The following is a 72,089-nucleotide window of genomic DNA, read 5'->3' as shown; positions in this document are numbered from 1 at the left end:
TTCAAACATAACTTCCAAACAAGTGTGGGCCATCTTGATCCACTCAGCTAACCTTAAGTCCAATCTCAAATGCGGATGCATCTGGAAAAACACACAAATCATTCTAAAGAAGCATTGAAGAGCAACCTTCATCTTTACTGAAAGATTCTTAATATCCCAGTGGAGGTACTGCACCATATATATATATATATCTATCTATCTATATATATATATATATATCCCTACCATTTTTTGGAGTAGTTTGACTTAAATTTTCTCTTTGCTTTACCAACTAATGATGCATTGTTCATAACAGCTTCTTCATCTCTCAGTCTTTCTCCACATTTTCTCTATTGTATTGCAATTTGGTTTTTCTTTTCTAACTCTTCCCTTCCATCATTGCTCTAAGTCCTCCAACCTTCTTGCCAATTCTTATGTATTTCAGAGGTAAGATAATGTACTTGTATCTTAACCTTAAAGCTAGTCAATGCCTCTTTGGGTTTACTGATTATGAACAGCCAGTCATGACTCTTCTTAGAAAAACAGTAACCCACTTAATCAGACTTTGCTTACAAATGATACTTCTTAGAAGATTGGGAGAAAGTCAAATATCTGGTTTAAAAAAAAAATTATTGTGATTTCTGCCACAGTCACTATTGCACTTACTTTGCTTGTTTGTGCAACTATGAAAAACTTAAAATCAGATTCTGCTATCCACCTCTGTTACAACTCATCATAAGTATGTTTGTTGAGTGAATAATTATAGATCCCATGTTTTGTCAGAAATCTTAAAATAGGGTAACATTTTAATTCACAAAACCACACCATTTCATAAAACCACCTACAGCCTCATTTATCTATATATAAATATATTTTCTCCCCCTTATTCAAGGGATTCTACCAAACTCTTCGTGTTAAAATGAGGTTTTTATTTCTTTTGTAAGAATTTAATTCAGATTAAATTCAAACATAAATAACAAGTGGCAGTCAATTTGGTAAGTCAAGCTAAGAGAAGAAAGCCAGTATCCATAAACACATAGACATGTGCATTCTCAAATGAGTGCAATTTCAGTGAGAGCCATTTACTCAGAATTTATTTATAAAGACAAGCAGAGCCACACATGGATAATGCACAAATCAAAAAGTAATTGGGCAAGTCTGAGATGCAAGAAGCATTATTCCAAAATCAAGTTATACAAAATCAAATTATGAATTCGATTTAAAACTAGTCAAACAACATTGAAAGGTTTTCTAGAAATTGACTAGTTGGAATATTTTTCTGGTATTGATCGTATAGTATGTACTTGTTTAGTATGTACAGTGTATTCAGCACTAGGTTAAATAAATTCAATCATTCTTAGTGCTGATAGCTTTTAACTAGTTTTTAAACAGTTTGTTTATGGGTAGAGATCAGATATTCTTAGTGACAAGCTCAGAGCGTGATATCAAATCACATCGAGCTTAGTTTCAATAACAGCTGATTTTCTTATCCAACTTTTCTGAAACTATGTCATTTTCAAGGTTGTCTTGCTTTATGGAGTATTTCATTTCCAAGTCTTTCAGATGAATCGTGAAAAAAAATCACAATCATGAAACAATAATACATAATTGATAAGCGCTTCCCTATAAAGCTGCCTTCTGGGGAGGACTGCAGAACCATTTCATAAGTAAGGCAGGAGATATGTTCCCTAATATTTGTGGAAGGTTTTATAGTGATGTTGTGTGCTGTACCACTCACACAAGCTTGAAAGATACATTTTCAGTTTGATGCATGAGAAAACATGCTGGCAGATAATCATGTAGCTCATAATTGGAATCTTCACATTTAAACCCAGTACAGTAGACCATGAGTCTGAAGAAATTCTCACTAGAGCATATGAACTTCACACTTACAATAAGGGAAATCTGATATTTCCAATAATAAACAATCTAAAACTTAATCCATCAAATCCAATCCACAAAAATAAAATTAAATAACATACAGACAGTACCCAACTTACAATAGTTTGACATTAATTTTGAGTTTATGATGATGTGAAAGTGGTGCACATTCAGTTGAAAGCATATATCTAGTACCCATATAGGCATTCTGTCCTTCACTTTCAGTACAGTATTTAATAAGTTACAAGAGAGATTCAATACATGATTGTAAAACAGACTTTGTTAGCCAGGCACAGTGGCTCATCCCTGTAATCCCAGCACTTTGATTATTTCTTACCAATTACGTTCATTATAATATTCTGTTTGCTGCAATTATTTTCCTCAACATACTCGTCTTTTTTCCTAAATTTCATAGTTTTAACTTTTTTACATATAAAAATTTTCATTGTGTTAATGGCTGATTTTTATCTCAATATGTTTAAATCTACATGTCTTCTCTAGTTTTCTTATAGTTATTTAAAAAACTAACAATTTAATACACATAGGATTTATTTTGGTTTATCATGTAAATTGTGAGTCTAAAACAGATTTTCAGCTGGGCTTGGTGGTTCACGCCTGTAATCCCAACACTTTGGGAGGCCAAGGCAGGCAAATCACAAGGTCAAGAGATTGAGATCATCCTGGCCAACATGGCGAAACCCCGTCTCTATTAAAAATACAAAAATTACTTCGGCATGGTGGCACGTGCCTGTAGTCCCAGCTACTCAGTAGTTCAGCTACTCAGGCTGAGGCAGGAAAATTGCTTGAACCTGGGAGGCAGAGGTTGCAGTGAGCTGAGATTGCACCACTGCACTCCAGCCTGGTGATAGAGTGAGACTCTGTCTCAAAATAAACAACAACAACAACAACAACAACAAAAAACATATTTTGTCTTTAGATTTCTAACACATTGTGTCAATACTGTTGAATAAACTATTTTCCTTATTGTTTTCAGGTACTTATTTTATAAACATTAAATATTTATATATAATCTTTATATATAATATAAAAAATATAATCTATTCTATTCTAAGAGATCTATTTTTGTTCCAACAACACATTGTTTTAATTATTATAGGTCTAAAAGGGTTTATTATCACATAGGAAATTTTTCTTTATTCTTCCTTTGCTGAATAGATACTGTCATATTTTTGCTTGGTCTTCTAGCCAGGTGAAATTGAAAACTGATTTATTTATTCCTTTTTTCTTCTACAACAATCCATTTTACTTTCTTATTTACTTTATAAATTAATGAGAAAAATTTAACTTCTTACGATGTGTTTGATTTTTTTCCAAATTTTATATTATATATTTTGGAAAGGTCTATTGCTTTTTTCAGGTAGGTAAAATTCATTTATTGTTGCAGTTACTCTTAAATATTTTATGTATTTTTTTCTTACTGTGAATGGGATCCTGTCACATCTCTCAAATGATGATGGCATGTAACGAAACTACAGATTTTTTAAAATATTCATCTATTTATTCATTTTATTAATGCTTTTACTAATCTAAAAATTTTAATTTGGTAGTTGGCTTTTCTAGTCAAAATATTATATAACTTCCTAATGTTTTTGTTTGCTGCCTTTTATTTTTGCTCTCATATTTTTTACCATATAGCAAAAGCAATTTAAATAATAGTTTTTATGATAATTTAAACATTTTAAATAATGGTAATATATATAATAATACAATTTAAATAATAGCAATAAATAAATAATAATAATAATATGGTATGAATACTTTTTTCTATTGTTTTTGATGGCAGGGAAGTTACTTTTATTTTTTGGTAGGTCTTAAAAAATAAATTCAATTAATTTAATTCTAGAAATATCTGTTGGACATATACTGACAGTGAATATTATGAGAGATATCATATTATAGACAATGAGAAACTAAAATTTATGTATAAGTAATTTGAGAGTAAACTCACACACACATCCTCACATCATAGTAGAGCAAATTCTTAAGTACCAAAGCATATGGTACAATCAATGAATATTATAGGTTTACAGAAAAGCTGACTGCTACCCGGAGAAGATAGATCTTCAAAGATAAATGGATTTGGATGATAGAGAACTGAGAGAAGGACATTCTTGAGCATGGAGAAGAAAAAGTGATGACATCAATGTAGTATTCTCAGAGCATACTCAGAAAATAGGGAGATCAACATTCTGGTGGGAACAGTGGATATTTGCCTTTCCCTGGCTCATAAATCTAGCTTGACCTGCTCATGAGCCATGCCTCTGCTGATCTTTAGAACTGTCTGACGTTAGTAGATAAGAGTTTGCTCTTTGTCTCCATTTGAACTTAGACTTCTTTCCCTGTGTTCCTTTATCAAGGTTACACACTTTTATCTTTGTATCCTCATGTCCTCACTGATGTGACCTTTTTCTGATGATCTTTCTGGTCTCTGGTTACTGGCTGTTGAGCATGATTTGTAGTTTTGCATAACTTTTTGTATCATTGCCCTTATTATTGATGTTTGTTACTAATAAAATCTTTAGTAAAGGTTTGGTTATCTGTTTCATTTCTTAAATCTTTATGACATTTTTAGTCTTTTCGCCCCTCTCATTGAGAAGGAAGAATGATCTTACATTGCAAAAAACTGATACTGGGCAGATAAAGTTGTAGGATTGACCTCCAAGGTAAGAAGATGATTCTGCAACAGGAAGTCCTTAAAGGGATTACATTAGAGTATAGAACTACAGAATAAATGTGACTAAAGAAACATTTTACATTAAAAATATTTTGTAGTCCTTGCTTCCAAATGAATCTATTAGGTGAGTGGGAAAGTAATTGCTGTTTTTACATTGTTGGAATTTGCCGTTTGATATTGGAATACATTCTTAAATAAATGTGATTATCTTATACATAATTTTAATGGGCATTTCTCAGTTTTTGTTTGTTTTGCTAATTACTTATTACTTGCTGTTTATTTTAGACTATGGAAATGATGTTAGACAAAAAGCAAATTCGAGCAATTTTCTTGTTTGAGTTCAAAATGGGTCATAAAGTAGCAGAGATATCTTGCAACATCAACAATGCATTTGGCCCAGAAACTGCTAATGAACTTACAGCGCAGTGGTGGTTCAAGAAGTTTCGCAAAGGAGACGAGGGTCTTGAAGATGAGGAGCACAGTGGCTGGCCGTCGGAAGTTGACAATGACCCATTGAAAGCAATCATGGAAGCTGATCCTCTTACAACTATGCAAGAAGTTGCCAAAGAACTTAACATCAGCCACTCTATGGTCATGTGCCTTTTGAAGTGATTTGGAAAGGTGAAAAAGCTCGAAGAGTGGGGTGCTTCATGAGCTGAGTGAAAATCCAAAAAATCATCGTTTTGAAGTGTCTTCTTTTCTTATTCTATGCAACAAGGACGAATCATTTCTTGACCTGATTGTGACATGCAATGATTTTAATGGATTTTATACAACCAGCTATGACCAGCTCAGTGGCTGGACTGAAAAGAAGCTCTAAAGCACTTCCCAAAGCCAAACTTGCACCCCAAAAAAGTCATGGTTACTGTTTGGTGATCTGCTGCCAGTCTGATCCACTGCAGCTTTCTGAATCCTGGTGAAACCATTACATCTGAGATGTATGCTCAGCAAATCAATGAGTTTCACCAACAACTGCAACACCTGCAGCTGGCATTGGTCAACAGAAAGGGCCCAATTCTTCTTAATGACAACACCTGACCACAGGTCACACAACCAACCTTTCAAAAGTGGAACGAATTGAGCTATGAGGTTTTGCCATACATGCCCAACCTCTCACCAACCGACTACCACTTCTCAAACATCTAGACAACTTTTTGCAGGGAAAATGCTTCCACAACCAGCAGGATACAGAAAATGCTTTCCAAGAGTTCGTCGAATCCCAAAGCATGGATTTTTATGCTACAGGAATAAACAAACTTATTTCTCATTGGCAAAAATCTGTTGATTGTAATGGTTCCTATTTTGATTAATAAATATGTGTTTGAGCCTAGTTATAATAATGATTTCAGATTCACAGCCCGAAAACACAATTACTTTTGCACTAACCTACTATGTGAAATATGAAGCAGGGTAGACTTTCATAATTAGAAACACAAGGCTGGAATGGAAGAATGTGGAAGTATTTGCATCACTAAAAGAAATAATGGATTACAGTGTTAATATAAAATTGAATTGTTCAACTTAAAACCAAATAATTCCCAGGTACCAAATAATGGTGACACCAGCAATTGGCAATTTGGATTTCTTCATAGTACTCTTAAGATAACAGTGGATCACATATCAGTGGATCACATATCAGATGTAATAATAAAAATTATGAAAAACTTGTGGTGAAAACTGCATGTCATTTGTTTTTCTGGTCCCCGTTCCAGAGCAAAACCTCAAACTTGAATTCTTAGGACCTTCAAGACCTGTGAGTCCATATATGTTCCTCATCAAAATAGAAAACTGAAATAGGAAAAGAATAACATTTTTACTGTAATATTTTCATTTTTTCAAAATAGTGTTTAATGGACCCAACTTGTCTAACTTTGCAAATTCTCTGAAAGGCTCAAAGTTTTCACTTTTTCTAATTAGTCAGCTGTCTTGGGACACACTACATTAGATTGCAGTCATTTTCATAGATCTACTGGTCTTGGGATTTGGGAGTATTCACATTGTGCCTGTCATGAACTCAAGTGGGAGATTTAGCCCTCAATTTGATGAAGACCTTCACTCTGAATGCTGGCAGATATTTTTGCCTAGGCTGGTTGCCTAGAACCATGCCAATGAAATCTACAAGGATTTTAGTATTTTAAAGTTTTATCAGTAGTACAAATTTGGAATAACATAGAATCATGACAGATTTTTGATGAATTATTTTGAACATTTATTCAATCAAAATAATCTCTATGGGAAGTGATATGTATACTATAAATAGTATCACCAGCCATCATTTTGTCACCTATTATTGTCTCACCGATTGATTTGACAAACCTAGTAGGAAAAAGTAGGTCAGGTACAGCTCCATTTAAAACTCTACTCCTATTAATATTGGCTTTGTTTTTGTGTCTGTAATAAATCTATCAAAGTAAGGCATTATCATTTAACCAGTTTGTAAGTGATCTAAAAGAAGAAAGTGACACATTATATGAATATTTCTTTCCTCTTTTTAAAACATAGCTCCAAGTGAAATTTGAGATAGCAAATTAACATGCTTTATAAAGTCTTCATGTCTAAAGAATTCTCTGTGCACCTTTGTAGGTTTCCAGAAAGTAAATTAAGGAAAACAAGCTGAATTTAGCATAGTGTCATCATTCTGAAGACCTATTATTCTAAAGCATGTACTGTAAGAAAGCTTGTTTTGCTTTTGTAAAAAAGTCTCCATATCAGTTAGCTGTGTTATGGTAACACTGAGGATGGAATAAAAACAACTGTATTTCATTTGTTTAATTCACTGCTAGCACTGTGTATTAACAGTACGAAAATGCAAGTTGCACTTTAAACATTTTTTTCCTGCAAGAGTTTACAACTGCCATAGGAAATAAGGATGTGAAAATCTCAAAATATTGTTAGCTCAAGAATGGCTTATATAGACAGCTCAAAGTCAGCAAACGTTTTCCAGAAACCTCTCTCAGAGTTCTGCTTATAGTTTATTGGGCAAAACTTTGTCCTATGGCCATGGTTAGCAACTAGGGGGCTGCAAATGTAACTATTTTATTTCTGCAGGCTTTATGGAAGATATTCTCCAGAGAGATTGACAAGTTATTGGATTGATCACACAACAGTATGTATACTTAAATTATATGCACTATGATGACCTAGTCTTTATTTCTTCCTTCTTAGATATAAAACAGATTACTTGATTATTTGTTATAATGATAATAACATAATGTATTGTTTCTGTGTGCTAGGTTACATTTCAAGCACTTTCTAAATATTAATTAATTCTCCATCAATTTTATGAGGCAGATATCATTATGTCCGTTTTACAAATGAGGAAACTGAGGCACAAAGAAGCGAAGTTACTTATTCCAAAATTACTTAACTCAAACATAATCATGAGTGGTAAAACAGGGATACCCTGAACCCTAAGCCTTGATAGTTTATGTTATACCTTAATTGCAAGTTAACGATTATGCCATTTTACTTCTTAAATATCATTCTTTCTCCTTTAATATTACATCAATTGTATTTTAAATAAAGTAAATTATTTTTGTTTTGCATTAAAACATCTTGAGCCACTCATTCTATGCTGCAAGTGTGGATCTGATGATTTTCTGAAGCTTAATTTACTGAAGCTTAATTTAGACACGCAATGTGGCCATATTGTCTATCAAAGGCACAAGTTGCCCAAGAATGCCTCATTTTCCTTATTTGTACTATTCTACATGTCCTCTAGCAGCCCTTTCACACCTAACACCATGCAATCTTTGAATTAAAAAAAAAAACTAGATTTTTGAGGGTTTAGCAGAATATATATATATAATAATCTCAGTCCATTATTTTGTGATGAACAAAATTTTCAGGGAATGATTGAGGGAGTCTTCACTAATACTTTTGCATAAAAATCACAAAGAAATTGCTTTCAGCAGAAGGCCAAGTGACAAGAAGCTGGAATGCATCAGCGATAAAAGAGTAAGGAATATTCCTTTGTGTGAGAGTGAAAAAATGCAGAGTTGCTAGCTAGAAATATATTTGATTTATAGGTGCATTTGGCTGATGTCAAAATAATTGTAGTAAATTACTCTGAGAATAATCTAAAACTTCAAGAAAGCATACATTTTCCTATTGGTACAGGATCCTTCATTAGTAAAGAGTGAAATAATGCAGCCTCTGACAGTTCTTCCTCCCATATTGGAAAACAGACCCTGCACACAGTGTTGATGACGTGAAAGAATGCAAACTTTGACCATATTTGTAATGTCACTAGCACTCAAATACAGGTAGATGTGAAACAATCCCAGAGCTCTGATTTGACCCCACCAGGCCTTGGGTTACATAAAAATAATCCACAATGATAGGTGAGAATATTTGAGTTTTAGTGTTTAATGGGAATTCTCTATTAAATATTTGAACAATGATAACAGTGATTACATAGAAATAGCATAAGATTGATACAGCAGTTCAAGCTGAGAAATAGAAACTGTGCCCTGCTTGCATTCCTTGGCTCTGGCCTCTTCTTCTACCCTCATAGCTGGCAATATATCATTTTGCATGTCTCCACTTCTCTCTTCCATTCTCTCTCACTTTTTTACTCTGACTCTCCTACTTCTCTCTCATAGGGCCCATCCAGATAATCCAGCATCATCTTTCTATCTCAAGATCCTTAACTCAGTCACATCTGCATTGTCCCTTTTGCCACTTAACAGGTTCAAGAGTTTAGGAAATGGACATATTTGGAGTGAGAGTGGAGACCGTTATTCTTCCAATCAGAGAAACGTACTAAACAGATGAACTCTCAGAGGGCAGGTTTCATACCTTCCTCATCTTCCTAACACCAGGAACTAGCACAATTATTGCCTGGCACCTAAAAGGCACTCAGCACATGTGTAATAATTGCTTTAGTCAAAGAAGATTTACTTGGTATCTACTATGTGACAGATACTTTTCTGGGTTCTGAGGGATATGGCGGTGAACAAAATAAAGTTATTCCTCTCACAGACCTTTCATTCTAGTGTGGGGAGACAGAAAGTGCACCCCAAAACGTTAGGTACTGATAAGGGTTAGAAAGAAAAATAAGCCAGGGTAAGGAAGATAAACAGTGCCAGGAGACTCTGGAAGAAGTCCTCTCAGACAAGCAGCCACTTGATTGGAGACCACAAAGAACTAAGGAATCAAGACTTACATGTAATTAGGAGAATATTTCAGAAAGAGAAAACGAGAAATGCAAAGATTCTGAGGTAGGAACATGCTTGGATTTTGAGATTTGTAAGAACTAACAAGGATGCAAATGAGGCTTCACAACGAGAGAGGAGGGGAATTGTACTAGATGAGGTCAGGCAGAAGGATGGCAGATTGCACGGGGTTTTGTAGTCCACAATAAAGATTTGGACTAGACTCTGAAGAGTATGGAAATTCATTACAGGGTTGAATAGGGGCTGGTAAAATCTGACTTGTGTCTTAGAAGATTACTGTGCTGTGCTGAACACTGATGGTAGGAAGGTAGGGATGGGAGGAAGGAAACAAGACAAGGCTATTGCAGTAGTTTCAGGGAGAAGCGATGGTGCTTGAATTAGAGTGATAGCAGTGGTGATGATGATGAGAATCTGTAGCATTCTGGATATATTTCTAACATGTAACTCATACGATATGGATGTTGTATAATGGAAAGAGAATAGTTACGAATGACCTCAAGGTTTTGAACTGAGCAATTGATGAGTGGAAGCACCATTTACTACACTGGGAAGGATTTCAAAATGAGCAAAATTTCCATTTTGGATATGTTCGGATTGAGATGCTTATCAGACATCAAATAGAGATGCTGCAGGGGTAGGTGGACATGGGAGACTGGAGTGTAGAGGAGAGAGGGGCTAGACACATACATTTAGAAATCTCAGCACATATATGACATTCAAAACTACGAAACTGAATAGATTCTCCAGGGGAGCAATTTTGGAAGAGAATTGAGCCCAAGTACACTGTTGCCTTTGGAGGTCAGGAAAAATGAAGAGAAACCAGCAGTGGAGTCTGCAAACATGCAGGCATTGGGGGATGGGGGTAAGTCTTGTCCTGGAAGAAAAATGAAGACATTCTTTCAAAAAGGAGTGATCGAATATGTCAACTGCTGTGAGATCAGTAAGATGAGGAGCTTGAAATAACCATTTATTTTGTTTTCCTTTATTTGATCTATATTTATTTTTATTAGAAATAGGGTCTTGCTTTGTTGCTCAGGGTGGACTCAGACCCCTGGGCTCAAGCAGTCCTTCCATCTCAGCTTCCTGAGTAGCTGGGACAACAGGCATGTGCCACTATGCTAGGCTTAATAATCATTTGTTGGTTGGGCAGGATGGCTCATGCCTGTAATCCCAGCAGTTTGGGAGGCAGAGGTGGAAGGATCACTTGAGTCCAGGAGTTCGAGACCAGCCTCAGCAACGTAGTGAAACTCCATCTTTACAAAAAATGAAAAATTAGCCAGATATGCTGGTGCATACTTGTGGTCCCAGCTACTCTAGAGGCTAACTCGGGAGGATTACTTGAACCCAGGAGTTGGAGGCTGTAGTGAGCCATGATGGTGCCACTGTATTCTTCCTGGGTCACACAGTGATACCTTGTCTCAACAAAACAAAACAAAACCAAATTTTAAAAAAGTTTATTTTGTCCTCATGGAGGTGATTGTGTTTTTATGAAGTTGGAGGAACAAATGCCTAAATGCAATTATATGTGGGGCCCCAAGTACCTTTATAGCCCACCCACAGTAAATAATATTTTTTGCATTTCCAAACATTGATGAATACTTAAAACTTCATGCTATGTACTTTGGGGCTGACTGGTAGTACATTGTTTCCTTGAAGTTTAGTTAAGACTCCTAGGGGTCTTCTAGAGTTCCTTTATTTGCAAAACTCCAAAAATGTACTAGTTTTAACTTGTCTAAATTCCTTACATCTAATTATTTTCCATCCATTAAAAGACTAATAAGTCCATAAAAATTGAGAGATTAATGTAACTCAGGAAAATTCCATCTTCTCTGGGAGAACACAACTCAGTGTAGGCAGAATAGTTTGAAAGATACTACAACTTTTTACTCCTTTTCCTTCTGGTGCTGACAGAGATCAAATATCAAATGGTCCAGGTCAGAGATTAGTTACGGGGATTCTTCAGTTAAAAATGAGGCGCTCCTATGTACTCACTCTCTTGAGACCAATGAATATGTTAATAGTTAGTGTTGCTTAATTGTTTATTGCCTTCCTTTTGGTAGAATCAATTATTAAAAAATTGCTGGCTTCCATGTGATTCCATGTAAGCCAGGTCAGAGATTAGTTATGGGGATTCTTCAGTAAAAAATGAGGCACTCCTATGCACTTACTCTCTTGAGACCAATGAATATGTTAATAGTTAGTGTTGCTTAATTGTTTATTGACTTCCTTTTAGTAAAATCAATTATTAGAAAACTTGTTGGCTTACATGTGATTCCATATTTTTAAATGGTGGAATCTATATTTGCTGTCTTGCAAAAAATATTGGAATTAATGTAAAGCATATAAAATGTATAAAACCAAAAACGTTCTCAAGTGTTCTGCCAATGTTCATTATAGGTTCTTTAAAATACAATATATAAATGAAACCTATTCCAGACACTTCTCCTACATTATACTTTTGTGTTTTTTTGCATTTCCTTTCTCCAGAGGGAAAATTTATAGAGGGCATGGGGTGGACATATAGCAAGGGAAGCGGGTTGCATGAGAAGAGTGTAACAGAAATTTACCAGATTGTATTCACGATCTGAAACTGATCTGAGAACAGAAATAGCCTTTCATGTGTATGGCTTGTTCAAGGCAAAGGGAGGGTTTTAAAGAAGTTAGAATTTACCCTTGATGGCTCATACTCTTGCTGCCTGCCACGTCTCTGTAGTTGAGGATATTCTCCTTGCGAGGCTGTAGACCTGTAGATAATGAAATATGGTTACATATTTCATTATCTTCTGTTTAAAATTGGTTGGTTACATTTTTAATTTTTGTTATGGACTTACATTTGCTTTCTCATTCTGATTTTATTATTTAACATCAATAATTACCAAAGATTATTGAGTTTTACTGTTAGGAATAAGACAGATGCAAGTTAAATCCTAGCTTTGACACTTACCGGGAGACTTGTCTCAGTAGCCTGCCTTCTATTTGCCTCAATTTCCTCAAACATAGGATGGTGACAATCCTCATATTATGAGACTGTTGTGATGAGGATTATATCAAGCAATTTATGGGAAAAGATCAGTGCAAAATATAAGCCCTGATATATTTTAATTAGAAATTGAATAATATATGCCTTGGAAACAAACAGTAAATTTGACATGTGTAGTAAGCATATAATAACAAAGGAAATTTGGGTGAAGTATTTTTCGGGTATGGACATTTCTCACTTATAAGAAGGAAGACTTTTTGATTTGTATTGTAGAGGGTTTAGTCCAGAAACATTTATCATTACAAAGAACAGCATGAAATCTTAATTAGATTCCCTCACTAGGAGTTATCAAGATAAAAGAAATGCAGAGGATTAATAACATTATATCAAAACTAAATGTCCACTCTCTATGTGAGTTACAATATTCTATTTCAGAAAACTAAGAGATTATTTATTTATACTAGGATGAACGAATATCATACTGGACTTCTTAAATGAATAATAATTCTGCTTCCCTACTATCGGGATATTTATCTGTCTTTCTCTCCATCTGCTTGTATGCATCTAAGTATTTGTACATCCTATCAGAATTGCAAAATGCATACAAGTAAATGCCAACAAAATCTCAAAATACAATTAAATTTAGGACATTTTTGCCTTGAATGGGCTCCATACTTAATCTCAATTATTCTTTGAAATTTGGAAGAATAATATGTATTATTACACAAATAAACATATGATTTGAGTTAGAATCACTGATGACAAAATGTTAATCGAAAGTACCAACACAAGGGTGAGTTGGTTGAACAGACTGTATAGTTGGGGACTTCCAAATGACTGTCATGTGGGCATGTGTGACTAACAGTATTGTTGATTATACACTAGAATGTTGTGGCCTAGAAATAATGCTTAATTTTGTTCCAAGCATTTTGTTCAACCTGATATGCAAACAGTAATATATCTCAATATCTTCTGGAAGATGGAACCTTGAATCATTTAAGAACACAAGCAACAAAATTAACTGTTATCAGACTTCGGTTTATTGTAAAATTTAGCAAAGTTTTTCTTGTAATCCCTGACCCATTCCTCTGAAAACAAAAGCAAAAACATAATTATTGCTTATACTTTTCCCCCTACTTTGTTTGTGCTACTGTAAAAGAAGGGAGAAAATCATTGTAATAAATAAAAAATAGAGATATAACAGAGAAAAATAAATCAGTTCAGATGAAAAGTATTAGGAGCAACAGAAATACCATTAAGCAGTTTCAAAATCAGCTTCTTTTAAAAAGATCATCTTATTAAAATAAAAATCACACCAAAAATATAGCAGCGGAGAAGAAGGATAAATACAAGTTAATTGCACAACAGTCCCATGCAAAAAACTGTGTCACTAGCCAAAGCAGTAGTATTCTGAATCCAATTTAGGACGCTTGTGTAGTGCCTGTGGGTCCTCTATTAGGGAGCTGTCACTGAATTGGTCCAAGTCTGAAGGGGTCTGATGGCCTGGGACATCATCTGCCAATGTGTCCAGATAACTTCCCACGGAAATGCCATCCAGCCCATCACTGCCATCGTGTAGGCTGTTGTAGCTGCCACGTAAGGAGGTGCTCTGACTCTCCAACAAACTGCACAGGCTACCACTGAGGCTGCTGCCTCTGCTGGTAATGGTGGCTTTCTCTTCAATCATCCACTTGATGGACTCGATGCTCTCATTGATTACAAGCAACTGGCGCATGAGCCTGACGTCTGTGGCTCTGAGGTTACTCTGTGGAGAAGGAGAGAAAAAAGACATTCCAGTTATTTTACATTCTTGAAAGACCTTAAATTCATTTGGGGACTGTCTGCTGCATTTCAGAATTTTAAATTCACAGAAAAAAATATAAGTGGACTGGATCTCAGAAACTTTTTGAAAATTTCTGACTGATGGTAGGAGTTGTAATAAAAAAAAAACTCACTTCCTGCCAGATGCATCAGGCTCCAAAAGGTACGACAAAACCCCTGCTGCATCCCTGACCCTAACCAAGTGACCTGAACATATCATATTGAATGGCAGGTTCTCTACTACAAAATTTATTTTCTCTTCGGCCAGATTAAGTTTATTAATGTTTACGTTGTAGTATATATGTGAGTCCTGAGGGGAGGGGAGAAAATGAAGGTGAAGAAATTAAGGAGTCATCCTCAGCTCATGGAAGACTCTAAAAGCCTCTGATTATAGAGTGATAATGTGCCAAGTGTCATCATAAAAGTACAGCATTCATTAGCAAAATATAATAACACTATATGACAGGTATTATTATTTTTGTCTTCATTTTACAGATGAAGAAGATAAATCTGTAGAAAAGAGTTAAGAGTACAAGAAAAAGGCCTGTATTCTTAATGACTATATTAACATAGACAGTGCTGAATAATGCTTTTGCTTTTAAGAAACAAATTGCTCTAATATTCCCTGAATCCAAAGGATAGTGATACACTAGGCTGATCCAGTTTATAAGATGAAGTGAACAAATATTTATGTAGATCTATTTGTTTCAGATATATCAGGGGCACCCCAATCAAAAGTGGGATATCAGATGTTGGGAAGGTCTGAGATCTCCCTTATGTGCCTTCTAGGTGTGTGGTCCTTCTGATAGATCTAAGTTACTTCAGGGATATCTATCTCCACAGCCACAAAGCAGAGTCTCTTCGCAGGTCCCACAGTTTACTGTAAACATTTGGTAATATCAAGAGGTGGTGTTTGGGGAAGTGGTGCTGTAAGAACTCCCATGATTGTTCTGTTGAAACAGAAGAGATAGGCTCTTGAGTACAGAGCCTGGCAGGGCCATGTTTGGCCACTAGAGGTCCTAGTCACGTTCTCTATGGTTGGTTGGTTTGTTTTTTTTGAGACAGTCTGGCTCTATTGCCCAAGCTGGAGTACAGTGGCGCAATCTTGGCTCACTGCAACCTCCGCCTCCTGGGTTCAAATTATTCTCCTGCCTCAGCCTCCCGAGTAGCTGGGAATACAGGCACACACCACCATGCCCAGCTAATTTTTAGTACTTTTAGTGGAGACAGGGTTTCACCATGCTGGCCCGGCTGGTCTCAAACTCCTGACCTCGTGATCTGCCCACCTCAGCTTTCCAAAGTGCTGGGATTAGAAGTGTGAGCCACCACACCTGGCCTTCTCTATGGTTTAAAAATTGATTTCTGTCCCTCCAGTTGGGTTATTGACCCAAAAGTCTCAGTCATACTAATTCTTTCGTAGGATCCAGAGCTAATTCAGATTTATGTCAGTTTCTGTAATTATCTGAATTAACATTCATTCTTGGATGACTCAAACCGTAAGGAAGAAAAGAGCGAATTGTCCTCAAAAGTATTCATTTGTATTGTAAAAATATTTCCATGTGAGGAGTTAATCCATAACTGAAGGACTGAGGGAACATGATGAACAAACATTAGGAGAGGTGGAAGTTCCATTAATAACTCCAAGAGATGCAAGATTGTGCAGGTTTCAAAAGAATAAAAATATATCTATGAATACAGAAAGCATAAAGTACAATTTAAAATCCCTTAATTTTACTGGAATATTGAAGTGACTTGAGTGACTTCTTTGTCTTCTCTGAACAAAGCACTAAAAATAAAGTGCAAGGGAGTAACAAAGAAAATTACTTTTCACTGAGATGTTCATGAACAGAAGGATGTGAACTTAGCCTTGAGATGCCCCTCTATTTGTTGGGGTGTCTCAATAACTTTGCAATGACTTTATGTTGAGGAAGGAGGCTTTCTGACAGTCTTTATGTTTAAATTCATCTGCACACCCTATGAGCCAGGAAGACAATGGTCAAGTTACAAGTAATACAACAAATATTTATAAATCAACAACAATTTGCCTAGGTCCACTGAGCAGCCCAGAAAAATCAATATGAGTTGAACTTTTGCTAAATTATTCAGCAGTCATCTGTAGCTGATAAAACATGCTGGCCCCTTATAAGGCGTGGCACAATATCAATCTGACCATTTCCCAACAGCTCCCCAAATGAATCACGGTTGCATTTATTCACATCTCCACCCTCTCCCATGAAAATGTTCCAGCCCGTTCCCAGCTCTGGGCATGCTCCTCTGTCATTCCCCATTCTTGAAAAACTTCACTCTCTTCCTCTCCAAATACTCCCCATTCTCCAAGTCATACTTCTCTCATCAAGCACTACTTGAGGGCTCCAGCCTCCTCTGCTGGCCTGCTTCACCACTACAGTCCTACTAGCTTATCTCCCAACATAGCTTAACTTTGTACTGTCATATACTGCCAATGATTGTCTTTTAGCATTTTCAACTAGGCTGTGAGCTCCTTAAAGAAAGAAGCTATGTCTCACATTTCTTCCATATCTTAAGGTCTGTCCTAAGCATTGGTTGATTTTTGGGAATAGTCATAATTAGTTGATTTTTGGAAATAGCCATAATTTTAGGAACTGTGAAAATTTAGCTCTTAAGACAGTAGTAATACATGTTCATAACAACTATGCCACCAGGGGTTAAAACATACTTAGAATACATTTTTTTCGTCAGCAATTTTTTTCTGACTTACACAATGGCTACATCAAGTACAAGTTTTTCAGTTTTATTAAGCAGTAAGAAGAAAAGAGGAGTGGACTATGAAGTAACAAAAGCCTCCTTTGACCATGAAATGACTTATTTAAATAGGAAAATCTTTTTTTTTTTTTTTTTTAACTGAAAGGAAAACATTCACAGGCCATTGAACCACTGTTGGGAAAAAAAAAAACGATGAAAGCAAGTCGGTTAGAACGTGTTGATCTGGTTGATAATGATTATAGATTTAACTGTGTCTAACCCTATGTCCTCCCAGGGGAGAGTAAACAGCTTCCCACCGTGGGAGCGCTGGGCATGCAAGTTCACACGCTGGCAGGTCCATCACCAGGAGCTCCAGGCATAGAGAGCCCTGGGCCGGCCCAGCTGCTGCACTCTGCTTTCTCTAAGCACCAAGGTGTGGTTATGCTACCGATGACCCTTGAAAGTATGAGCAATCCACCAAAGAACTAAATCACAATGACTCTTCTGTCTCTAGTAACTGCTCCGCCTTTCCTCACTGTTATTCATTTCGGTCTTTATGAAGTCTAGCCATCAATTAAAAACATAGTAGCCTTGCACTGGCAGCATGAAACTGTGTGTTTCCTTCTGTTGGAGTCTTATAAGGTCCCGCAACTTGACTTCGAGGATACTGAGAGTTGAGATCTCCTAAAGGTCTGAGTTTAAATGTCACCCCCTAGGAGAACCTGATTCCTGATCAATCATAATATACAATACCCATGCCTAGATTAATATTACATTTTCATGTCTGTTTCCTTCATAATATTTATGACTAGTTGAAATCATAATCTTTATCATGGATTTACCTATTATTTTCTGTTTCCCCCATGAGCATGGAAGCACCACAGAGTGCTTGGGTCTTGATCTGTCCTGGTCACCACTCTATGCCAAGACCTAGAAGAGTATCTCACACAAAGTAGGTGCTAAATTAGTACCTGTCCAACACCTGAATAACAAACTTTGCTTCAGATTGGATTATTTGTTGGAATCTGGGGTTTTGCTGTGGGTCAGTAATATGTGACTTAAGAGGGGAAACAAAGTAGCCTCAGGAAAGAACATTTCAATATTGAAGCATCCCAGCAGATAATCCCTTCTATTCCTTCTCCAGATTCAAACACTGAGTAACTGGTGTGAGGTTATTCCTAGCTAAAATTTACAGAGTATGAGATAGTATCTCTAAAAGGAAGTGGACTTCAAGGTGTGAGTCACACTCCAAACATTATTCTATTTGTTCAGGGGTGATAACTGGTACTAGCACAGTGTGGGTGTTCTGTAAACACTTGACAAAATGAATTGAACAAAGGGAACAAACAACCAGGACATGTACCAAAAAACAACACAACAACAAAAAAATAAGGTTTGGACTGATTGGTCCAAAGATCCAAAAAGATGTGGATGTCCATTCCTCTTTTCCTCTTCATTTCCCCTCCTCCACACTTGTCCTTACAGTTTATGTCATATGGTTCAGCTTCCTACTTAGTCTCTCAGGCTTCAGGATTGTGATGTCACAGGTCTCTGTATTTTAGGGAGAATGCGGAGATTTCATGTCATTTTTTTTGACAGGTGATGAACTGAGTCTATGGTAGAACTTGAAATGAGGAATCTTGAAGGAGAAAATATTCTTAACAGTAAACTTTCCCAGACACCTTTTTTTCTTCTAGGCTGCCATTTTAATACTGAAAGAATACAAAGGTTATACATTGGCGCAATGGAATCTAAGAAAGAATGCAGTCGGATTTTTTGGTTGCTAATCAAGTTGACTTCTTTGTGATGTTGTATGAGAACCATGGTACTGACTCCAATCTGCCACTGCCACTATCTTCTTATTTGACCTTTGGGGAAAGCAGCTTGGCATACAGGACCTCAGTTTCCTTATACATGAAGAAAAATTAGATTTCATTCCGAGCTGCAGTGAACCATGGGACTCAGTGAAGGTGGTAAAGTAGTTCTGTGAATAAAGACTAATCTTACCCAATAAGAAGACTGAATTCAACTGAGGCATCCACCTAACATACCTGCTTTTCATACTGAGATTTCCTTTCAGATGTTTAATAACATCTTATAACATTTCAGGCATTTAATGTTTAATTTAATAAGAAGATTCTACAGATCAGATAATCTCAGGATTTCCTTCCATTTTGACATATTCTCTGATATTTTGCATTCCTGTGACCATTTCATTACAAAATTCTCTCTACTATGAGAAAACTATGCAGGCTATAGAGGAGACAGAACAGTCAGTTCTGCTGCTCAATAACTCCAGCACAAGATGTAGCTGATAAAAACTCATGGCTAAGGCCAGAAGTTTGGGCTTGATGTTAATTTTAGGTACTTTATCTGAAATTTTGTCATAATAATAATTTTTGCTCTCACCATTTGGGTTTGAATAAAAATTATTTTTTGTATCCCACTCCAAGACAAACATGCATATCATCTTTAATATGTCTATATATTAACTGAAATGTGCGTATGAGCTGCTGAATATATCTTCCAAATAGGGACATTTTTGCCTTTCTCACCATACTGGAGACTTGGATAGCATCATATACTCATGTTTCTCATAAAGCACTCCTCCATTATTGTTACCCTTTTATTTATGAATGTCAACTAATCAGATAAAAGCAGGTCACCTGCTAGTTAGGCATTTCTACTGCAAAATCCACAATATTCAAGATGTAAATCCCAACCATCCTGCAAGCTGTAATATGAATTAGAAGGAAGAAGAACTTCTTTGCAAGTCCATAGTCACATACATTGAAGGAAGAAAGATTAGACTTGCGTTTTAATGTGATGTTCTAATCCTAGTTTCTCATTAGGAGAAACTAATCATCATTCTCTCTGACTTGTAGTTGGTGGAAGAGAGTTTAGTTCTGTCAAGGGCCTCTTTTCTACCCACATTTATTTTAGAATATATTTTTAAAAGTCTATATGAACTGAAGAGCCGTTGTAAAAGCACTTGGGATGTTGTTTTTCCAGCAATTTATTCCAGTTTGTTTGCTTGTTCCTTTTGCATAACCTTCTTGTGTCCAAATTTACCCTCTCTCCAAACTCAGCACATCCTCAATTTGATGATCACAGAAGATTTTCTGCCTACCCATCTTTAAAATTTCCAGCAGTTTTTTCAATATCTATACTTACAAAGCACTCCTCTGGTTTCTCAGAAGATCCATAAAATATTATCATCTTTTTGCAGTCTGAGAAGACATTGTACAGCATTTCCACTCACTGTTTTTAGTTTGGAACGGTTCAGGTGAAAAGCCTACAATTACACAAAAGTCAATGCTGTTCCTTCCGCCAAAGCTTTCTTTCACTTTCTCAGTCAGTTCAAAATTTACAACAAAATTTGTTTCTAATTGGGCAACAGAGGATTCCATTTTTATATCAGTCAGCTTTGTCTTCCTCCATTTTTGTTTATATGTGGAACTGAACAATAACTAAAACACTCTTTTCCCAGAACCTTATAGAAGAGTAATTTCCCCAAGGATTAAATTACATACATAAAAATACTGTCATCAGCACAGCGGACTGATTGATGTTGTTTTGATAAAGTAGAAAGCTGTATGTGGTGTATTTGAAAGGGGCACATGTGACTCCCGTGAATCATAAACATAAATTCCGGCCACCAGGCCTGCTCGTGAGATCTGTACAGTTTCTTCTGGTGAGTCATCTGATCGCCAAAGCAAGACATGCAGCTTTTCAGTATGATTTCATCAGATTCTAGATCCAATTGATACTTAGATGCCTGTGATGTCAATTCCTTTTCCATATTCTAATACAGTGAAAACTGTTTCCCTGAATGTTTTCAACATGAATGTGCAAAGTGTAATTTAGGCTGATGCAATAGGCTATAAATCACCTGAGCCAAGATTCATTTAGAATGATCTAACAAAAACATGGACTCCCCATATTCACCTCAGAGAAGCTTATTCACATTGAACACAGACCAGAGAAATGTTTCCACTAATTTATAGTAAGTATTGTGCATGCATGTCTTTTCAATTTTAGAACTTAAAATATTCTTTTCATATGGAAGACCAGGGCATGTTAATGTGCTCCTCTGTGATCTGTAGTGGCCACAATTACATTGTAAGAGAAGGACACAGGGTAATGTGCCAGTAAATGTTAAACAAGCAGCTTCCTGGGAAAAATAAACGTGCGCACACACACATGCATGCGTATATACATACAATACAAATGTGCTTATATAGAAGATGTATAACACATATTTTACAGATAATAATAAAATATACAGCACTTTCTATTGTCAATTCCATATGACCAGCTGATTTCAGAGAATGCTTTTATTTATTCTTGCTGGACTCTTGTATGTATAGCAAACTATGGATGCAGTTCAAACAAAATTTCACAAATACAGTTAATTGGTAATTCATTCCTCAATAATTGTTATCGTTACACCTGATATGTGATCCACTGTTAAATTATTTGTCACTTAGTGAAAAACACATTAATTAAACTGAAACGTGTTTCAGCCTCAGCACTGGTTATGTTGGAGTTTTACTGGTTCATCAAGGATGTGAGCAACTTCTTCACTGAATTGAATAACAGTTTTCAAATACATGGAGAACATTTTCCTTTTTTGACACTATTGGAAATGTAATAACTAAGGACATGCCACATTTTTCAAGTTGAATCTGCAGTATTAACATTTTCTCTATCACTTTCTTAAGTCTAGACAATCAATAAAATAAAAATCAAGTTCTGCTTTATAGTGATTTTAAATTTATGTAGCATAAATACTCCTATATGGCCAATTTTAAGCTATCAATAGGATGTCCTTAAATATAAACGTGGGATTGATAAGAGATACTCAGTACTGCAGCATATATGGTATTTTCACCCTATAAATACAATAGATGTTTTAAATGACCTCAAAAAGTAATGAAAGTAAAATGTAGTAAAATGATTAGGAGGTGATGAATTTTGAGTCTTTATTACATTTGTTTTAAATTGCAGGTTTATATAAATACTTGTAAGTTTATATAAATACTTTAAATTTTAATAATGTCTGTAATTAGCAACTAGTTCACAAAACTCCTGAAAATTTAACAAAGAGCTCACACATATCAGTAGGTATTGGCTTCAGTATACCATTGAGAAGGTGTGGAATGAAGGCTTTACTTAATTGATTGCATTTTGTGATAAGCAGATTAGAGACTTGCATTTTACCCCTTAGGGCTTTTAGTTTTCTAGACATAATTAAAATCTGAATGTAATCTTATCTTTTACATTTAATAAAATTTGAAGTAGATGTAAAATATTTATACCAAAGTTTTTAGTGCCTTTTATGGAAAGATTTCAAATACTGAATATAAATGACTCGACATTGTTGGGACATGAAATATACTGAAAAAGAGAACAAGCCAGGTATCTGAACTCAGTTGAACATTTATGTTTTTGTATTATAATAATTTTTGATGGTTATATTTCTAAAATAAGAGGCCACTGTTATAAACGGTAGGTTTTATAATGCAGAGTTGTTCAGCAATGCATTTAAAGATTGTTGAGGAGATAGGACTATAATCCCTATTTTTACATGATTCCTGACATCTTTTCTACCCAAATGCTTTATCTTCTCTTTTAGTAATTTCTTGATACTATAGTTCAATCTGTTTGCCATGGATCTTATGCCCCATATTTCTTCTTCTTTCTTCCAACTCTATTTCCTGTCTGCTATGTGCAGCCCAGTAGTGCTTTAGTGAACTTACTTTGTAAAATTCTCTGTAGGAGAGAACTGAGTTGCAAAGAAAAGTGATCTCTGTATTTTTTTGTAAAGCAACAGACAGTGAGTAAAATTAAGTGAGGAAGCAATCTCTGCAACAGAATAAAATGGATGGGCCCTGCTCCTAGAGCAGAGATCTGCAACCTTGAATGAACCTATGGATCAAATCTTGTTAAAATTTAAATTTTGCTCACTAGTTTTATGATTCTGTACTTCTAACAAGTTCCCAGTTGTTACCAATTGTGGTAGGCAGTCTCAAAGATATCTCCCAATAACCACCCTCTTCTGGTATCTACGTCCTCATGTAGTTTCCTGTCCTGGTATTGGATGGGCCTATTGACTTATTTCTAAATAATAGACTATGGCAAAAGTGATGGGATGTCATTTCTGAGAAAAGGTTACAAAAAGATTATGGCTTCTGCCTTGGGCATACTCTCTCAGATGCTTGCTCTGAATGAAGCAATCTACCATGCTGTGAACTGCCCCTTGTGAAATGCATAAGGTAAGGAACTGAGATCTCTGGACAACAGCTAGCAAGGACATAGACCTGTCGACTGCTACTGGTCATGTGATTGAGCTGGGAAGTGGATCCTCCCTGGATAGAGCCTTGAGATGACTGCAGCCTCATCAAGGCACCTTGATGGCAGATATGTGAGAGACACCGATCCAGGGGCCTTCACTTAATATGTGCCCAGACTCCTGAATATAGAACTGTGAGATAATGCATGTTTGTTGTTTTAAGTTGTTAAGTTTTGAGATATTTGTTATGCAGCATGAATAACTAATACACCAATGCTGTTGGTATACAGACCACACTTTTTAGCAAGGTCTTAGAGATCTTTCCATTTGTGGATAATTTTGTTGATAGATGCTGAATCACCATCTGTGGAAGGCTACTTTATCAATATATTTCTTTGTAGTTTGAAAAAAAGGAACAAATAGAGTAAGCAGTTAAATATTTGTTAACAAAAACAAAAAATGTTCAAGGAAACTGAAGGTCATTATTGAAAGAGCCATTCGCATCTACTGGAGAACAGCTTTTCTTTCCCCTAAGAGAAATTGATTTCTTACCCTGAAGGAGAAATGACAGATGATTTATGTTTGATAATTAATGACAAAAATGATTCTTTCAATATATTTCATTTATATATTATATCCCCTATAACCTGAGGGTCATGAAAGTAGGGCCTACATTGATAAGATAATAGACTAAACTTAATAACATTCAGATATAATTTAAAGAGTTTAAAATACAGTGAGATTAACTAAACTGAAATTACTGAATTTTCAATATTGACAACTTTATTAAGTTGCAGTCCTGCTTTTCAGAATTCCTCATTTATTTGAAAATGTGCTTTGACTTGGCCTCAGTAGGAGAAAAAGAGGAGGTGATTAGAATGATAATAAAAGTTATTTATGTTTATTGAGTTTCCTTCTAGGAGTTAATTCTTTTTCATAGATTAACATTTTTTTTGGAAAGACCTGTACAATGGCCCTTTGCATAGAAAATATAATGAAGGCTCAGATATTTTACTGCAAATATTTATTTTCACCTGCCATTGATAATTTGGTAATATTTGGAATACTTTATGATGCTTAAGATCAGTTTTGTTTTGTTTTTCATGTGGTGTCTAAACACTGACTAAATATTTTCATTTGGAAACTTTTGGGTGGGACTGTCCAGATGGGAGAGTTTCACTGGTATAAGTGGTGATCTGAAGAGCATCCAATAAGAGACACCTGACATATTCTAACATTCACTGATAATACATTAACTTTCCAGTCTAGTGATTTATTCATTTTCAGCTTTTTAAAATGGCTTTAGGAATATTGATAATAGTATCTGCCATTTATCAAATGCTTCCTATGTACCGTGTACTTAGCTAGATGCCTTAAATATTAATTTATCTAATAAATGTAGTGCCATTCTTACAACAAATTGGTGAAGAAGCTGATTATTATTCTCATTATGGTTGCAGTCTGATATGTGAAGGGCTCAGAAGTCATCACTCCCATCTTCATAACAAGAAAAAAAGCTGAACAAACTGGAAATCAACAACTATTCTTAGGTTCATCAGAAAATTGAGGTCATTGGGTAAATTGCAGCCCCAGAAGACAGATAGATGGATACAGAGAATCATAGCTGAACAGGAACAGAAAACTGGAAGCAGAAGGCCTTAGCTTTCTGTAGGAACACTAACTGTAATTGGTGAATTGCTGGAAGGTTAATGTGGACTAGCTTGTGAGTTAAAAAACCCAAGGGGTCCCAGTCTCAGGGGCACCCAACACTTTCATGAGTTTTACCTCCAGAAACCCTACCAGGTTCTCAATATCCCCTGTGTTTCTGGCAGGGAGAGGAAAGTGCTGAAATATATCTCTGATCTCCTTAAAAAAGCTTGTCCCTAAGGCTTACTAGAACCTAACAGACTGGAGTTTTACCAAAGCTGAATCAACAAAATATCCAACTCAGTCTCCCTAAAAGACTGAGACCTAATTATGGACAGTAGAACACTTCCTCTTCTCCCACACCTTGCCACATCAATAAGGCTACTGTATAATAACGGGATTACAGCAAAAAGAACTGCAGGCCTCTGACCGTATTTAAAGAGTGTCAAAGGAAACCCAAAGACAATAGAGTAGACGGAAGCAAGGATACTACAGGAAATTTTAATCTCTGACACTGTAGCTACAGCAAATAGTAAGAAGAATCTAACTCCTAGTCACATAAATATAAAACCTTGCACTAAAGGCCAATCTATCACAGTTCCTTTTATATCATATCCAGCCTTCAACAAAGAATTACGAGCCACTCTAAAAGGCAAAAACAAAGTCTGAAGAGACAAAGCATCAGAACCAGACTCAGGTGAGGCACAGATTTGGGAACTATCAGACAAGGAATTTAAAACAATTAATATGCTAATGGTTCTAATGGAAAAAGCGAGCACGTGCAAGAACAAGTGAGTAATAAAAGCAGAGAGATGAAAGTGCAAAGAAAGAAAAGAAAATGCAAGGAATCAAAAACACTGTAACATAAATAATGCCTTTGATGGGCTCATAAGTGGATTGGACATAGCTGAAGAAGGAATCAGTGAGCTTGAAGATGTGTCCATAGAAACTCCCCAAACTGAAGTGAAAAAAGAAAAAAGAAATAAAAAGACAGAACAGAATATCTAAGATTTGTGGGCTATTAGAAAAGTTACATGATACAGTTTAGATGTTGTGCCACCTCCAAATTTCATGTTGAAATATGATCCCCAATGCTAGAGGTGGGGCCTGGCGGGAGGTGTTTGGGTCATGGGGGCAGATCCATCAGGAATGGCTTAGTGCCCTACTCACAACAATGAATGAGTTATTATTCTACATTAATGTGAGATCTAGTTTTTTAAAAGAATGTTGCATCTTGTCACTTTCCCTCTCTCAGCATGTGACCTCCTAGCTTCCCTTTCCTTCTGCCATGATTGTAAGCTTCCTGAGGACCTAACCAGAAGCGGATGGTGGCACCACGCTTCCTGTACAACCTGCAGAACCATGGGCCAAAATGAATCTGTTTTCTTTATACATTAACCAGCTCGCTCTTTTAGCGAGCCTGAGTCCTTTATAGCAATGCAAATGGGCTGACACAGAATAACACATGTATAATGGGAATACTGGAAGGAAGAGAGAAAAAGGAACAGAAGCAACATTTAAAGCAACAATGACTGAGAATGTCCCAAAATGAATGACAGACACAAAGCCACAAATCTGCAAAACTCAGAGAACATCTAGGAGGATAAATACCAAAAAACCTATATCTAGGCATATTATATTCAAATTATAGAAAATCTTTTTTAAAAGCTAGAGGAAAAAGAACACCTTACCGACAGTGGCACAAGTATAAGATTTACATCAAACTTCTACTCAGAAACCATATAAGCAAGAAGAGTGTGGAGTAAAATGTTTAAAGTCTTAAAAAAAAAAAAAAAAAAAAGACTACTAACCTAAAATTCTGTGTCCAACAAATTATCCTTCAGGTATGAAGGAGAAGTTTGGGCAAATAAAAAAGTTCTGGAGATGGATGGTGGTGATCGTTGTACAACAATGTGAATGAACTTATATGCCGTTGAACTATACACTTAAAAATGGTTAAAATAGTATATTTTGTGTTATATATATTTTGCCACAATTTTTTTTTAAAGTGAAGTAGTAAATACTAAAGACTTTCTGAGACCAACAAAAATGGAGGAAATTTGTCACCAGTAGACTTGCCTTGCAAGAAATGTTTTAAAAGTTCTTTAGAGAGAAGGAAAATACATAGGCAGAAACTCAGATCTATATTAAAAAAATGGAAGCGCATTAGGAAAGAAAAAACTGAAGAAAAAATGAAGATTTTTCTTATTATTTATTGATCTAACAGAGAACAGTTTGTTCAAAATAACAATGACAATGTATTCAGTGATTATAGCTTATTTGTGAATAAAATGAATGACAGCCATTTTATAAGAGACAAGAGAGATGAATTGGGAATATTGTTTTATATCATACTTGTACTATCATGATGTGGCATAATATTACTTTAAAGTGCACTTAGATTGGTTGTAAACATATTCTAAAAACTCTAAGGCAACCACTAAAAATCGTGTTTAAAAAAGAAGTATAATTAATATGCCAAGAGAAGAAAAAGTAGAATCATATAAATTGCCTAATTAAAATCAGAGAAGTGGAAGACAAAAAAGGAAAGAAAAGAGGGAAAGAAAAAAGTAAGAATGAATGAGTAAACACAGGAAAGAAATAGAAAATATTTACAAATATGATCGCTATTAATCCAACTATATCAATCACTTTACTACATCAATTAAAAGACAAAGAGTGTCAAAGTGGATAAACAAATAAGATGCAATTATATCTTGTCTGTCTATTAGAAACCCACCTTAAATATAAGTCACAGATAGATTAATTTCATTATGCAGGTGAAAGAAAATGCGACTCAGAGGAGTAAGGCATCCTGTTCTTTTTTTTTTTTTTTTTGAGATAGAGTCTCGCTCTGTCGCCCAGGCTGGAGTGCAGTGGCCGGATCTCAGCTCACTGCAAGCTCCACCTCCCGGGTTCACAACATTGTCCTGCTTCAGCCTCCTGAGTAGCTGGGATTACAGGCGCCCGCCACCAGGCCCGGCTAATTTTTTTGTGTGTTTGCAGTAGAGACGGGATTTCACTATGTTAGCCAAGATGGTTTAGTCTCATTTTTAAAAGACTTTAGTTGTTCAGAAGAGTAGAGTGATATAGTTGCATAGTGGCAAAAGAACTAATTGAAGGGCAGAAAGAGGCTATTAACACTTATTGAGAGACTGTATGTATATGACATTCTCCTAGACCCTGGTGGAGCATAGAGACAACACTGTCACCTCAACTGAAGAACACTGGAAATCTCAACACCTTATTTTTTTTCTAGGCCTACTAGAAAAAATAGAAAAGTAAGTTAGTATAATCCACTTTTACCAAAAATTTTCAAATTTTTCAAAATTCCTTGAGAATATCTATAGACTTCTAAAAGGATAACATAAAATTGTTTTAGAAAATTATTCAACATTTGAAAATAAAGCAAAGTTTGAATGTCTCTTCCATGATAAAATGGAGCATAGCCCAAGAGACGCATCAAAGCATTATTTAATTATCTATGTAGTTATAGTTTTGTGTGACCTACTATTTACTACTGAATTGGCCCAGCATTATGAAGCTGTAAATTGACTTGTAGATTTGTGTCTTGAAGAAATGCAAATTACTTCTATCCAGAAAAAAAGATAATCTCAAAGGTTATAGTTTTATTTTCCTCTTGGATGTTTGATAATTTAATATGCATACTACAAAACGAATTCATATGACTTTCCTGAGAAAATATACAACCTATTCCTCCAATACTCTTGAACCAGCTGTACCATCTTGCTGGTTCTCTCATTAAATTAGCTAAATCAATCTTTGACAAATGTTCCCTCTATATTTGTGTGAGAGTCATGTTTTCAACTTTTTTAAAAAATTGTATTTTGACAGATTTGAAGGTCACCCTAAGGATGCATAGTGTGCTCGCGTGCTAGAGCTATTAAGCAGACTTGCCTAAGAAACAACTGGAGTGAATCACAAATAGCAATTGAACTTTCCCTTTTGGACTGTCAGATGTGTCTTCTGATTCTGTTTTTCTTTTCTTTTCTTTTTTACTGGTTTGTTTCATTGTTGCTCCTGATCTTGGCCAGGAAGTTCCACATTTGTTTAACTTATTGTCTAGGATTATGTCCATTTTCACAACTGATACTGGACCACAAGGTTGGGCTTAATTATGTAATCAAGAGAACCCTCATGTATAAAACATGTGTATTCAACAGCCAGTTCCAGAGACTAGTAGGTACTGAATAACTAGGTGAGTAGAGGTCACATAATCTATAAATTGTTCTCCCTTTGGGATGACAATAATTAGCAATCTGGTTTTATGACAAGATCACTTTGTAACCTATATTAGGATGATGAGAATATATTCTTTGTTGAGTGGTAGAAGAAAGAATATGGTCAGTTGTTGTATATTTTTGTGTGTCTATTTGTCTGCTTAAATCCATAAAGGAAACGTTCATTTTCCACTGAAAAGGAGAATAACTATTGACACTGTGTGTCTTTTGCTTGAGGTTGTGGAACTGAATTTCAAGTCCTGTAGGTGGTTGTATATTTAACTGAGAAAAACCTTTTACCACTATTTAGCATATTTACTATTTATATGAACATATAACTATTTATCATAATAAGAATATTAAATATTTTCTTCTAGGATATACCAATAAATTAAATTACAATGTATCTTCAGTAAAAACAGCTTTTTCTAATTTGAGAGGCTATTAAACACTTGTACAAATTTAATAGTCCCAGAATTCTCAGAAAATAAAGAAACTGAACTCTAATATACTGAATGTTCTAGTCTTTTAAGGAAAAATAAATTTCCTCATAAAAATGCTAGCTCAGAAGCATCATTAGTATGTAAGAATCAAGATGAATCTTTAGGCATATATTGGTTTGCTAATTTTAGTTTATAAAATTTTCCCTGTTTTGTCATTATGAAAAATAAACATCATTTAACTTAATTTTTATAATTTATATTTATTTTCTAATGAAGACACTAGTTAATCTTAAATTTGGTTACAATTTTTGGCTTATATGGGTGGTCATGGTAAATGAATGAGCATGTTTGTGTTCCAATAAAAGTATTTACAAAAACAGGTGGGCTGGATTTAGGCAGTGAGTTGGCAGGGTCCCAACCTGACAAGTATTAAAAAAGAAAAAAAGGCACTTCCTGGTTAATTTAACTTGGAATACCTTTCCTAATGAATTTTTTGACTTCTGTTTCTTCCTTTAACCATCTTTCCATCTTGATGATTTCCCTCATTGAGCCAAATAAGTGTTAAGCATATGCTTGTTTTATATTTGTATATTTTTACTATTTTTTAAAAAAATAATTTGGATAGAATCAAATTAACAGAGGACCAGGCATGGTGGCTCACGCCTGTAATTCCAATGCTTGTGGAGGCTGAGGCAAGCAGATCACCTCAGGTCAGGAATTCGAGACCAGCCTGGCGAACATGGTGAAACCCCATTTCTACTAAAAATACAAAATTTAGCCAGGCGTGGTGGTGCATACCTGTAATCCCACCTACTCGGAAGGCTTAGGTAAGAGAATTACAAACCTGGGAGGCAGAGGTTGCAGTGGGCCTAGACTATGCCACTGCACTCCAGCGTGGGTGACAGAGCAAGTCTTTGTCTTAATAATAATAATAATAACCAGATAACAAAATAACAGAGCCACAGACAAAAATCTTATTAGAACTGATGCAAATGTAGATGCGGCCAATATGGTATAGACTATGCAGACAATACAAAAGAATTTAAAACTATGATTCTGCTGTGACAAAAGTTTCCATCAAATATCTGTCCCCAAACCTTCAACTCCTTTTTAGTCATTATTTAGCCACTTCTTGTCATTGATTTGTTAGAATAAAAGACACTCTATCGCACAGGAAAAATTCATACACTGAATTTATTAAATACATAATTTAATACAAATATGACTAAATAAGCCTTGTCTTTTCAGTGTGAATCACAATGAATTCTATGAGGAAATAATAGATTTGCTCTTTATTTCTAATAGGTTTCTGTCTCAGATGATATGCGATTCAGCATATACCAAGTATTGAATATTGTGATGATGCAGTGCTAATAATTTCATGTAGCTGTTTACATTTTATTTTCCACAAATACCTTGATGATATCTCTGGCACCACAAGATATCAATGACTAAATGTTTATGCTTTATCTCTAGTCTTTAGAAATTAAAGTGTTTAAGTTGTCCTTTGGCATGCTACTGTTTTGAACAATTAAAGTGTTTGAGTTAGTTTAAATGATGTTACATTTATTGAAAGAAACTTGCCTAAAATATCAATTTCCTTTTCTAATTTAGTATTCTCCTAGAATTTTAGTCTAATTAATGTAAACAATTTTACCTGGACATGTGAGAGTTTGCTCTCCTTTGAAGGTGATACAATTTATCATGTTTACATGTACACTGATCCATTTCCAGCAGAAATAACTTACAACAAAATTTAAAACAGAGATAACAGGTGTTTTGTATTTATTTACACCTATGATGCCCTATGACTCAACTACCCATTGGTAGTATCATTTAGTGGCAATAGCAAAGAAAGCTAAAACATTGGTTTTAGTCTTGGTTCCACCAGTAACTTAACCTGTAATATAACAAGTATCCAATCTTCCCATGTCTCCATTCTCCTGTCTGTTACATAAGAATATTGGGGATCATCTTCAAATTCCTTTCAGCCTGAAAATGTTCTCTGATATAGCATGTTAGAAGTGATAGGAAATTTTTCAAGATATAGGAAAAACAAACATATTGGTGACAATGAAATATAAAGACAAGTGACAAAGAGGTGGTAAGCATGAACACTTCCAGTGCAGTGGTTTTATGCTACCCAATAAGCCCAGTTTCTAAAGTGGCACATGGAAAAGCAATAAACACGCTGAATGAAGAAATGGATGACAGAGGAAGAACAGGTACAGACAGCAGAGAGTAAGTATGGATTCATTTTTGTTAGGAAAAGAAGACATCTGTCAGCCAGATGGGTGTGGGTGATCCATGCCAAGAAGGACATTTCAATTTGAATCTGGAATGAGAGAAATAAGCAAAGACTCAGAGATGAAAATGTTCATTTTGTGCTAATAAAGTGACAAGACAACCAGGGGAACAGGTGGTGGTAGAGGAAAAGTAGAAAGGTAATTTGGAGGCATTCATGGAGGGTCTGGAATATTGAGCAAAGATAACCCTGAGAGATGCTGTGACAGTTCATTCCATAGAAAAGCTCAACACATTATCCCAAACAGAGGCATTTGATAGGAGTTTTAACCCACTTCTGTGCTGCAGGTTACTGAGTGCATTAATCTGCTCTCATGTTGCTATAAAGAAATACTGGGGACTGGGTAATTTGTAAAGAAAAGTAGTTTAATTGGATCACGGTTCTGAAAGCTGCACAGGAAGCTGATGCGGGCATCTGCTCAGCTTCTGGAGAGGCCTCAGGAAAGTTTCTGTCATGGAGGAAGGCAAAAGGAGAGCTAGCATTTCACATGGCCAGAGCAGAAGGAAGAGGGTTGGGGATGTGCCACATACTTTTAAATGACCAGATCTCAGGAGAACTCACTAATCCAATGACAGCATCAAGGAGAGTGATGTTAAACCATGAGGAAGCACCCCCATGATTCTATCACCTCCCACCAGGCCCAACCTCCACCACTGGGGATTAATACAGAACATGAGACTTGGTTGGGGACACAGATCCAAACAATATCACTGACTTTCAGCTGCCCTCAAAATAGCTTAGAGGCTTTATTAGCATCTCAGGCCTATTCTTTAGTGTGGGTAAAATGTACTAATAACAACAAAGGAAGTTAAAGAAAAAATAATTTGGCTGTGTAGGGAAATTATATAAAACTACAGCTTAGACTGATACCAGGACAACTTTATCATGTGTATCTCTTTCTGGAATGGAGGCTAACTCTTCCAGTACTCAAACTACTTCATTCTCCTGAATCCAGAGTGACAGATTCACTCTCAGAAGGAAATGGGCTGGGAATTCACAAAGAGTTAATTTGTATATGTGAATCATGGATGCTTTCCATGTTTCAATCAGAGGCAATGAAGTGCTTTTCAAATATATGACCCAGAAAAACTCAGAGAGCTTGATCTCCTATTTCCTCCCTATAAATCCAGTATTACAGTTATTAAAATTCCCATGACAAATATATTCTTCCTCTTGTGTTTTGACTTATTCTTCCTTTTTGGAACATTCTTAAATTTCCCTGAAGTCTGTGTTTATGCCCTTTAAAAAGAATGAACATAAAAGAAGTTTGTCACATGACTTTCAGATGCAATAAAACTCATTCTCAAGTTTAATTCCTCAACATACTGTTTTAAATTTATCCATTTGTCCATTTAAAAATGTTCATAAAGCAACATTTCCTTTTAAATTGTAGTCTTACAGCAGTTTAATGAAATTGATCTAATAAAAACTTATTAAAGTAATAGATGGTTTGAGAAATCATGTTTCCCTTTAGAAAATACACACATACATGCATACATATACATGCTACATATATACATAGCCCGGAGCTCCATAATAAGGAACTGGGGTATGGATTCCTAAGATGTATTTCTCTAATTCCTCATTCACAACTTCACCATGAGCAAGTTTCTTAACAGTTTTAGCCATCTTTAATATACTTAACCACATTTAACATAATATCCTAATGCTAGGCTTCTTTGGAGAGATACAGCTAGGCTCCATTAGTTATAGCTTGCGGAGTGGTTGGATGTTCTTGGATGAATGGTGCCATGTGAAATTGAAATATAATTGCTACAATTAAGAGGCCACATTCTCTGCTTATACAACTCACTGGGAAATTATTTTTGCACCAAAGTAATAATTTTGGTCTTTATCATTATGTAAAAGCCCTAAATATTTTCAGTTGCTTTTACACCTAGGTATCATAATTAACATTATGCCTAGTCAAAATTAGATAGGTCTTTCAGTTAAGCAAGTCTAACCCTGAGAAATGCTGTGAGAGTTCATTCCATAAAAAACTTGCCACATTATCCTAAACAGAAGCACTTGACAGGAGCTTTAGCTCACTGCTGTGCTGCAGGTTACTAAGTGTATTCGTCGGTTCTCACATTGGTATAAAGAAATACCTGGGACGGGGTAATTTATTTTAAAAAAAAAGAAAAAAGAGTTTCGTTCAGCTTATGGTTCTGAAGGCTGTATGGAAGCATGATGCTGGCATCTGCTCAGCTTGTGGGGAGGCCTCAGGAAACTTACAATCATGGCAGAAGGTGATGATTTGAGCTCATTAAGAGATACTATCATACAGTCATTATTTCTTTTCTATTGTGGAAATTACTAGATTATCAAATACTCAGATACTCTTGAACGATTCTTGCTCAGAAATTTAAATTCAACAAATGAGTAATAGATTTTTTCTTTTTGATTCAATATGTTTTTTCTTTTGTTTTGTTTTGTTGTTTTGCTAAACTCCTATGGAGTTCCCAATGTAATGAAGATAGTTTAGTAAATCGTATTCCAGTCAGTTGGACACCCTATAAAAAGACATGATTTGGATCTTGGATCTCAGATGACTGGGGTTAATATGTTATTCTTATATTAATTAGCTCTTGGATTTTTGTCAGTTGGTTACGTTACTTAACATTTTCTCTATACCAATTTTCTAATCCAAAAAGTGGTATATATTATGTACATGACAAGGCAATGCAGTTGGGAAAACTGCATAAGATAACATATGCATGTAGCATAAAGCCTCACTATGTAGCATAAAGCCTTACAGTGCCTAATAAAATTTAGTTATCTCCTCTACTTTGAAATTGACATAATATAGGTCAAAGGGTACAAAGTTGCAGCTCTGTTGGATGAATAGGTCTAGGAATCTAATGCACAGCCTGAGGACTATAGTTAATAATACTGTATTGCATTCTGAAAATTTACTGAGAGTAGGTTTTAGGCGCTACTACCCCAAAAAGAGAATATAAAAGTTAACTATATGAGATAATAGATAGGTTAATTCATTTGACGGTAGTAACCAGTAACCATTTCCCTATGTGTACCAAAAGATTATGCTGTATAAATAAATACATAGAGTATATACCATAAAATAAAATGGGATTTTTTTTTCTTTTTCTTTTTCTTTTTTTTTAAGACAGAGTCTCACTCTGTCACTCAGGCTAGAGTGCAGTGGCGTGATCTCAGCTGAATGCAAGCTCCATCTCCCAGATTCACACCATTCTCCTGCCTCAGCCTCCCAAGTAGCTGGGGCTACAGATGCCCGCCACCACGCCCGGCTAATTTTTTGTATTTTTAGTAGAGATGGGGTTTCACCGTGTTAGCCAGGATGGTCTCGATCTCCTGACCCCATGATCTGCCCACCTCGGCCTCCCAAAGTGCTGGGATTACAGGCGTGAGCCGCTGCACCCGGCCTAATTTTTTAAAATGTCTTCCACATTCAAGGATGTAGAAATATAATGTAATTAAGTGGGTTAATTAAACTGACAATTTGTCTTCAGTAATGATCTAGTTGTTCTCTTTCTCAAAATGATTATTTATATATGGTTTTAGAGTACAAAACCTGCCCAATACACATTAATTTAATTTTTATTTTAAAAAATGTTATTTAAATCTAAATATCACTGATATTACATGTATTGTTCTGAAAAATTACATGTATGCATTGAAAAACTGGGTTGATAAATGCGTAAGTTATGATTTCCATGCCACAATGAAAATATACCCTAAAGACAGACAGAGGAATTGCAGATTTCTAGTGCTAAAAGAAACCATAGTTAATTTTGGAGTCAGAGTACCGCATTCTATGATATATAAGTGGACACAAGCTCGATGACTTGGCCAAAATTGTATCACCACTTAGTGCTAGAAATGGGACAAATATCTTGATCTTCTGATTCTAATTCCCTTTTTTCCACAATAGTAAAGAATAGAAAAATATTTTTATTATGGTCTGGTCAGTGTAGTATTGGCCATTCATATTCTGTGAACATTTTCTAATGACAGTTTAGGACTGGATTTTAAAAAAAGAATAATATTTTTCAAGAAAGAAGCAATTCTACAACTGAAGTTTAACAGGTACTGACCTGCATGAGCGTTCATGAATGATTCTACCCTATTATATTTGATATCATAGTCACTTGGATGTAAAATAAACAAATATTTGCAAGCAAGTGTCACGTGCACATTTTGCTGATACAGAAATACAACCATGGAGGTGCTACAATTACCTAAAAGTCATGTACTAATTCACAGAAGTATTTCTGATTTCTATTCTTATTCTCCTGTATTCCTTATATCTGTTAATGACTATGTCCAGATTAAATAGTTTACAAAAAGCTGTTCTCTCCTACAACAAATTAGCATAAATTTGATGTTAATTCATCACTTCTAGCTTTGAAGGACCACAAATGAGGGTGATAAAAGCAGATGCCTAGCATATGGCAACAGATGGGTCACCACATTTAAGAAAAGCTACTGGGAATAGGTTGGTTTACTCTTCTCAGTTCTTACTACAAAAGGTGAAAAGAATAGAGAAGGAAACAATCTAGGCAGTGCAGACTTAATTGACTCCTGATTGTCCTTCAGTTTTAAAATGTCCTATTAAAATACATAACTTGTAATTTGCTAGTATGTTTCATGTCATAGTGTTGTCTATAGCCAGGTAGAAATATTCATAAAAAAGGATTCGACCAACTGTAGGTAGGATTGTACAATACTCACTAGCAAAATACGTCTGCTGGTGGCCAGAATTATTGAAGCAGATGAGATGATGAATTCATCGGGACATGTCCAGACGCCCAGCTTTATAATATCAAGTTTTATTATTCTCGCTCAGATGCTGCCCTATCCTGATATTACACTTAAAATTTTACCTATGAAGCAGTTACAATTTTATATTAAATTGTACATGCTTTTATTGTAAACTAGAAATGAAAATGATGCTTATGTTAAAACTTTGATTCAATACCCATAAAACACTGCAGAGATATCTTAAGATCAAATGCTTGCCCCATGAACTAGCATCTAAATTACTGTTCATTTTTAGGGAATATTTCATTATCTATTTGAAGTTGGTTCCATAAATATAATTCATAAACTCAGAAGATAAAAAAGAAAACAAACAAAAAGAATTTATATTCAAATACACGTGAAACTAAGTAATAGCTGGATTTTATTGGATATAACTGTTTGCCCTATAATTAGCAAAGATAATGTCAAATTATATGTTTTCCCTTGGGCATGAATTTGTTACAAAAAAAAACAACTCTGTTGGGTTTATTTGATATTTCTCTATTAAAGCAAATATGTAATTCTTACATAAAATCCTTAGAGAACTTTCTGAGTTAAAATAAAATCCAAAAGCTTTTCCTAGGTTTTAATACAGATAAAAAAACAAAGTTACAATAATAAAAGCTCAAGCTTTTGCTCAAACTATTACTAGAATTTGAGATGCTTTTGTACTAATAATGAAAATCCTGGTGGATGCAGGTAAAAAAAATATAGTCCATATTTTATAATACCTATCCCATACCCAAAGTTGTAAAAAGGTCTGTTTTTTTCTTCTCCAGTGTCTATCATCTAATTCAGAAATATAATTTTTTAGCTAGATAAAACTTGGCATTGGTACCTCCTAACGTTTTGTATGTGCTGCTTTTAGAAAGTAATCGCAGTGTGATTCCTATTGTCACTCTTCAACCATAGCAGTAGTTTCTTTCTAGGCTGGTTTTGTAGTTATCAGAGTTCCCTGCTCAGGAAGTAGGCTAAGAAGCAGTGGGTGGTGATGTATTGCATTCTAGGAAATAAGTATAGTTTCCATAAGTAAAGCCCTTGGTGGATCACATAAATAGGAAGAGTCCTGGTAGCAATGCATTTCAGAGGCAGTGGGGGTTTTGGCTGTTGATAATATGTATGTTGTTTATCTTATTGCTTTTGTTTGATAATCCCATGCAGAAATTTTTAACCCATGTTGACTTTCACAGTGACAAGAAAGAACCCCAATGATAATAATAATAGCATAAACAATAACTTCTAGCCTTTAATAAAGCACAAGTGCCAGGTACAATTACAGGTACTTTAAATACTTCCACCCACCCCACCTAATCTTACTCAAACCTTAAATGGTAGAAATGATTATCTTCAAACTGCAATTTGAAGATAACTTACTCAAGCAAGTTACTCAAGTAACTTACTCAAGTCATACAGCTAGAAAGTGAAGGGGCTGGGATTCAGGCCTAGATTTACTTGGCTCTGAAGTTCCCATGCTTAACCTGCTTCCTCACCCCTATGTGAGAGCTCAGTAAATACAGCATTATGCACTCTTTTTAAAAAACTACTAGACTATTCAGTTGACAAAAGAAAAATAAATCAAGAATTGCAAAATTATATCGTAAAAGGAACGAGGTATATTCCCCCAGCTTATAAATTATTACAGAAATGACCTGAAATGTGGAAAAGCACATCACAACAAAAGTATAAAAAACAAGTTAAATATGCAGTATTAGAGAAATGCACATAAAATAGAATATTTTCCAGGAAATACAAATGAAGTTTAGAAAAATAACACAGGAAAGGGTTTATAACACAATGTCAAGCAAAGAAGGAGGCACTACAAAAAAGATACAAGTTATAAATTATAATTTCAACAATGCAGAAAATTACGGAAGATAAACACTTCAATAAAATTTTAAAAATGGCAACAAAAATGGCCTCTGGATAACTCAGTGGTGTTTTTGTCACTCTTCTTTATATTTTATGTACTAAAATATTAATCAGGAGTGTACATTACATTTCAATAGAAAAGATCTTTAATTATTAAATGAAACCATCATGAACATACAGAATTATATAAATGGGAAATCATAGATAAATGTTTTTTGGATGATTAAAACATTTAAATATTTGTTTAGAAAACTTCAACATAATTACAAAGGTCACAAGCATCCATGATTAATTTATTGAGAGGACACTATGAAATCATAAAAATCTGTGTAATTGTTGAACACTATCTGATAGGAAGAAAACAAACTTTTAAAAATATTTATTTATTTTTATAAATAAATTATAAAAACTAGTATAATCTTTTCACTTTCTTTCTATTCTTGTTCCAAAAATATTTTTGTCATTTCTAATTTTACTGCATATTTTCATTCCTTAGTAATCAACAGTGTGCTTTCTTGTTTGTGACTATTTCAAAAGCACAGCATCCCTTAATGATCCCATAATATAAAAAACACATGGAGACCATTTGGTTCTCAAGAAGAAAATTGTAAGAAAAAAATAGAGTAAGTGTGCAAAAATACAAGACAACTTTCATTGTATCACTTCCCTAACATAACAACTACAAGTGGTCATGTTGCCTTGCAAACCATATTTAAACTTCTTAGCTTAGCATTCAGTATTCCTTATTAATTAGGCTTATTTTACCTTTTCAGTCTTGTTTTTATTAACTCCAACATAACCATCACAACTGTCTCTATCTCACTGTGGTTTCCTAGACAATCCATGCTTATCACTACCTTATTACCACCACCTACAGCTATCCTATTTCTCTAATCACTTCATTGAAGGAAGATTTTTCTAGAAGGAATTTCTCAAAGAAATTTCTAGATCATTAATTCATTTATTATTAATACATTATTAATTTGTTCCTCCAATACTGACCTCTTACACTCAGCTAAACTTTAAAGATGGAATGAACTGGACTTGGTTCTAGCCATGAAAGAACTGATAGTCTAGTAAGATATATACAGTAATCAGTGGTGTGACCTGAAGGATAACAAGTTAAAGTTAACTACAAAAAGTGTAGGAAATAGGAGCGGGATAGGAAGAAAGACCCAGGCAAAAGCAACATCATCTACAAATGTTAAGGGGCAAAAGTGCACAGGGCAAGTCTGAGAAACTGAGATGGTGCTTAGGTTGTAAATTGAGAAGCAATTGACCAGCTTCCCCAGCATAGCACTAAATGACTATGATATAATTTATTTCATATCAAAACTATATTTTTTTACAGACCATGGGACCTCTGAGATTAAACAAGAGTTTTCTATACCATGGAGGTTAAATTCCTTTAGTAGCAACCTCATACTTTACTTAACTGATTGATAAGTAAGTAACCTGAAATACATAACTTCCACATCATCTGTATTACTTCTGGGGCTTATCACAAGAATGGAATATAGCTGATGTCTAAAAATATATCTTTAGTTACTTCATGCCTATCACACAAACACTTCTGGAAGCAGAGATGGGGAGTAATATTCAAAGTGTGGACATTTACATAGCTAAATGGTGTGCAGCTGAGTTTCCATCTGTCTCAATTGCTCAACAAGGAGTGAGGATTTGGAAATATGTATGTTTACTATAGATTTGCATCATCGGTGTTTAATTGTAGCAAACAAGATTTTTGGCTGAGGCAAAAGTAATTTCATGTGTAAGGTCACAGAGATGGCAAATGATTCTTGTTAGATTCATTTCCAAGTGTATGAACCGATCTGACATTCTCAGCATATACTTAACTTATTTTATTTGTTCTCAGAAGAGTTAATACACTTGAGTAGTTCCAAGTTTTGTTTACAAAAGGACATTGGGGAATTTACATGTAGAGGGTACATTTTTCAAGTTATTTGATCTTGTTGACACAAAATCAACTTAATGATGTTTAAAAAAAAGTAACAGAATTGGGTGAAATCCAAATAGAATCCATTTGTCTTAAGACCAAAAGCAAACAAAAATGACCCAACATTTAATGTTATGAAATTACTGCTCATTCTCAGTAATGATGTTTGGACTTTTGGAATTAAAGTATACATGGAAATACATTTTTTCTATTTATATTGGCTGCTGCATGGCACCCAGAACAACCAGTTTAGGAAGTGGGAAAGCTGCCTTTGTTTTTGTCCACTGTGAATCACTCAGTCTCTGTATCTCCATTTTAAACTCAACAATGTGGACATTTGATATTGCTCCTAGGAGGCTTAATTAATGGTTAATGGTTTTGACTCTAACAATAATCATTTCAACAGACTTGTTTATTAATGCCAATAACAAGTTTGCGCTGTAATTATTTAAAAGCCTCTAACACAGAAAGCAGCATCCGTTTTTTGAATTAAGCCTTGTTATTTATTTATTGACTACTAATGACCATATTTTGAGCTCATTTTATTTATTAAATCAAAATGTTTGAGCAGTTCTATTTTGTGCAGGCACCACTCTTCAAAGCATGGTGGTTTTCCATCTTTGGTACTAATTAAAGCTACCATTCACTAAAGAGATTTCTTTGTACTATGACTAGATGGGATACCGTTTGAAGCAGCTTTTCACAGTCTTTAGCATAATGCACAATGTTCATTAAGATCTTCTCAAAATTTTTGAACATATCATGTATGAATCCCCATTAAGATTTCAACTTCAAGTGGAAATAGTCAATTGCTTCACTGAATATGTTTTCCACCTTTTACAAAATTAGTCTCTTATAATCCCACTTGTATATGTAAACTGTGACATTGTTGGAAAGGAGGGCAATAAAAAAAAAAAAATTACACAGCTGTTGAGTAACCAAACAAGTCCAAAAAATGCCTAGCAGGAAAGACAGGACATGCATCAGTCTAATTCTATAAGGTTAAGTCATGGACAACAAATAGAAGTACACTGATAAGTATCAACTTCATTAAGTGATAACCTAAATCATATCAAAACAGACAGATATCTAAGAAAATAGTTGTTTTATATTAAACATATTGGTATGGAAAAATCTAGATTTTATTTCCCTGTGGTGTAAGACTACCCTGAAGCAGAATGCATATTGGTAAGATGGGATGGTAACTTTATTTTATAATTTCTCAGGCTACTGAAGGATGATAATTGGAGGGAGGTGGATGAGACAGAGTAGGGGAAATTTCAAGATCTACTTCTAAATCCTTATAAGTTTGACCCCTACTAAGGTAACATGCAATATGGGTTAATCAGCATGAGCCCAGTAACTACCAAAATAGTCCTTGTCATATTCTAGTTCATTTTCCCCCACGGACAAGAACACATATATAGAGAAGACCATAAATCTCTTAGTTATTCTAAGTTTCTTCTCACATAATTATACTGGCATCTTCAAACTAATTTTTAGAAACTTCCAAATAAGGAATAATTGGAACTAGTACTACATTACAAAGCAAACACAAAAGCAAATTTAAAAAGAAGCACAAATGTAAATCATAAAATTCTGTTTCATTTCTCAGGGTTGTCAGGGTCAGGATTCCTGAAAAACACGAATCATAGCCAGATTCAAGAAAAAACAAGTGGATATTTTTCAACAGTCAATTTAATATGTGGATTTCACTACTAAATATAATCCCCAAAAAGAGTTTGTATGAGTTTTAAAAAATTAAATCCAATGTAGTTTATGGTAATAGTGATAGCATAGTTTGATTCTTTACTTCCTTACCAAGCAACTGTAACATCAGGGAGAAGGCCATTATTAATAGACACATTTATTGGACAAATACTCTATCCTAGCAAATATATGCTGCAAATGTTGTATTTAAATGTATGCTGCAAATGTTACATTCATTATTTAATCATTGTACCCTCATAACTTCAGGACTGAGGAAAGAAGATGGCACACACCAAAGTGCTTTGTACAGTATGCAAAATATGTACAATGCAAAATAAAGTCTCACAGGAGAAATCTTTTTTTTTAGACAAAAGGGCTAAGAAATTATTTCTTTTTCCTGTGTCTTTCATTCTCATTTTCCTCTTCTAACAAAACTGGTTCTCAGAATTCTTGCTTCCATACAGCTCTTGCAAGGCAATTGTTGTGTTACTTCATCTAACATTCAAAACATACTTACTAAACACAATGTATGGCCCCAAACCTCCCAGCTACTATTTTATATTTTCATATGGATCAGAAGCTCTGGCTGAAAAGATAACTTTGTGAGAACTGAATTTCTGGCATTAAGCCAATAATAGAAAGGTGAGAAATTAAGGGCATGTTCTTCTAATCAACCCTCCTATGCTTCAGGCAGACCCACTTGTATTATCTAAGTGAATGCTGGCCTAAAGTATGTTTCTGATTTATAGGAGGTGACCACTTGCAGAGCTCTGTTGAAAAATATTCCTAGGATGGGTCTGAAGTCAGCAGAAAAAAAGTGACATAAGTCATTAATTGTTTCATTAATTGTGTGACAACAGTGTACACAGGATGGAAGAAGGACATTTATACCCCATAACTGTTCTTTTGGAGAAGGAGAATGCTCACTGAAGTATTTTGAGGAAGAGTGATATCATGTGCAAAATTCTTAAGAAAGTTGAAAAATGTTTAAGAAAACGTGTGTGTGTGTGTGTGTGTGTGTGTGTGTGTCTGTGTGCATAAAAAGAAGGGAGGAGGGCAGGAGAGAAAGGAGAGAGGAGGCAGGGGGGAGAATGAGAAGGGGAAATGTAAAATGTTTACATTTGGGGGAATCTGGATAAGGGATACATCGTGATTTTTGGTACTCTTTTGCAATTTTTACATAAAATCTGGAATTATTTCAAAACAAAAAATTTAAAATGCCTGCTACTTAGTAGGAAATCCTCCTCTGGATGATATAAATAAAAAATACTGAGATTAAACCAGCAATATTGTATGTACTGTAGCTTCTTACAAGGTGGTAAAACGGATGCCTTTGGGAAAATAGGTATTTAAAAAGTTCATGTAGAGACAAAAAATTCTAGGGGGAAACCCACAGAGCTGCTGGTTTGGTTGCAACACTAGAATATGTGGTAGCCATTTTTCGTATTTTGGATCTGTTTTCAAATCACAAAGAGAAAAACGGGTTGATTCCTTAAAATTCATTCTAATTCTAGAATACTATAATGAACACTCAAGAAACCTAATCTTCCTCATTCCATCCATCCATCTTACCTATGTGAACACTACTGATGTGATGTTCACTATAAGCTTGCTAACAACTGCTTCAAACACCTCAGGTACAATGTGCCCAAGTCACATTTCAATCAAAAGTTGCCAAGTCTATACTGAGGGCTGTGCCAAGGATAGTCAGGGAATTAATGCCCTAGTGATTAATACTTCTTAGGTAATAAATCAGGCTACCAAATTAAATGTCTATTTATTTTCAGTTAAAACCACACAGACTTTACTGTTTGTCAATATGTGTAATATACAATGCTACAAATAATGTTTTGTTGTTGCTGTTGTAAGTTCTTCTAATCCTAAAACTTCAAAACCTCATTTAGAATAGTAAAAGAAGATGCCAAAAACTAACATGTGCATATTCTTTGGGGACTTAGGGATGAAAAAAAAAATACTACCTTTCATTTCTATACTCTGCTAACAGCTCTGAGAACAACGGTTCCTGAGAGTGACAATATCTGAGGAAAGAGCAGGTCCTGCAACCAATGAGAAATTCTCCTGCAGCATTTCAAAGCAGGCAGTAAATTCTTTTCTTTTCTTTTCTTTTCTCTTTTCTTTTCTTTTCTTTCTTTAATGTCTTTTTTTTCTTTTTAGTGAATTGTTACAGTAATAGACAGGGGAAAGATATTTTAGTCTTTCTTTAACCAGGAACCTTAGTTCCAGATGACTGAGTTTAGCTGGTGAGATGCAGAGGAGGCATTGAATTTCTATGATCCACTACAAAAAAAGCAAATGTTGCTAGTGTAGTCCAAACACAAAAATTAGAAGCAGAATTAAGGAATACTTTAATTCAGAAATTAAATAAATGCGTAGTCCCTAAATAATTGGCCAGGCATTAAGGACATACAAGCATTGATTAGTCACAGTTCTGCCCTAAGATGATTCTGGTGCAGGAGAAAAAGATAGTGAGCAATATTATTAACCAAGATAAGAGAGAGAGCCTAAAATTTGGCACAATAGGAAAATGACAGATGAAGTCATGTATAGAGAATTTTGTCCACAGACTTTCACTCTTGGGAAATCTTTAGCCCCAGAGACTTATAAATACTTTTTAAAAATAACATGACTTAACCACAGAAAGATTTTTGTCAATGCATAAAATTTACTTTATCATAAGTCATTAAGTTTTACAATGTGACTAAAATCACAAATCTAAGTGATAAAATTAAGCCACTTGGTGGCTTCTCGTGTATTATTATTTATTTGCAGTACAATTTTATCACCCATTAAAAATCTGTATAAGACTAAAGTATGGTCTCAGATTCTTGTCCATGGTTCCTGCATAATCCTAAAAAGGGCTTTATCTGTAGTACTAATTTATTTGTAATCTTTTCTGCTCTCTGGGCAAGGACTACTGTTTTTTTCTAAAAACCTATATGAACATCTATCTGAGTCCTATTTTATTCACCTATTTCTGGTAAGAAGCATCAGGCTCCCATATGCCCTATGAAGAAACTGTAGAATGGTTTGTAATTGTTTCTTAAAGTATTTGTCACCTCCCTTGCCTTCCGATAGATCTGTCCATATAGCATTAGCCAATATGACTAAAATCATAAAGAGCCAGTTGGTTATTAATTCACCTGATTCTATAGAGAGAGGACACTCCAAACCTTAAATAGCCAATTCTTACTTGGGCACTAATCACTCCAGGTGCTGCATCTATGCAGGGGCACTCAATACCAAGTTTAGGGACTCCGATGTAGCATGTTCAGAAAAACAAGTTATTTGTATATTGTCATTCACCCTTCTATGAAATAAGATAAAAGGAAGAAAGAGAAAGGGTAGAAAAAATCTAGTCTCATCTTTTCCTGAGCCAAAGAGATAAACCAGTAATCAAATGGGAAGAGCAAAAACACTAATGCTTAATAAGTAGTTACTATTTAGCAGACAGAATCTCAGCTACTTTACATATATCATCTCATTATTTAAATTAAGTGTTTAAAATCACATTGCTAGAAAAACACAGAGCTGTGATTCCTTGAATTATACTCTACCTTATTCCAAAGCCCCAATTTTTTATTTTTATTGTATCTATTTATCTATCAATAATTTTTCTTTTCTTTTTTGGGGGGGGGAGTGGATGGGGAAGGCAGGATCTCACTCTCACTCTGCTTCATCCAGCCTGGAATGCAATGGTGCAATCATGGCTCACTGTGATCTTGGACTCCCGGGCTCCAGAGATCCTCCTGCCTCTGCCTCCTGAGAAGCTGGGAGTAAGGCAAATGACACTGCACCCAGCTAATTAAAAATAATTATAGATATAGGGTCTCGCTTTGTTGCCCAGGCTGGTCTTGAACTGGTAACCTCAAAATAGTTTTTCTTACCTAAGCATAATATGTACTTAGTGTAGAGAAGCTGGACAAAATAAAGGAGCTTAAGAAAAAGAAGGTAACCTATAACCCTAATCTTATCATTCAATGATATCACTGTTAACATTACAGAGTATTTCATTTGAGCTTTTTGTTCTATGCTTTATACATCCATAACCATTCTCTCTGTTCCTTAAATAATTTTTACAACATAATTTTAATAGCTACAGAAATTTCTATCATATTCACATAAATAACATATTTGCCGTTATTGGCCATTTGGGTCATTCCAGTTTTCTTAATTATACATTATACCAAATGTATACACTAACTACATTTTTGTACCAATTATCATTTCTGTAGGATAAATTTCTACATTGTTACTGGCACCAGAATTGCCAAATTAAGGAGTATATTTTTTATTTTTCTTTTTAAAAATATAGTGTCAGTTTACCTTTAAAGGTGCTTTTCAACGTATACTTCTAGCAGTAGTACAGAAGAGTGCTTGTTTTTCGCCATCCTTGCCAATGCAAGGTATCGTCATTCTTTTCTCATTTTGCAACAAACTCATGAAAGTCTTTTATTTTACTTTATTTTATTTTTTTGAGGCGGAGTCTCGCTCTGTCTCCCAGGCTGGAGTGCAGTGGCGCGATCTCGGCTCACTGCAAGCTCCGCCTCCCGGGTTCACGCCATTCTCCTGCCTCAGCCTCCCGAGTAGCTGGGACTACAGGCGCCTGCAACCGCGCCCGGCTAATTTTTTGTATTTTTAGTAGAGACGGGGTTTCACCATGGTCTCGATCTCCTGACCTTGTGATCCGCCCGCCTCGACCTCCCAAAGTGCTGGGATTACAGGCGTGAGCCACCGCGCCCAGCCGAAAGTCTTTTATTTTAGTCATATACATACAAACCTATAAGAAACACATTGAGCTTTTCTTTTCTTTCTTTCTCTCTTTCCTTCCTTCCTTCCTTCCTTCCTTCCTTCCTTCCTTCTTTCCTTCTTCCTTCCTTCCCTCCTTCCTTCCCCCTTCCTTCCCTCCTTCTTTCCTCCTTCCTCCTTCCTCCTCCCACCCTCCCTCCCTCTCTCCCTCTCTCTCTCTCTTTCTCTCTTTCTCTCTCTCTCTCTCTCTCTCTGTCTCTCTCTCTGTCTCTCTCTCTCTTTCTCTCTCTCTCTCTCTCTTTCTTTTCTTAGTTTTGCTCTGTCACCAAGGCTGGAAAGCATTGGCGCCATGTTGGGTCACTGCAGCCTCTGCCTCCTGGGTTCATGTGATTCTCCTGCTTCAGCCTCCTGAGTAGCTTGGATTACAAGCGCCCACCACCACACCCAGCTAATTTTTGTATTTTTAGAAGAGATGAGGTTTCACCATGTTGGCCAGGCTGGTCTCGAATTCCTCACTTCTAGTGACCTACCTGCCTCAACCCCCAGAGTGCTGGGATTACAGGCGTGAGCCACTACGCCTGGCTGAGCTTTCTATGTTTTTAATACCCAACAAAGCTTCCATCGTGAATTATGAACCTATGACTTTCAGGCACACATGCTGAAGCATTTTTTGTCCCATGGTGAATGATTATGGAATTGTCTTTTGAGGAACAACTGGAATGCCAATTAACAAATATACTGAATAGAGGTATCTGAAAATGAAATGGTGTGCCTTGGGAGCCAGAGAAGTGCTCATTGCTGAAGAAGTTCAACCAAAAGTTGATGATCAACTGGCTAGGATGACAGTGGAGAATTTGTCTGGATAACCTCTCAAGTTTCTTTCCATGCTATGGTCCTATGATGCTTTTGTCTGTTTCTGGAGATTACTGATTCTGTCTCTTTGCCTCATCAGCTGCAATTTTTTATACTAATAGACTAACTCTCTCTGAATTGTGTCTTTTGCCAACAATATATTCAAAGTCACAGCATTTTCAGTTGTGCTTCGAAGCCAAGTGTGTGTGTGTGTGTGTGTGTGTGTGTATAAAATCAATAGCACAGTATTTGCTGAACCTAGAAAAATGGCTGCATCATGAACTTCTCAGAATCTCAATTTTAAAAATTAAACATACACAATTATATGTCTACAATTACAGCTAAGTTATAGATAAAACTAGATATGGTTGTATGCATTTAGAACATTTCCAGGAAGGTACACAAGACATAATAGAGTCATCTCTAGGGAATGGGAATTGGAAAGAGGAATGTGAAGAACTTTTATCTTCTACTTTATTTTTTTTTTTTTTTTTTTTGAGACGGAGTCTCGCTCTGTCGCCCGGGCTGGAGTGCAGTGGCCGGATCTCAGCTCACTGCAAGCTCCGCCTCCCGGGTTTACGCCATTCTCCTGCCTCAGCCTCCAGAGTAGCTGGGACTACAGACGCCCGCCACCTCGCCCGGCTAGTTTTTTGTATTTTTTAGTAGAGACGGGGTTTCACCGTGTTAGCCAGGATGGTCTCGATCTCCTGACCTCGTGATCCGCCCGTCTCGGCCTCCCAAAGTGCTGGGATTACAGGCTTGAGCCACCGCGCCCGGCCCATCTTCTACTTTAAATACTTTTGTACTCTTTGCATGTTTTAGTAATAGTATGTATCATTTTAATAATGAGCTGTAATAGTTCACTGTTACAGATGCTTGTGTTAAAATCTTTTTATGAAATTACTAAGGTGGGCATAAACATAGCAATTTTATTCTGCTCACCAAAAATAGAGAAAAATCTGAACCTGCCAAATGAAATGATGGGTCTAATTGTAACAGTAGACAAGTAAATTCTTACCTCACTCTTGCCCTGATTCTATGCTTTCCCAGTCGTTTAACTTTCCATGGTGTGGGCCAGCAAAGAGAGGTGACATTAGTTAGTTATATATTATAGTTCTAGTTTACACATCACTCTCTCATAAGAGCCTATTTGAGAGATGTTATGTCTTCAGTCGAGGAATCAAATATTCTGATGATGTCTGATCTCTAAGAACAGAATCTGTTTTGTTATCATGAGCATCCCAGATGAGCAAATCTAAGAAGATTTTTATCATGAGTAAATCTAAGATGATTTTGAGCCACAAAGACTTAAGGCTCAAGGTTTTATATATATACACACACACACACACGCACATATATGTACATGTTAGCCATTTAGTCCAATTTTTAGAGAGTTCATTAATATTATTACCAGAAAAAGAATCACTGAATTACATTAAAAAATGATGTATAATTTAAGTACAGTCCAGTTTGAAGGCTTTTAATTTTTTTATATTGAAGAATGCAGTATTCTGATTAAGTCAGATCTCTGTAAACAGAATCTGCTTTAGAAAACAACTATTAAATGCTTGAATAATCACTTATAAAAAATGAAGTAATTACCTTTTCTATATAATTAGTAACTAGTTTGGGTTTGTATAGAAGTGACAGAATAATATAAAATCTGACTAGATAAGAATTTCTTAAGCTCTGTCAGTAATTTGTTTATATTATCTAACACTCCATAGTGTCTACCTCATAAGTGGGCGAGGCATGAGAATGAAATGACATAATACTTGAAAAGTGTTTGAAGTACTATGTGTCATATTGTAATCATCTAATAAACACCAGGTAATATAAAATATATTAGGTAAAATAAGAAAAATGATATCCAAATATACCAACATTAAGTCTGTATATAAAATGGAAATATATGCAGGCAAATACATGAAAAAAGGTCTGAGACAGGTGGAGCAAGATGGCTGAATAGAACCCTCCAGCAATTGTCACCCCCAGAGAAACATCAAATTGAACAACTATCTAAACAAGAAAGTACCTTCATAGGAACCAAGTATCAGGTGAATGATCAGAGATCACGGTACCCAGTTTTAACATCATATCAAGGAAGAAGGCACTGAAGAGAGTAGAAGACTCTTGTATTGCTTACACAGCCTCTCCCCCATCTCCTAGCAGTGCAGCACTGCAGAGAGAGAATATCTGTGTGCTTGAGGGAGGGAGAATACAGTGATTATGGGACTTTGCATTGGAACTCAGTGCTAACTGTCACAGTGCAAAGTCATACAGGGCAGAATTTAGCTAGCTCCCACACTGGAAGCATTCAGACTGAACGTAGCTAGAGGGGAATTTTCTATGCCAGCAGTCAGAATTTGAGTTCCGGCTAGCATCAACACTGCAGGCCAAAGTGCGCTGGGGTCATAAATAAACTTGAAAGGTAACCTAGGCCTTTCAAGAAGTAAAGTTCCCAGGCAAGTTCTGGTGCTGTCTGGGCTCAGAGCCAGTAGACTTAGGGTGTACAGGACCTAGTGAGACATCAGCTGGGCAGCCAAGGGAGTGCTTGTGTCACCCCCTCCCCCAACTCCAGATAGTGCAGCTCGCAGTTTTGGCAGAGACACCTTCTGTTTGAAAAGAGGATACAGTAAAGAGGACTTTGTCTTGTAACTTAAATACTTGCTCAGCCATAGTAAAATAAAACACCAAGCAGTCCTGAAGCTCTAATGCCAGGCCCTAGCTCCCGGACAACAGATGTTTCTAGACACACCCTGGGCCAGAAGGGAACCCACCGCCCTTAAGGGAGATAACCAGGCCTGGCAAGATTTGCCATAAGCTGAATAAGAGCCTTTGGGCCTTGAGTAAACGTGAGTGGTAGCCAGGCAGTACTTGCCGTGGGCCTAGGGCAGTGGTGGCCATGAGGAGAAACTCCTTCTGCTTGAGGAAGTAAGAGAGGAGAGTAAAAAAGACTTTGTCTCAGAATTTGGTTATCAGCTCAGCCACAGTAAAATAAAGTACCAAGTAGATTCTAGATTCCTAAAGTTCCTGACTCCAGATCTTTGCTCCTGGACAGCATTTCTACACCCTCTCTGGGCCAGAAGGGAACTCACCACCTTGAAGGGAAAAACATATGTTTAGAATGATTCACCACCTGCTGACTAAAGAGCCCTTGGGCCTTAAATAAACATCAGTGGTGACCAGGCAATAGTTGTCACAGGCCTTGGGTGAGACCAAGTACTGTGGTGGCTTCCGGTCTGACTCAGCACAGTTGCAGTAGTGGTGGCCACAGAGGTACTTGTGTCATCCCTCCCCCAACTCTAGGAAGCTCAACACAGAGAGAAACTTCTTCATTTGGGGTAAAGTAAGAGAACAAGAGTCTCTACTTGGTAATCCAGGGAATTATCTCATCTAGTACCCCAAACCACCAAAGTGCTACCTCTGTTAGTCTGCAAGAGTCATATTATTAGTGGGCTTGGGTTCCCCCTAATGCAGATATGGCTGCAATAGGCAAATACTTAGATCTGAACACTTAATTTTCTTTATGTACTTCTTCAAAGCCTTCCCAAGAAGGACAGGTACAAGCAAGCCCAGACTATGAAGACTACAATAAATACCTCACTTGTCAATGCCTAGACATTGATGAACACTCACAAGCATCAAGATCATTTAGGAAAACACGACCTCACCAAATGAACTAAATAAGGGCACCAGTAACCAATCCCAGTGACAGAGATCTGTGACCTTTCAGACAGATAACTCAACATAGCTGGTTTGAGAAACTAAACAAATCAAGATAACAGAGAGAAAGATGAGTTTGTGTCCTTTGTAGCGACATGGATGCAGCTGGAAACCATCATTCTCAGCAAACTATCGCAAGAACAGAAAACCAAATACCGCATGTTCTTATAAGTGGGAATTGAACAATGAGATCACTTGGACTCGGGAAGGGGAACATCACACACCGGGGCCTATGATGGGGAGAGGGGAGGGGGGAGGGATTGCATTGGGAGTTATACCTGATGTAAATGACGAGTTGATGGGTGCTGATGAGTTGATGGGTGCAGCACACCAACATGGCACAAATATACATATGTAACAAACCTGCACATTGTGCACATGTACCCTAGAACTTAAAGTATAATAAAAAAAAAGATAAAAATATAACCACAAAAAAAAAAAGAATTCAGAATCCTATCCAATAAATAGGATAATGAAAATGTAAAATGATATGTGAGATTGAAATAATTTTTAAAAATCAAGTTGAAATTCTGAAGCTAAGCAATTGAACTGACATACTGAAAAATGCATCTGAGTCTCTCAACAGCAGAATTGATCAGGCAGAAGAAAGAATTAGTGAGCCTGAAGACATGCTAATTGAAAATATACAGTGAAGGGAGACAAAATAAAATAATAAAAAAGAATGAAACATGCAAAATTATTTTTTAAAAAAAGCCCAGGACCTCATGGCTTCACTGCTGAATTTTACCAAACATTTTAGAAAGAATAATCCTACTCAAACTATTCCAAAAAACAGAGGAGAGAATACTTCTAAACTCATTCTATGAGGCCAGTGTTACCCTGATATCAAAATCAAACAAAGACATATCAAAAAAAAAGAAAGTATAGGCCAATATCGCTGAAAAACATTGATGCAAAAATCCACAACAAAATAATAGTGAACCGAATTCAACAACACATTAAGATAATCATTCATCATGGCTAAGTGGAATTTATCCCAGGGATGCAAGGACTGTTCAACATATGCAAATTCATCCAATGTGATACATCATATCAACAGAATGAAGGAATAAACCATATGATAATTTCAGTTGATACTAGAAAAGCATTTGACAAAATTTGGCATCTCTTTATGATAAAAACCCTCAAAAAACTGGGTATAGAAAGAATGTACCACTACACAATAAAAGCCATATAAGACAGACCTACAGCTAGTGTCATACTGAATGAGGAAAAACTGAAAACCTTTCCTCTAAGGTCTGGAAATAATGAGGATGCCCACTTTCATCACTGTTTATCAGCATAGTACTGGAAGTCCTAGACAGAGCAATCAGACAAGAAAAAGAAATAAAGGGCAACCAGATTGGAAAGAAAAAAGTCAAATTATTCTTATTTTCAAATAATATAATCTTATATATGGAAAAACCTAAAGACTCCACTAAGAAATTATTAGAAATGATAAGTTGAGTAAAGTTGTAGGATACAAAATTAACAGAAAAATCAGTAGCATTTCTATATGCCAACAGCAGACAATCTGAAAAAGCAGTCAAGAAAGTAATCCCATTTAAAATAACTGCAAATAAAATTAAATACCTAGGATTTAACTAAAGACATGAAAGATCTCTACAACAAATACTATAAAATACTGATGCAAGAAATTGAATAAGACACAAAAAGATGAAAAGATATTCCATGTTCATGGATTGGAAGATTGACATTTTTTACATGTTCATACTACTCAAAGCAGTCTCCAGATTCAATGCAATCCTTATTAAAATACCAATAACATTCTTCACAGAAATAGAAAAAAATCCTAAAATTTATATGAGATCAAAAAAGAACCTGAATAGCCAAAGTCATCCCAGGCAAAAAGAACAAAACTGGAGATACCTGACTTCAAATTATACTACAGAGTTATAGTAACCAAAACAGCATGATACTGGCATCAAAACAGACACATTGGCAATGGAACGAAATGGAGAACTGAGAAACAAATTCACATACCTACAGTGAACTCATTTTTCACAAAGACGCCAAGAACATACGCTGGAGAAAAGATAGTCTCTTCAATAAATGGTACTGGCAAAACTACATATCCATATGTAGAAGAATGAAACTAGACCCTTTTCTCTTGCCATATACAAAATCTAATCAAAGACTTATATCAAAAACATAAAAGTACTGAAAGAAGACATTAGGGAAACTCTCTATAACATTGCTCTGGACAAGGACTTCTGAGGAATATCCCATAAGCATAGGCAACCAAAGCAAAAATGGAAAAACTGGGTCACATCAAGTTAAAAACTTCTGCACAGCAAAGGAAACAATCAACAGAGTGGAGAAACAATCCATGAAATGGGAGAAAATATTTGCAAACTACCCATCTGACAAGGAATTAATTGCCAGAATATATAAGGAGCTCAAACAACTCAGTAGGAAAAATATCTAATAATCTGATTAATAAATGGACAAAAGATCTGAATAGACATTTCTCAAAAGACATCCAAATGACAAACAAGTATATTCAAAAGTGCTCAACATCACTGATCACCAGAGAAATGCAAATCAAAACTACGATGAGATACTATATCACCCCAGTTAAAATGACGTTTATCCAAACCACAAACAATAATTAATGACGGTGAAGATATGAACAAAAGGGAACCCTTGTACACTGTTGGTGGGAATGTAAATTAGCATAGCCACTGTGGAGAACAGTTTGGAGATTCCTCAGAAAAATAAAAATAGAACTAATACTTAATCCAGCAATCCCACTACTAGGCATATATTCAAGAGAAAGGAATTCGATATATCAAATAGATATATTCACTCCTATGTCCGTTGCAGCACTATTCACAATAGCTAAGATTTATAAGCAACCTGTGTCCATCAACAGACAAATGGATAAAGAAAATGTTGTATGTACACACAATAGAGCACTAATCTTTAAAGTGGTGCTTGGTCACAAAAAAGAATGAGAACCTGTCATTTCATCAACATGGATGGAACTGGAGGATTTCATGTCAAGTGAAATAAGTCAGGCACAGAAAGAAAAACTTGGCATGTTCTCACTTATTTGTGGGAGCTAAAAATGCAAACATTTGAACTCAAGGAGCTAGGGAGTAGAATGATGGTTACTAGAGGCTGGGAAGGAGTAGTGAGCTAGGGGAAGTGGAATGGTTAATGGATATATTAATATAATTCGATACAATGAATAAGATCTAATGTTTGATAGTACAACAGGGCAACTACAGCCAACAATAATTTATTGTACATTTAAAAATAACTAAAAGGGGCTGGGCACGGTGGCTCATGCCTGTAATCCCAGCACTTTGGGAGGTCGAGGGGGGCGGATCACCTGAGGTCAGGAGTTCCACACTGGCCTGACCAATATGGAGAAAACCCATCTCTACTAAAAATACAAAATTAGTCGGGCATGGTGGCACATGCCTGTAATCCCAGCTACTTGGGAGCAGTTGCGGTGAGCTGAGATCGTACCATTGCACTCCAGCCTGGGCAACAAGAGGGAAACTCCATCTCAAATGATAATAATAATAATAATAACTAAAAGAGTATAATTGGAATGTTTGTAACACAAAGAAATGACAAATGGCTGAGCTCATGGATTAAACAAACAAACAAAATGTCAGCAGCATTTCCTCTGGAGTACAGAGTAAAATGGGGAGGAGTAAGATTAAGTGAACTTTTATTTTTATTTATACAATGTATTACTGTATTATTGGAAATTTTACGAGAAACATTTATTTATTTTTTTAAAAAAGAAACAATATTGTTAAAGGAATGCCAAAAGATCCGTTGGTAGATATGTGATGAAATTACTATAAAAATATTCATTCACAGTAAATGGGCACATTTCATAATGCATTGATACAGTACAATTTAGGATCACTTTGGATCAAGCAGATAGCCAGGCTCACAGTGGTTCTTGTTTGAATGACGGGCTGGGAATCATAGTTAATTAATCTCTGTAAGCCATAGTTACTGTATCTGTAAAATGAAATAATACTATCCTAGTTATATCTCAACATCCACCACAGTGTTTAGCCCCTTTTTAAGAAAATGAATAATTCAGGTTTAATTTAGAAGTCTAAGATCGAGACCTTTGAAATGTACGCTTGAAAATACAACCTTGTTTTTTTTCCTTGTGAATTCTATGAGTGCAGTTTACATGAGCACAATTCATATGGATGTGTTTTCAACCGCACACCTGGGAAGTCACCACACAGTGCTGTGCAACTGATATTATTTGAGAAGAAGAGGATAACTGAGTTCTTGTTGGAAGAAGAGCAATTTGAAAGTGCTGCTTAAATGAACACAAGATGGTGTCAGGATTCCAAGTTTCTAGTTCTTTCCAGTGAGTTACCTAAGGTCTAAGTTTTATCCTGAACAGAATCTCTTGCGGAACTAAAATACTACCAATGAAAAGCTCTTGACACTCCTACATCATGAATATTACTGAGCTCTAAAACTTGAACTGGTCATGTCAGGAGAACCTGGAACTGCTCATGGCAGTTCTTGTGGACTGAGAAGAAGTGCTACTGGAGATCGTGGTGATAGTGGCCAAAAGGAAAGGGTATGATTGTGATTGCTGGGAAGCAGAGGGCTTTTGAATATGTTCATCCAAATCCTAAGCCAGAGGCTGTTTAGTGCTTGTTCCTCCTGGGAAGGCTAATGGTAAACAAAAACACAGTTTAACATGTTTAATGTTTTGAAATTCTGGAAGAAGAACAGAAATATTCATTTATTCCTGGGTGTCCACATGAGCATGGAGGTATTCTAAAGTGTAAGAAGTGACAGCATAGGCATGGTTAAAATCTCAGGTTCTGACCTCATTCTAGCTCCTCCCCTTACTATCTTGAGCATTAGCTCGATAAACCTCAATGCATTATAAAATTGTGGTGACAGTTACATTTAGTTAAAAGACTATAGGTTCCAACGGGAAAATACATATAAAATGTTTAACTATCACAGTGGCTTACCCATAGAAAAGTCTCACCAAAGTAACCAAATACAGTAGTACACCCTAATCTATGGCTTTGCTTTAATGGTTTTAGTTACCTAAAGTCAACTGCAGTCTGAAAATATTATAGTATTTTGAGAGAGAGAGAGAGAGAGAGAGAGAGAGAGATTCACATAACAATATACTGTTTTGTTCTATTTTATTAGTAGTTATTATTAATCTCTTACTGCTTTTAATTAAATATATATAATTTTATAAATTAATTAAATTCATTAAATTATAAATTAAATTGTGTATGTCTTTATAGGACTAAACAGTCTATATATGGGTTTTGGTACTATCCACAGTTTGAAGCATCCATTGGAGGTCTTGGAACATACCTCCCATGGATAAGGTGGGCTACTGTATTAGTTTAAGTTCCTCAGATTTCCTGGACTACCTGACATTAGGCTCCACAATTCGTTAATACATGCTACTTCAATCAGCAGCATGCTTAGCACATAGCATGTGTTTAATAAATATTAAATCTAAAATAAAATCAAGATTTCCAGTTGAATTGAAGCTAGGGAAGTCTACACATATTTTGTTTGTTAGTTTGTTTGGAAACATCGTCTCTACAGAGAGTATCTAATGACATGGGAGATGCCATGATAGAGTCAGTCTGGTGGAGAAAATATCTAGACCTTCATCAGTCCCAAAGCCGCATTGAACATCTAGGGCTGCTTTTGTAAGATCAACAGAATCCATGTCATTGACGTAATGCTCATTACTGCCAGCATCCTTACTGTTTTGAATGCCTATGTAATCGTTGTTTTTCTTACATTATTTCACTGAATTCTTAAAATGCTTTAATGGAGATGCTTTTATTCCTATGTTAACAAGAAAGCTGAGTCTCAGAGTGGTTATATAACTTGTTCAATGCCACACACTAGTGAGTGAAAAAGCCATGACTAAAATGAGGACCACAGAGAGCAGGACCAGCCTTTTTCCAGGGAAGATAAATACATAGACTGGCAGCTCTGACATCCTATTAGGTCTTATTGATATCCTGACTTGCTTTAGACTTGTCTGAAACCCTGGCTTATCTGGCTCCAAAGCCTATGAAGCTTCCACTAAACCAGAGAACCATCATTTGAGTAGTGATGAAATATTCTCCAAAAAACAACAACAAACGCAATGAATTATCAGGGACCTTAGAGACTCTCATCATGAATCCCGGTTTCAGAAATTGTGTCTCATAAAGTCTTAATAAATAGTAGGTTGGTGCAAAAGTAGCTGTGGTTGCCATTAAAACCAATGGCAAAACAGCAATTACTTTTCCACCAACCTATAAAAAAGACTAATTTTGATTCATCACATAGAAGGTAAAATGTATACTCTTATGTTATGGAAATAAATGTCATCAGTTTAAAAATTCTCACAAAACTTGTAATTTCTCTACAGGACAGCATGGTTGTGCATCCTAAGTGGAATGTAATTATTTTTGTCAGAAAATGATCTTCACATACATACCAATCATTCCTTGGGACAGGGTGGGGTTCATCGGTTTTTGGAAATGTTACTGTTTTCAAGTTATACATAAATACTCTAAATTGTGTCTGAGTGTCCAGCAAAACGACAGTATTGTCTTTGATGTGCTATCAGTGAGCTACTGAGTAAGAAAATATGTTTCAACAAGATTTATTTATTAGATTAAGTGAATATATTAACATTCCATGGGCAAAATTACAGAAGACATGGTTAGGAATAAATGTCCTCATCTCCTTGATATCTTCATCCCTCATATTAAGTCCTTAATTTGCAGAGTCAGCAACATTGTTAATTCCTTGTACAAGGAATTTTCCTGTGGAAAATAGTTTTACCTGTTTGTCTCCACACGTATGTCTGATCTTTGTGATATGGTATCAGGCATCCCCTGACCTGTTGGTTTGTCTTCTTTCCCATTTTATCTTTTCATCTATTTTGCAAACTCATCAAGATGTCTTCCACTTTCCAGCTTCTCCATTATGTACCTAAGGGTTTTCCTTAAATTTTTGTCCAACCTAAAAAGTAATAATCACTAAATGATAGAACTCTATAATAACTAAATGATAGAATGATAGAAATCATTTCCAGCATCCTGTCGGCATGACAGAAATCTAGCCTACTTTGAAGCAAATCAAAACAACTGTGAAGATAATTTAATGAAATTATCCTCTTTTTGAGGTCCACTGTTGCAACTTTCCTCATCTCCAAGCTGGTAGAAAATGCTGTTGCTTTGTGGTGGTATTCTGCAAAGGACTTAGGGAGGGATCATTTTCTGTAATCAGCTCATCAAATTCACGGAGGTCTACAGAAGTGAAGTGACGTGCCCAAGAGCTCATGACAAGTAAATAGTGTCTTAGTCTAAATACATCCAGAATGAGTATTCTTAGACCTTGTACTTGTTTCATTGTCCTATGCTCAGGCAAACGTTTGCAAACAGCAGGGAAAACAACTGCAGATTGAGACTTGAGGGAGATGGGTGGGAGAAGGTCTTTAGCAGATCCCTGGACCTGGGGATCACCTGCTCGCAGATATCAAAACAGTGAAAAAAGCTATTCATAAGTACATCAAGGAGGAGTGGGCCATTGTTTTTCAGAACCAGCTGTGGAGAATCTGCTCAACAGTGGCCTTGGAACAGCTGCGGCTGCTGCACCAAGAAGGGAGGGCAGGAGGGCGGAGCGGTACTGGTGGAAGGGTGAGCTAGAGGGGAGGGCTGCAAGGACCCTGCCACGCCACCTCCTGGCAAACCAGGAAGTATTTTTGCAGTAAGTGCATTGGGCTGAGCCACCTTTTGAACCTACCCGAAGTGTTAACAGCACACAGCAGGCCTTAGATGGGTGCAGTAACGGCAAACTCTCAACGGGCTGGTGCCTAAGAGGCTACGGGCTGGCAGCTACATAGAGCCCGGCGCAGTGAGTAGGCGCTGTCCGAAAGTACACACATTGGAGCCAGCCGACTGTGCTGTCTTTGCAAGCCGTGACCGAGCAAAGTCCGTGATAAACAAGCCTCGCAGCAGCTGCCTTCGGATGAGCGCCCCCTGCGCGTTCCTCCACCCAGCATTTCCCACGCGCCCAGCACTCCGCTCTGCAGCTCCTGCCCTGCTATCTCCCAGCCCCATTCTCAGATCCCCCCGTCTTTGGGCCCAGCCCAGGTCCCAGCCCCCGCGGCTGGCGCACCACACTCACCATCTCTTGCCTGAGGAGGTGAAGCTTGGTTTCTAGCCTCTCCAGGGCGCTAGAGTGGCTACCTCGTGGGGAACCAGAGGTTGGGGAGGACGAAGAGGAGGACGACAAGGAGGGAGGGAAGCTGCAGCAGCAGCTGCTGCTACTGCAGCCGCCGCCGCCGCCACCACCGCTCCCCCCGCAGGGGTCCCTGTCCCTTTCCCTGGGAACCGGCTCCTCCCCACGGAGCGAGCGCACTAGGCTCTCGGGTACTTTGCGCCCCAGCTTCAGCTCGATGTCTCTGAGGTCTGGCAGCGGGCTGTCTTCCATGACTTTTCGGGAACGGCGATAATGGTAATAAAACGCAGCAGATGAGAGGCAGCCACGGCCTCGAAGGCTGCTGCGAGATCAGCAGACCTCTCCGGGCGCCAGGGTCTCTATCCTCCGCGGCTCCGGTGTACCGTCCTTTCCATAACCACCCTCGCGGTGTCAGCCCTGAAATCCGCACAGGACGCGGGGGGTTGCAGCTGCAGTTCCCTGGCCGCTGCGACTCCTCCGACACTAAGATGATCAAGATCGCCTCATTCTCTTTCTTTTTGGCCACCTCACTGCAAAGTTGAGTTCACTGATATTGCAGAGAGAGGGCGAATAAAGCAAGTAGTGAAAGAAAAGAGAGGGAAATGAAACCTGTTTTAGCTTTACCAAGGGAAAATTTTCACATTATAAAACCGTCCGTTCACATCCCTGCGCCGCTCACTGACTGCCCATCTGGTACTACGCGACACAAAATAATGATGCAGCCAGAAACGATGTCCTGGGTCGTTTCATTTTCCAGCCATATGTCTCCAAGCTTTCGGGATATCCTGGATTGTCAGAAATAATCTCTGGTCACTGAAAGAGGAGTTCAGTCTTGTGCATGGACGCATAAAAAAGAGCTAGTTAGCTTAGCAGGAGTTTAACGGCTTCCTTGATGCAGGAAAAATGTCCTTCTTCCCATTTAGGCTGTTTGATCCAAGTCATTGTGTTCCTCTGAGCCTCGGAAACTTTAAACTCCGCTGGCAGGTGGACCAAACCAGGGCCAACCCTTGTACCGTATATCACAGACAAGAAGAGTAAGAGGAATTTTCCCAACCCCGTCGCTGGTAGAAGAGTTTTAACGTCCTGCTTTAGTTAGGAGTACCAGTTGATTTTTCAGTTTTCCTGACTAAATCGCCTGGTGGCTACAACCTTTAAAACAGGTTTTAAAATGAGAGATAGAGGAATGACTTCATATTTGGTGTCGTTCGTTTCCCATCTCTCTACAAACAAAAAACCTCTCTTCAGAAGACTTTGCTAGCAATTTTATACTAATAAAAAGAGTGAAACAATTTCATCAAAAGTTCAATGAAAATGCACAATCAAACTTAATTATCCTACCAACTGTTACCGTATGCAAACAAAAGTGAAGAATTAATTAGCCAGGATAACTTATATGACTCCTGAGATAGCAGCAGTTTTAAGAGGGAACAGTTGCTGAGCTACTTACTTTTACTTTAATTATGAAAGGAAAAAATATCGGGAATGACTATTTAAAATGTTGTCTTCTTTAATAATTTGTCTATAAATTAATTTATAGATTTTTTCAACTCTACAAATTGTACAATTAATTGTATAGTTAAAAAATTGTACAATTTTTTAATTTGTACAATTGTACAATTCATTAATTGCGATACTTCTACCAAGTAAGTTATTATGAGCTACATGGATTACAGATTTGAATCAGCATTGAGTTTGTGTCAAAAATGTATTAGTAGAGGATACTAATTTCAGTCCAGTAAACTACAATTTTTGATTTCCATTGAAATATTTCAAAGTATGTGCCCCTCTATTTCTGCGACAAATAAATATTTGTGTTCCTGGTCACTCTGAGGCTCCATTTCCAGTGACATCATTCAAGTTTTACACTTGTAAGAACATAGGTATATACATCTCAGAGTTTGTTTCTATCATATCTGACTCTAGGAAAGCTTATACGGAGAGGAAACATAGGCATTCTAAATGAAATATTTCATGTCAGATAAAAAAATGCTGAACTTTCTTATCAACATGCCAGAAATTTGCATGCTATTTCTCCCTTCTGAAAAGAAATGAAGAAAATAGTTATAAGTTAGGTGACCCATTTCAAAGTTAGAACTACCACTTATAGAATCACGGAAAACAAGACCAAATCTCAGCTCACTGATAAAACTACATGCTTGGTCCTAAATTTGGAAAAACACAAGCTCATTGCATAAGAATTGCACTGTGACATGTAATTATGAAAGGCTTGTGTTTCAGTCAAGAACAGTTTATTATTACAAAACCCTTACAAAGTTCAGCATAGGGCTGGCTAAGTGCAGTTTATAGATGCAATATCTAGCTTGAAACTGATCAGTAAAAAACAAGTCAAATTATCGTGTGTCAACATAGAAAAATGGGAAACCTCCTTTGCTATGAATCACAGACTGTAAAATCAGTATTTGAGGCTGAGGATAACATATATACCCACACACACACACACACACACACACACATATATAGTTTTTTAAAGAAGTCTGCAGAAGAAACTCCTCTGAAAGTAAAAGTGTGATGTATATGCAAAGTAACCTTTAGTTCCAGTGAAATATTAAAAAATGCAAACCTTTGAACAAAAGCTTAGTATGTCAAGCCTTTCAATTTTTTCAGTTAAATGCCTACTGACATTTTATTTTAAAATGGAGACATTTTGAATGACGCTTTAGCTAGTTTTCAGAATATATTAAAATCATTGAATGTTTATGGATCTATAATAGAGTGTTGTTAGTGCTACCATAACTGCTTTATGTGGTTTGATCTGAGGACATTTCTTACTCTATTTGAAAAAATATATATTCTTTTACTTTGGTTCTTGAGCATGATTTTGTTTGTTTATTTCAGGATTCTCAAGAAAGTGAGTCATCCTGGGCAATATAGCGAGACCCCACCTCTTCAAAAAGTTTAAAAATTAGCCAGGCATGCACTTGTAGTCGTAGCTAAGGGGTTAGGGGTGGGGAACTGAGACCAGAAGATTGCTTGAGTCCAGGGATTCAGGGTTGCGGTGAGCTATGATCGAGCCACTGTCCGTCAGTCTTTGAGACAGAGTGAGAAACTGCCTCAAAAAACAAAAACAAAACAATAAACAGACAAAAATGCCCACAAACAACAAGGACAAAAATGTGTGAGACGTTTTTCTAATTGCTCTTAGCCTGAGAAGTTAATTACATCTTGATTTGGGGAATCAGTTGAGAAGACTTTGCAGTAATGAGTCCAGGATAGGGCTTGGGGTAGGAGTGAATTCAGCAACAAGTAGGAGAGGGAACATAGGCAGGACTGAGAAAGACAGAGGGAAAAATTCTTGAGTCATATCACTCTAAGTAGCACTCCCTCGCTGCTCGTACTTTTCTTGTCCATCTCCAACTACCTCTCTTTCTTTGATTAGTAGTATTTGCCATGTCAACAACCACCTAAACTCAGTGTTTCTCTAAGCCTAATAATATATTGCAGAGTAAAATTGTAAAAATGGTTATTGTATTGTTTTTATTTGTGATATGATTTTTTATACTTTATTATGTGCTTCCTTTTAAGACCACCATATGTATAAGCTGGATTTGCCTCTTTTTTTTTTTTTTCTAGTCAAAATGTGTAAGGAATCTAAGAATGAGTGTTAAACTATGGAGGACTTTAAGAGACTGAGTTTCTTCCCTAGTTATGTTGTGTTCACAGAGAAGGAAAGGGAGCCTCTTATTTATCATTAAAAAGAAAGAAAAACTAGTGGCTAATAGGAACATTGTTGGAGTCAGATGACAGGTTTTGAAAGAATGCCTCAGTCACAACAGACTGATGTGATGCATGCCTCACTCATTCCACACTTAGAACACTTCCTGGTTTGAGACACAATACTCCCAGCAAGAGTAGACTCAACAACACTGCACGTAGTGTGGGTAACACCACTCCTTAGTCTGCTGCTGGCATTGTGGTTAAAAGAAGAAAAGCCTTCCACCTTCTTTCTGGCACTGATTGCAAGTTTGCAGCATTCCCAACTCTTGCTGGCACAGAGTTCAAGGGCTAGATCAGGGTCTCTTACCTGAGACTCCACTCCCCACAGTGCAGAATAATATCAAGCAGCCAACAGCCTCAAATTACGCCTAAGAATTTTAGGAAGTCACTATTTAGTAAGTATCATGTTCTTTCACTGTTTGTTTTTAAATGTGTAGAGCTGCTGCTTCTACAAATATTTTTGTTTGGTTTATATGCATAACAAGGAAGATGTTATAGCAAAGCTAAAGAATGTTGACCCTATCCATATACAGTTGAATTATATATCTGCTAAAGTTACTAAGGTTTTATCCTGCTTATTTATAGAGTCATTTAATTTACCTATAATTTTGTAGCTGGCTTGGGTCTGTTTTACTATGTGAAATCATCTACTTATTACCAACTTGAACCACTTGTACATGAGCATGCTATATATATTACTATATCTCTATATCTGTCTAACAATTAATCTGTCTGAAATATCTCTAAGGTGTATAGACCCTTTAAATAGTCTCTGATTGAAATCTAGTTAATATTTATAATCAGAGCTAAACACTTCCCTGAGGATTTAGTAGACAATACTAAAAGTAGGTCACCAGCATCTAAGTCTTCCTTATCCCCTCTTCACAATCCCTGTCAAATCTCTCTGCCTTCATTATTTGTAATAGCGTCCTTTATTTGCTTTTTCTTGCTATCCTGAGCTCTAAATTCCTGCTGAAAGGTACAATGCAGGGCCAAGAAAAGAGATCTCTGCAGCTAACTTTGGTCTGTTCCTCTACAGCCATCCCAATTTGGCCTATAGAATGGACTTTATAGGTTATTTCAATGCTGTGCTGGTTTATGTTTACAACCAACCCTCTGAAAACATAAAAAAAAAATGTTACTTTTAGCAACATTCATGGTGTAAATACTCTCATCATGGCTGATATCAAGCTACCAATGTGAGATGTGAGTTGGGAGAGGATGGGAAGTAGTTCAGCATTACATAGTGTTTCCACTATACTGGTAAAACACATGTAAATAATCTCAAAAGCAGCAAGAATAGTAAGCACAGAGAGTAGTAAAATGTATTCAAATAATTAGGAAGTGATGAATTTTGATTATTTATTACCTTTGTTTTCGTTTCCCTATATTAAAACTTATACAATGTAATTTTTAAAATAATGACTGTGTTTAGCAACCAGCTTGCAAAATTTTCAAATTTTAACAATTGTCTCCTGCAAACTGGGATTGGTTGGCACCAGGACACCTGTGTTTCTTAAAATCATTGAATGGCAGTTACTAATTATGGTTAAGAAAGAAAATAAAAACTCAAAGCCAGAAAACATAGTGCAGTTTTAAGTCTAAGGGTTAGGCAAATAAATAATTGGGAATATGATTCCCAAGGTCAGAAAGCAGGAAGATGAGTGAACTTGTGAAACTGTGTATGTTAGTTTCCTAGGGTTGCCATAACAAAGTATCATGCAACAGCAATTTAGTGTCTTATAGTTCTGTAGCTTAGAAGTCCAAAATCAAGATGTGGTTAGGTCCATGCTCCCTCCAAAGCCTCTAGGAAAGGATTCCTCCTTGCCTCTTCCAGCTTCTAGGAGGCCCAGCATTCCTTGGCTTGTGCTTGCATATCTCCGATCACTGCCTCTGTCTTTACATGGCTATTTTGCCTCTGGGCCTATGACTAAATTGCTGTCTTCTTATATGTACACCCGCCATATTGGATTAATTTAGCAAATTATAACTGCAACAACCCCATTCCCCACATAAGGTTACATTCTGAGGTACCATAGGGTCAGGATTTCAGGATATCTTTTGTGGGGGACAGACTTGAAATCATAACCCTGTAGAGGGGTCTTGGAAGTGTAGTTGAGACATGAGGCTGTGAATAATATGAGATAACTGGAATCTTTTTGTTTCAAACTTTTCTTTTTATTTGGCAGAGGTATAAAGGCAGTTAAGGGCTGGGCACGGTGACTCACGCCTGTAATCCCAGCACTTTAAGAGGCCGAGGTGGGCCGATCATGAGGTCAAGAAATCGAGATCATCCTGGCCAACATGGTGAAATCCTGTCTCTACTAAAAATACAAAAATTAGCCGGGCGAGGTGGCACGCACCTGTAGTCCCAGGTACTCAGTTGACTGAGGCAGGATAACTGCTTGCACCCGGGAGGTGGAGGTTGCAGTGAGCTGAGATCCTGCCACTGCACTCCAGCCTGGTGACCTGGTGACCGAGCAAGACTCCATCAAACAAACAAACAAACAAACAATAGCCAAGAACACTTAAAGTCAATGCAAAGAATAGATAATAAACTTTTACTTAATCACAAAAAGAGTATTAAAAATGACGGGCTACTTTACATCACTACATACAATTACTTACAAATTAGGTAATAACCGCTGTTAGCCTTTTTTGAAAAGTGTGCTTTTATGAGCTAGAAAACTAATCACAGAGACACCTGTATTTTGCCATCCAGTGGCATAGTCATAGACAATTCATACAACCCACCTTTGATGTCTTTCACCGAATACATTGATGATGTTTAAAATTGTATTTGAGATGGCCCCCACAATTATAGTATGATCATTAAAATAAAGATAAAAAGTCCTAAAGAAATACTCCATTTCTATCTCCTAGCTTAGAAGCAATCCTCTGAACTTTGATTTAAAAAGGATTTGACAGATTTTTTTTTGAAGTATTGTTATCATAAATGTAACACAGAGGCTATGCAGTTGAAACTGTAACCCTATTGAAGGTAGAAAAAAAGCAAAGCAATGGTGACTACTCACACAGAGGATGGTGTCTAAGAGGTTTAGAGGGAGCTGTGCTATTCCACTATGGTTTTGACCTCAGGATGCAGCACATGCTATAAAATTCCCTCTCAAATGTCATGATTTTGTGATCACTATGCTTTTCTGGCAGTGTCTTATGAATATATCATTTTTTTTTCTATATTTTAGGCTCCCAACTTCTCCTTATCCTTGGTTCTATAGGCTTGGAAGGGTGGGTAGAACTTCTTTTCAGAAGCCCTGGAAGAATGAGAACAAGGAATAAAAATCTTTATGCATTTTTCCATTTTAAAAAGAACACAAAATTTCTATGCAAAGACATACATGAATTAGCTGACATTATTTGGGAGTTAAAACTCAAAACCCTCCATATTAGAATTGCAGATCCTAGTCTTACAGCTTAAGAGCATTACTCTACATTTGAAAATTAGCCTTCTTAAGCTATTAACTAGCCTCATTCTCTGCATGTGCGTATGTATGTGATTTTCTTTCAGAAGTATGCATGATTCATTGAGAATACTTTGTGATCATGAGTCATATTGAGTATATGCATCTTATACAAAAGATAAATACTGTAATTAGGTCCTGAAAATATTAAGAAAGATAGTTACTGGTCATATTCATTTGATAAATCAACAGGGACCTTTTTAAAATCAGAAAACACTTTCACATCAAAGTAGCATAAATCACTATGATAAAATAATGTGGGAGAAACTGAAAAAGTACTGGCTACAAGGGAAGCTGCTATGTATTGAGCACCATTTTATGAAAGGTTGTATTGAGCACTATTTTGTACTGCTTAATTCTCATAACAAACCAGGAAAACGAATGTGATTAACTCTCCTCTAATAAGATGCATTTGAAGTTCCAAGAGGTGAAATCACTCATACAATGTTCCACTGGCATCAAGTGAGAAAGCTGAGATTTGTTCTAAATTATATTTTATTTTCTGCCGGGCATGGCAGCTCACACCTGTAATGCCAGCATTTTGGGAGGCTGAGGCCAAAGAATCTTTTCAGCCCATGAGTTTGAGACCAGCCTAGGCAACACAGTGAGAACCCTCGGCTCTACAAAATAAAATAAATACATTTTATTTGCAAACCCATGTTTTTCCCATTACGCATAAATAGGCATTAGTCCTCTTTGAAAACTATTAAAGAGTTCTACTTCTGAACATAGATAGTCACATGTCGCTTAATGACAGGAATATACTCTGACAAATGCATCATCAGGTGATTTAGTTGCTGTGCAAACATCATAGAGTATACTTACACATACATAGATTGGACAGCCTACTGCACACTTAGGGTATATGAGATGGCCTATTGCTCCTAGGCTACAAACCTGTATAGCATGTTCCTATACTGAGTACTATCAGCAATTATAAAACAATGGTAAGTATTTTTGTATCTAAACATATCTAAATATAGAAAAAGTAAGCATTGTGCCACCTCATTGGGATAGCTACAATGTCACTAGGTTATAGGAATTTTTCACCTTCCATTATAATTTTTTTTTTTTTTTTTTTTGAGATGGAGTTTCGCTCTTGTTGCCCAGGCTGGAGTGCAATGGTACGGTCTCGGCTCACCACAACCTCTGTCTCCCAGGCTCAAAGATTCTCCTGCCTCAGCCTCCCAAGTAGCTGGGATTACAGGCATGCACCACCATGCTAATTTTGTACTTTTAGTAGAGATGGGGCCCCCTCCATATTAATCAGGCTAGTCTCAAACTCCCGACCTCGGGTGATTCACCTGCCTCGGCCTCCCAAAGTGCTGGGATTACAGGTATGAGCCACCGTGCCCGGCCATTCCATTATAATTTTATGGGCCCAACATATTATATGTGGTTTGTTCTTGAATGAAGTGTTATATAGCACATGACTGCATAGTTGAGAAGCCACAGTCGTGTTACTACCGATGATGATTTTGGATAATTCATATTCCAAGTGAGGTAGAGGTCAAAGACAGATAGACAGATGAACAAAAGGAAAAAAAGGAAAAGGAGATACATGTTTTATTGGAAGATTCATTTACAATTACTCATTAGAATGTTCTAGAAGACTGTTCCCATTCTCCGCCTTTGATTTTGTATGAACTATCACACCTTCCTCTAACACAGGACCTATATTTGAGACTGATTCTGCCATTTGGTGGAGCCCGGATCTGAATAGATGTGGGAATTCATTCTTTGGTTCACAAGGTCATGGCTCTAAAAGAAAGGTGAAGATGGGAAGGCAACACATGTGTGAAAGGGTGCTGTATGAAAGTTTATGAAAGAGGCAGCTGGAAATAGGGGTTTATGACCTTTTGATCACAGAGACTGCTCCTTGTCAGTCTTATGTGGCAAATGCCAAGGGCAGGGCAAATTCACAGGAGAAGGCTGGAGTCCCAGACACCCTGCCATTCCAGAAGACAAAAGGCAGCTGAAAGTGCAATTGCTCAACTCTTTCTGTCTTTGGTGATTTTCCTATAGTCAACCATGTGCTGTAGCTGATTTTGCAGTGGCTGACCCTTAATTCTATAATAAACTTTGGCTTTAGTTGTTCAAACACTTCAAGGCTTGTTTTAAGAAAAGGGGAGGGAATGGGGAAGAGATGGGGGGGAGAGGGAAATAGAGAGAGACCTTCTGATAGAGGTAAACATCTAACAGTTTTATGTGTACAGAAATGGTCACTCTGTTACAACAGTAACCCATCTCATTTGACAGCTGTGTATAAATTGGAGCAGAAACACATCTGTCTCTCTCTCTAAGTTTTGGTTTTGCACTAGAGATGATTTAGGAGAATAATAGAATGCTGAAAAGACAAATTTGTATTATTTGTAAATAGACTTATAACTCCTTTGCAATAAAGGAAAGTCTTTATTGTTTAATGCTTATACGTGACATTTAACAGCTGTTTTTTTTTTCTAACCCTGAAGAAAGAAATTAGTAGTATATTTTTGAAGGGGAATCTTGAGTGTTTAACAAGTAAAAATATCATTACTCGACAACTCTGTATCATGATTATAAAGAGTTTTCTAAATAACCTTTGTTAATATTAAATGTATACTAAATATAAAATGCCTAGCTCTATAAAGTGCCAATAATATGGTCGTTCTCCGGGTACTTCAAAACAAATTTGCTTTATATCTCTCCCATAGTTAATTGAGCTACCTGTTCTGGCACATTATTTGATTTTGGAATAACTTAAGTAGAGAACAAAGGGTAACTCTATGAATTGTGCAAGATTATTGCCAAATGCATAATATAACTACGTGGACTAAAATAATCAAAAGTAGAGTACATGTTATTTTATTAAATAATGAAAAGTCTGTATTTTTAATAAATGATCTAGCAATATTGTCTCACCCACAGTATTACCATTGCACTTTGTTTTTGTTAACTTTCCCCTTCAATTGCAAATATGATAACTAGAAAGAAATTCAATTCATGAATATTCAGGAACTCTTTGCCTGGTGTGTGTCATGCCATCGTGTTAGCAAATCACTGGCTGGAGGGAGAATGAGATAGAAGATAGTATCACGGGAAGGGCCAAAACCAAAACTATAGAGTAGGGACTTGATTGGGAGCCCTGTGTAGAAGGAGATAGATGAGTTCATGTGTATATATGTCTTGGTGTATGAGTAAGAGAGGGGCTTGAGAGGTAATGAGTCATGAAATACAACTGCAGGTACTGTACAATTTGGTCTCTAGCCAACCTTAAATGTACACATCTTACATACTGAAAGTTTGCAAAGGCAGATGTCTGCCTATAGTCCAAGTTACTGGGGAGGCTGAGGTAGGAGGATTGTTTGAGTCCAGGAGTTCTGAGCTGTAACGTGCTATGCTGATCCGGTGTCTGCACTAAGTTTGGCATCAATAATGTGACCTTCTGGGAGCAGAAGACCACCAAGTTGCCTAAAGAGGGGTACACTGGACCAGGTGGGAAATGGAGCAGGTCGAAACTCCTGTGCTGATCGGTAGTGGGATCACGCCTGTGAATAGCAGGACACTTCAGCATAGGCAACATAGAGAGCCCTTGTCTCTGAAAAAAATGCTCTTGTCTCTGAAAAAACAAAAAAACTCAAAAGTCTCTTGGTTACTAAATATGTAAATCTCAGACTATATGAAGGATATCTCAATTCACAAGAAAACTGCATTAAGTACCAACTCAATGAACTTGCATCGTTTACTAATATTCATTTTCTAAGCATAATGTGAGCATCTTATATTGAGTTATTTTTGGTTCTTGTATGAGAACTGTGGTAATCTATAGTAGACTGAGCACAGAGTTTATTCATTTCTTCAGCATGCTATCAACTCCAGACAGATTCCACAGGCATTTGGGTCAGAGATTCCTTAAAAGAATAGTTTAATTGATATATAACCTGGCATTACATCATTCTGAATTGTGTATGAATAGGGATCAAAAAAAAGATTTACTAGTTTGCTAAAATATAACCTCTGTTTTATAGAACTGAAGTTTCCTGGTGTAATATAATACCTTTGCTTTGTATTATAGCACCATTCCTAATTATATAAGTGTACTTTGTTTAAAGTAGTGCATAAACGCCAAGGCATATTTGACTAAGAAGGCTTGCATTGTACATTATTTAAGAAATAGTTTTATTTAGTGATAGAGATACGAAAAAAGACCTTGAAAAGAACTACATGAAGTTATGTTTTACACTTTCAATCAATTCCCATAGGTCCAACACCAAGGCTCTTTTCTTCCCTTTCCTTCTGCTTCCCATGAATTTTCCCGTAAAATTGGTATCCAGTTTCATTCCCAGTTATATTTTATTTTGTCCTGCTTCTATTATAATGGCCAAGGAAAAATATATAGAAATCTGAAGCTATAAGTATTAATTTAAATCATTATTTCCCTGTTTTCTTTTACCACTGCTCTTTTGAAACTTTCCCATTATTTGCCTCTTCATTCTTTCTCATTTTTATCCCCTTTCCCCTTCTTTATTTACCCATCCTAGCTGCTTGCTCTCTCTTTTCCTTTCTTTCTTTCTTGCCATTTTCTCTCTTCTCCCTTTCTTTGTTCTTATATTTAACAACTTCAAGTAGAAAAGAGTGATGTCCTCATCATGCTGGTCAATGCAGATTTAATTCTATTTCCTTATAATAATGTCAACTAGTGGATATTGAGTACTCACTGTGTATCTCATTTCTTCACAACAACATCAGGAGGTAGGTTGTCTTATGTGTCCATATTATAATTAGTGACTTAGCTCACCAG

At 36.3% G+C, this 72,089-nt stretch overlaps 1 protein-coding gene across 1 annotated transcript; it reads right to left on the bottom strand.

Moving 5' to 3' along the window:
- Nucleotides 1-13,729: 13,729 nt before the first annotated feature.
- Nucleotides 13,730-61,072, bottom strand: LURAP1L (leucine rich adaptor protein 1 like). Its single transcript, XM_033237357.1, has 2 exons — nucleotides 60,039-61,072; nucleotides 13,730-14,477 (listed from the first exon to the last, which is right to left on the bottom strand). Exons 1-2 carry the CDS (start codon nucleotides 60,342-60,344, stop codon nucleotides 14,103-14,105), a joined length of 681 nt encoding a protein of 226 aa, XP_033093248.1. The 5' UTR covers nucleotides 60,345-61,072; the 3' UTR covers nucleotides 13,730-14,102.
- Nucleotides 61,073-72,089: the final 11,017 nt, after the last annotated feature.

This window comes from Trachypithecus francoisi, unplaced genomic scaffold, assembly GCF_009764315.1.
Source record: "Trachypithecus francoisi isolate TF-2019V2 unplaced genomic scaffold, Tfra_2.0 Lachesis_group16, whole genome shotgun sequence".
In the NCBI taxonomy this organism is placed as follows: domain Eukaryota; kingdom Metazoa; phylum Chordata; class Mammalia; order Primates; family Cercopithecidae; genus Trachypithecus; species Trachypithecus francoisi.
The sequence above is the reverse complement of the archived record's forward strand: the minus strand, read 5'-3'. Positions and strand labels throughout refer to the sequence as shown.

Excerpts from the sequence above, each read along its gene's own strand:
- LURAP1L (XM_033237357.1), bottom strand. The coding sequence starts at position 60,344 with ATGGAAGACAGCCCGCTGCCAGACCTCAGAGACATCGAGCTGAAGCTG. Across the intron at positions 14,478-60,038 it reads ACCTCCTCAGGCAAGAGATG|AGTAACCTCAGAGCCACAGA; the intron begins GTGAGTGTGGTG and ends CCTTCTCCACAG.